The 72089-nt window shown below is 35.5% G+C and overlaps 3 protein-coding genes across 3 annotated transcripts; all 3 read left to right on the forward strand.

Moving 5' to 3' along the window:
* The first annotated feature begins 14880 nt into the window (after positions 1–14880).
* LOC145028293 (aquaporin PIP1-1-like) lies at positions 14881–16293 on the forward strand. The gene is made up of 4 exons (XM_078976969.1): positions 14881–15284; positions 15354–15652; positions 15738–15878; positions 15982–16293. The coding sequence occupies exons 1-4, from the start codon at positions 14954–14956 to the stop codon at positions 16072–16074; spliced, it is 864 nt and encodes a 287-aa protein (XP_078833095.1). The 5' UTR covers positions 14881–14953; the 3' UTR covers positions 16075–16293.
* Positions 16294–28685: 12392 nt separating this feature from the next.
* EIF2 (eukaryotic translation initiation factor 2) lies at positions 28686–30696 on the forward strand. The gene is made up of 6 exons (XM_078976970.1): positions 28686–29042; positions 29333–29412; positions 29603–29832; positions 29959–30080; positions 30179–30292; positions 30382–30696. Exons 1-6 carry the CDS (start codon positions 28821–28823, stop codon positions 30469–30471), a joined length of 858 nt encoding a protein of 285 aa, XP_078833096.1. The 5' UTR covers positions 28686–28820; the 3' UTR covers positions 30472–30696.
* Positions 30697–42126: 11430 nt separating this feature from the next.
* LOC145030440 (uncharacterized) lies at positions 42127–42462 on the forward strand. The gene has a single exon (XM_078978805.1). It carries the CDS (start codon positions 42127–42129, stop codon positions 42460–42462), a length of 336 nt encoding a protein of 111 aa, XP_078834931.1.
* The last annotated feature ends 29627 nt before the right edge of the window (positions 42463–72089 follow it).

Below are 72089 nucleotides of genomic sequence, written 5' to 3' on the forward strand. Positions count from 1 at the left end.
ATAAGGGTTGAATTTTAACTTTTAAAATTCTAAGGGCTAACTTGGAATTAAAGTATTCATAAGAGAAAACTTTACAAATTCCAAAACTTGAGGGCAAGTTTTGAAACTATTCAAAACTAATTAATTCCATAACTTATATGTTTAAAGTAGTTTTAATCCAAAAACTCTTCAAGTTCCATAACTTGAGGACAAATTATGGAAGACTTTAAACTAATAAAGAATTAACTTTTTTCTTTATTTTATAACTTATGAAATTAATTAAGGTTACATTATTTTTTTTTTAGATTTATTTAATGAAGAGACTCTTGGTCCTCCATAACTTGAGGACAAATTATGGAGTCATAACTCCAATTAATTAGAACTAGACTCTTCATTTTTGTAACCTTTGCCAACTTTATGAGTTTTATGAGTCTTTAATGTGACTCTTCATGTAACTTGAGGATAAGTTACACAAACACATTTTATACTCAACTCTTAGATTAAAATGGATTGAAAACAACTTTTCACTCAACTTTTCTATTAATCTAAGCAACTCATAAGAACAAGATAATTCAAATCAAACTTTTTCATGTAATTAGTCTAACCTTTAAACTAATACAAAACATGAATCTATTGACAATTATCTTTGAAAATGGATTAGCAAGAACATTACCACATTAAAAACAAGTTTATAAGTTCAAAAACAACTTAGGGTAATGTTCCTAGTCCATTTCTAGCCAAAAACCTCGAAGATATGCTGTCTGGGGTCCAACTCGTCGAGTGCATGAACACAACTCGGCGAGTTGGATGCATTTTGCCTTGGACTCGTCGAGTCCCTTCATGGACTCGGCGAGTCAGCTGGGCTGACAGCATCAAAACTCAATTTTTCAGCTTCTATTGCAGGTATAACATTAAAACAAGCCTAGGCTCTGATACCACTGTTGGGTTATGAGCATTCTAACACTCCTAAGTGTACATGCAACCCTAAATACCTTGGATCTATGTTTTCTCTATTATACATGCAAATATGAACATCCAAGGTATTATCCTAATCTAGCATACAAAATAAATAATATAACAAGATAGAATACATACCTCTTTAATGGTGCTTGTCTTCATGAAGCTTGAGTGCTTAGTGCCCCAAGTGTGACACCTCAAATGGTTCACACAACACCAAATACACTTGGAATAACTTGAGAGAAATTAGAACACTTCATGAAATCGTCTAGCCCTCATACACACACATAGTCTCGATTTCTTGAGCCATGGGTTTCTTTTATATGGTGGCTATTAGGGTTACACCATGTAACTCATGACTTTACCCATTCCTTATGCTCCATGGATTTTAACCTCCATGGAGTATCCATGGGTCACCCCATGGACTTAGTCCAACATAAGGAATCTTGGATCACAAGCCCACATATATAAGAATGAATGATTTACACAATCAACCCATATATTTAATTAGTCTCCTTTTGATCACTTAATTAATTCCAAACTAATTCTTGATCAATACTAATTAAATAACCTTATTAATATATTAGAACTTATAATATATTAACAAACCTTAAGTGTTATTTCTCTCATTTTAGTCTATCCAAGTGCATGATGACATGCAACCCAAATGGACCATGCTGGGTCGGGTCAAGTTTTACCAATTATAGTTATGGACTTAGACATTAATCCAACAATAATGCCGACCCATGACTATTATGTTAGGATGTTTGATATCTGTGTGACTTTTGCATGTGTTATGTGTTGGTATGTATACTAAGCGAGGCTTGATGTCGGGCGAGGCTTGATAACTGCTTTGTATGCCATTGGCTTTCTGATTATCATATGTGTTAGCATGATTATATGTTTATATGTTTAGATGTATATCGGGCGGGGCCCAATGTCAAGCGAGGCCTAATGAATGACATATATGTAACCCAAGCCGGGCTCGATGTCGGGTGGGGCCCGAGGCCGAGTGGGACTCGGTGTCGGGCGATGCCCGATATGGTGTAGGGGCCCAGTATGTGTTTATGTATGCATGGTATGTGGTATTTTGGGGAACTCACTAAGCTTTGTGCTTACAGTTTTTAGTTTATGTTTCAGGTACTTCAGGATCGAAAGGGAAGAGCATGGGATGATTGTAGAGCACACACCACCTTTTTTCCGCATTTTAAGATTTACTATGATATGATATGATGTAGTGACATACTTAGTCTATTTGGGTTGTATGACAATGTTTTGAAGTACCGCTTTATTTAAATTAAAAATAAAATTTTTGGGTATTACTTTTATGATGTTACATGCGTAGATGAAATGGTTTACCATATTCATCAAATACTATGATGGCTTAAATTGCCTTTATGACTTACACCGACCAAGGAAGTCCATAGTTGTGTAGTAAAACCATTGATTTAAATTGTTCACGAGGAAAGTTGATTATTCCGTAGAATCATGGACTAGGATTTGTAAGAATCGGTTGGGATGAGTTTGTATATGTGTAAGGTTTTATAGATATATAATTTATAAGATATATCTATATTGTGTGTCAACAGTTAGTTTTGTAGGTTTGATCATTATAAATCATTATCATAATAATATTGTGGGATTGAAAACCCTATGTGTCTCACCAAGTTTCCTAACCTGACCCGCTCAAATTATATGCAACACATGTAACAGGGTTGAAGCTGTTGGAACTTGTTTATGATGTTGAGTGATTAAGAGACAACCTGCAGCAGTGTTTAGGACCATTAGGTCTTTACGATGTAACATATGGTGTTTATTGATTATGACATGGTTAGGGTTTTGTATTTTGAAACATCTTTACTCAAGATATTTTAATAAAACAAGACAGTTTTCGTAAAATATTTTATTGTACTGGGATTTTCCGCAAACAAAGTTATTGTACTGGGATTTTCCGCAAACAAAGTTTTTGTAAAATATTTTATTGTTCTAAAAAAATAACGATGTCACATTCACCCAGCATACATAATCGTGCCCGCTCAGCATACATAATCGGCCTTGTTCAACATAATGTACATGCAAAAGTCACAAAGACAGCCTCACATTCTACATAGTATAGTGAGAAGTCTCGCCTCACAAATCAAAGTAAACTACACCAAAGCTACCGAGATCGGAAAGCTTGTACTACACACCACCCAGTGTAAAACAAAAGGTTAAGCCTTGGTCTACTATCTAAACCTATCAAATTGACCAGAAGTCAACCTAGTCAAAATCAACTCTACAGATAATCGCATCGTGGCAAGGTCTTGGTGACTCGTGGTCTGCTCATTCTGAATGCTATACCATGTCGTGGTTGGTCATACCGCGGTTACACTGACATATTCATCCTTCTATTAAGTTCTTAATACGTTAAGTCAATCACTCTAACTTTCTAGAAGGCTTCTTTGCATTCAAAAGATCCATAAAAATCTTAACTTTATGGACATGAATGTCTACCCAAACTTAGGTTAAAACGATAGAGAAATTGAACCAGAACCCCATGCATGACACCTAATCAACATAGAATTCAATTTGAGACATAATGCATTAGGACTTTAATGATCCATAAAATTGCAAACTTGATTGTGAGAGACACTCAAACTCCACTAAATAGGTCAAACAAGCTTATACCCTAAGGGCATCCACAGTGGGGGTTCAATAGGAGTTGAATGGATGGTGGTTATAATTGAATAGAGATTGAATAGAGTATGGGTGATGAGATGGAGGAGAGTTGGAAAGGATTGGAAAGGATTCCCACCAACAGATTTGGAACCCTTTAATTTTTTCAACGACAAACATCACCACCAACAGACACTATATTGCAATTTCTGGGCATTGGAAAGGATGCTCGGGTTTAACCACTTTAGTGAACGTTTGTGGTCCTCAATCTGTTACAGATAAAAGATCCTTGTGGTCTGATCTTGTTGTTCTGAAAAATGGGATTGCTGGAAACTGGGTCTTTCTTAGTGACTTTAATGCAATCAGATGCCCTAAAGATAGGTTCAATTCTTCTTTTTGCAAAACAACTGCATCAGATTTCAATCACTTTATCATTGTGGCCGGATTACATGAATTTAATAGGGGTGGAATGAAACTTACATATCTTAGAGACGATGGGCATAAGTTGAGCAAAATCGACAGTTTCCTTGTATGCTCAAATTTCATCAACACTCAACCGATTTCTTCTGTTATTGCACTTCCCAAAGAACACTCAGATCATTCTCCCCTTATATTAAAACCATCCATTTCTGACTTCGGTCCTCCACCATTTTGATTCTTTAATTCTTGGCTCCTGAGAGATTACTTCAATGAAACATTCTATAATGCTTGGGGTTCCTTTCAAGGTTTTGGTGCACCCGATAGATTCCTTGCAGCAAAGATTAGATTTGTTAAAAACACTATTCGGGAGTGGAGGAAAGGGAAAGTGAACAAGGAACATGAGGCACTATTACAACTCAAGAATAAGGTGGAAAATTTGGGAATTATTGTTGAATCTCGAGTGCTTAATGACTTGGAAATGATATCAATGCAGGCTGATAAGCTTAAAATTATTGAACTTGAGCAATTTGCAAAACTTGATCTACAACAGAAGGCTAAAATCAAATGGGTCTCGGATGGAGACGAGAATTCACGTTTCTTTCATGGCACTCTGAAGCAGAAAATCGGAAAAACAAAATCCACGGGCTCACTATTAATGGTGTTTGGAAGTCTGACCCTAGAGATATAAAGCTTGAAGTCTAGAAATTTTATGCAGAAAAATTCCATGAACAATGGCCTAATAGACCAAAATTCGTCAACTCTAAATTCAAACAACTCTCACTAAATCAATCCTTATTCTTGGAATTGGGTTTCACAAAAGATGAGATAAAAACACCTATATGGAGCTGTGGTGGGGAGAAAGCACCTGGTCCTGATGGACTTACTTTCAAGCTTATAAAAACAAAGTGGGATATATTAAAAGGAAATATAATTAACTTTGTCAAATATTTTGAATCAACCAGATCTCTTGCATCTGGTTGTAATTCCTCTTTCATCACCTTCATTCCAAAAGTACCTGACCCGATCTCGTTAGCTGACTATCGACCCATTAGTCTTATCGGTTGCATGTATCAGGTGGTTGCTAAGCTCTTAGCAATCAGATTAAAGGTGGTAATTGGATCAATGGTGGATGAGACCCAATCATCATATATTCATGATAGGAACATCCTCGATGGCCCATTGGTGATGAACGAAATTTTCTCGTGGGCCAAGCATCAAAAGAAAAAGATCTTCCTGCTCAAAGTCGATTTTGAAAAAGTGTTTGATTCCATTAATTGGGGATATTTTGACTCTATAATGGAACAAATGCACTTCAGATGTAAATGGATACGTGGGATCATGTATTGTCTATCCTCTTCAAGAGCATCGGTCCTTGTTAACGGATCACCTACGGAGAGGGGGTCTTTCTATTTCACCTCTATTATATGTTGATGACGCGATTTTTGTTGGGGAATGGGATTGTGTTAGCATCAGGAATTTGTCCTGTATCCTTAATTGCTTTCATATATCATCTGGTCTAAAAGTGAACTTTTACAAATCTCGTATATTCGGAGTTGGAGTTTCTAATGTTGAATTACACGCAACTGCACGTATTCTTGGCTGCTTGGAGGGTTCTTTCCCTTTCAATTATTTGGGTGTCCCCGTTGGAGCTAATATGGCATTGAAAAAGAACTGGAAGTCGATTATTGATAAATTTAGCTCAAAATTACCGATTTGGAAAGCAAAATCTTTATTTAAAGCTCCCCAAGGGATCATTAATAGGCTTGAAATGATCAGGCGCAGATTTCTTTGGGGGAACTGTGGTGAACCCAAAAAGAAAATTCAATGGGTGGAATGGTCAAAAGTCATCGCACCAATATCTGACGGAGGTCTTGGAATCGGCTCCTTATTTGTACAAAATACAGATCTCCTAGTCAAATGGTGGTGGAGGATGATGAATGAAAAAGACAGTTTGTGGAAGATGGTTATTGATAGCATTCACAATTTGCATATTAAACCAGCCTCTTATATTGCAAGGAAATCCACAAATGGCGTCTGGTACAACATCTCCAAGGCTGTAAAATCCATCTCGAACCTAAATATTGATGTTGTGACATCCCCAAAATCACGGCCAAAAAAGACCGATTTTGTTTATGCTTTATAAAAATCAGAGTACTTCATTTTATAAAAAGGTTGCGGAATTTGTTCCCATAAAAACACGATAAATACGTTATTAAAACATTTTCGAAGAAACGTATTTTTATTCATCTTAAAACGTTTGGGATGTCATCGTTAATACAGAAACATAAGCATAAACAGAACTTACAATTATTTACACTAGTGATCTACATCTCTTTAAATCTCTCAGTGTAATGTCACTTCATATCGCCACCTGTGATGTAAATAAACTGAGTGGGTCAGGTTGGGAAACCTGGTGAGTACATAGGGTTTTCAACCCACAATAATATAGTTATTATGTTTAAACAATCAAATAATCAACCCAATTACCCATCCCCATTATCTTCTTTTAGTCTTCCCTAAAGATATTATCTCAAGGGTCATCTCCTATATCATATTTACTTCTCATCTCCTTACATCGTATTTCCTTACATGATTGTTCCTACGAACTTTACCTAAGGATCATCGCCTACATTGCATAGACAATAATAATCCGAGGATTACTCCCTCAATATGTGTCTAGCAAGAGTTAGGGTATCATCGCATGATAACGCAGCCACAACATTGCCTGGACTTGTAAATCATGATAAGGGTTAGTCTATCATCACATGAATACATAGCCACAACATCGCCTGGACTTGTAATTCATAATAAGGGTTAGACTATCATCGCATGAATACGTAGTTACAACATCGCCTGAACTCGTAATTCATCACCTACAGGTTACTAGCCTGCTGGTGTTTCCACGGGGTTGTCTATAATAGTCCGCGGTCGCCATCTATACTCTGGTAGATGACTACATCTCCAAATTGTCGGACAAGGTTGTAGTATCCTACATCACCGATTCATAATCACCTATCTATCATCACCTTCCTATCATCACCTATCTCTCATTATTTTATTTCATCACTCACCAACTATTTCATCTACCCATGTTTTATCCCAACATATTTGTAGCTATAAAATAAATATACAGTTTAAATCATTTAAAACATGTATAAATCATTCATCCAGCATAGACAACAAGTATTCTGACAATATGTACACATAGCACGTAATTTATATTAAAATACTTCATATCTATGTGTAAGATGAAAGGGACCATGCACTCACCTGAAAGGTGGTGACTCAGCACTCGGACAGCGCTTCGATACTCTCAAAATGATATTCCTTCGATAAAACCTAGTACCAGTACCACTAGGGTTTAGTCTAACGATAACCGTGACTAATTAATAGTCTGACTATTATTATTATTATATAAGCGTTAAATAACACTCAATATAACTCATAATAATAGCCCAAATACTCATTATAAGTTCCTAATAATGTTACTATATTAAAACATAAGCTATACTAAAGATAGTGTAGGCATAGCTTACTTACAGCGGGTTTTTTGCAAAGTCGGGCTTCGCTGGAGCAGCGTTCCCAAGCCGAAAGACCCTTTTTCTCGGGACTCCGGGAGCCTCAGGGCTTCCTTCGGGTGCTAGGGGGTTTACCTAGGCTTTTAGGGGCTTAAGGGAGCTTAGAGATAGAGTTTAGAGAGAGAAAGAAGAGGGGTGAGGGGTGAGGAAATGAGGGAACCTGACACCTCTATTTATAGGGGTGGAATCTGATGGACTCGCCGAGTAGGGGGGGACCTACTCGCCGAGTTGGTCCATGTGGTGGCCTTCTGGTGGTGCCACGTGTCCAATTCTGGTGGTGCCACGTCACCCCCTATCGCGTATCAGCCCTCAAACTTAGAAAAATCATAACTTTCGCATACGAGCTCCGTTTTCGACGTTATTTATATCCACGCGTAGGTAAAATCAAGATCTACAACTTTCGTTTAGACTCCGTCAGCTAATTCTCGATCAATCTCAAATTTAACAGTAGGAGGCGATTAGACTGTTAAATGACCGCGAAGAGTTCATAACTCCTTCATACGGACTCCGTTTTCGTCTGTCTTTTTACCATTGAGTTCCTATTAATGAGATCTTCAACTCTCATTTAGGTCACGTAAGCCAAAAACTGCTCGAACTGAAATTCGAGTTTCAGGCCGTGCACTGCTAAGCCGAATCTTAGAAAAATCATAACTTCTTCATACGAAGTCAGATTTGGGCGTTCTTTTTATCGATGTTCTTAGTTTAACATATTCTACGAATTTTGTTTAGATTGCTAAGGCTAAAAAGTCTTCTATCGTAAATTCACTATTTACGTCTCCCGGTGCCATGCCGGTTTTGCCGTAAAACTTCGGCGGACCACAACTTCTTCGTTATAACTCGGATTTCGGCGTTCTTTATGTGTACGGAAACCTTGTGACATATTCTACAACTTGGTTAAGATTATTTATTCTAAAAAATCTTTTGTCGAAAAGTCATTTGCAACCCCTATTGCCTCTAAATTGACTAGCCCGGATCTGCGGGCGTTACAATTATCTCCCCCTTAGGATGACTACGTCCCGGAATCATCAACGAAACAAGGATCGTATAATGACTCCATACGTCATCTCTTCATCCTAGGTAATAATTATAACTTCTTTATTCCTTCAAGTCTATCTCTTAGACTTATTGATTGTAAGCAATACTTGATCGTGCACCTGCTCTCTACCTTAGATTAGACTCCAAATTATGACCTATCATCATGTGATGCACATTTAGACTCAGGTCTCTGAAATTCTAAAACAGACTAAGCCTTCCTTCATGTTCTAATGTGATATAATCATACTTTAACATGTAGCATTTCTAGCTACCAACGAGCGCAATACTTGTATTGATCGCTTTGATTTTAATTGTTTGGTTTAAGTCGGACGCTATATCAAACTTGGTTCTCTGAACCACGTAACCTACTCATCGTAGTCGGACTCAATGTGATATGACCACTAGGGTCGGGATAACAACAATCTTCTTAGTCATTACCGAAACAATGGTAACGACATACTTGAATAAAACGAAATCAATTACTGGCTCCTTGGTAACCTTGTGACTTTCCCTGATCCAAGTGTGAGTCCTGTGCTTCCGGTAGTATAGGCCTCTACTACCATTCACACCTACTCATACTCGTCCCAAGTATTGTCCCGCAGTTTTTCCAAGTGACCATACAAGAAAAAAAAACAACTTAACACATCAGATAACAAAACAAAGGTTTCATATTATTTCTTGAAACGATTACATAGGTGTTCAAGTTCACCCTAGGCTATGCCTCTAATAGGTTACTTCATACAATACTATGGCTACTGCATAACTTGATCTTCGGATATGAAGTCCTCATCCTTGATTCCTCGCACGGTTTTCTTCTTCGTCGAGGATCATGTGAAATGCCCTTGGCCTTGGTGGCGTTTCTGGTCTTGCTGCTTTATTTTTCTTTGGGCAGTTCTTTGAAATATGCCCATTATTTCCACATTCGTAGCACTTCTTGTTGTCGAATGTACAATCTCTGGAATAGTGACCGGTCCTACCACACTTATAGCACGTCACTTCTCCATCGCCTCTTCCGAAGTGCTTCTTCTTGCACTTCTCACACCACTTGGCTTCATTCCTTCGGTCGTCCATGTTAGACTTTGAGAACTTTCCCTTATTATCAGGTCTTGAGGATCCTTCCAACTTCCTCTTCTCACCAACTTCAACTTTCTCCAGACCCTTTTCTCTTATTTGGGTCTCGACATTCTTGGCTGCCCAGATGGCGGCTTTCAAAGTGGTTGCTTGTTTGACCATTGGACCAAAGTCTGCTGGTAATCCGTGGGCAAACTTATTGACCTTGGAGAGTTCAGTTGGAACTAGATAAGGAACAAGCTTCATTTTCTCCGTAAAACTTGCAGCATACTCGATGACACTCATCTTTCCCTTCTTTAGATTCTGAAACTCGTTGTTGATTTCCAGAAGATCCTGTTCAGAGCAGTACTGCATTTTTAGCTGCACCAGAAAATCCTCCCATGACATTTTGCTCGCTTCTCCTTTGGGCATCGAATCAGCTAGTAGCTTCCACCAGCTTAGTACTCCAGATTTCAACAGAGGAACCGCGAGAGCGGTCTTTTGCCTGTTGCTACACTCACAACTCTCAAACATCGTCTCCATCTCGAAGATCCAGTTTATGACTTCCACCGGCGTCGGGCTTCCAGATAGACTCAGTGGTTTGGACGCCATGAAATCCTTGTATTTGCATCCACGTCCATCATTTCCTCCATCCTGATGGTTTTGCCTAACTATTGGTGGGTTGGCTTGACCAACAGTCCCACTGTAGTTTCCCTCCTCAGTTTGCCCTTCGTTCAACTCGGGCTGTTCGATCTGAACGGTCGCTTCCTCTCGATTTTGCTGGAGCAAACGCCTAGTTTCCTCCATTTGACGATCCAACATCGCTTGGATCATCGCTTGCACTCCGGCCATTGAGACTGGCTCAGCAGCGGCTTCCATCACCGGTATTTGCTCAATCACTGGGGGTTGGTTTCGGTTCCCATTTGTATTTACGTTTCCGCTACGGGTTCTTGCCATCTTAATCTCTACACCGAATAAGGTGAATCTAGACCTTTACTTAGGATTGATGTTTAAATCATCCTTATCACTCCGAAACGTTTATATGCTAGTTCTAATATCGTATTTGTACGTTTAGAATCCTAGACACATAAGGTTTCCAGATCCGGTCGGCAACAGACCATATATCCGATCAAACTATAGCATCATTTAGCACGTAAAAGGAATTTAGGCATCATTCCTAAAATAAGCTAGTGCTTGTGTCTATTCATGTGCATTACCTAAATCTATTTGACACACTCCTCACAATCATTACTTAGCATTCTAAGTTTAAGTCTAGAAATAAATCCATATTCCTAGTTCGCTTAAACTAATGCTCTGATACCAACTGTGACATCCCCAAAATCACGGCCAGAAAAGACCGATTTTGTTTATGCTTTATAAAAATCAGAGTACTTCATTTTATAAAAAGGTTGCGGAATTTGTTCCCAGAAAAACACGATAAATACGTTATTAAAACATTTTCGAAGAAACGTATTTTTATTCATCTTAAAACGTTTGGGATGTCATCGTTAATACAGAAACATAAGCATAAACAGAACTTACAATTATTTACACTAGTGATCTACATCTCTTTAAATCTCTCAGTGTAATGTCACTTCATATCGCCACCTGTGATGTAAATAAACTGAGTGGGTCAGGTTGGGAAACCTGGTGAGTACATAGGGTTTTCAACCCACAATAATATAGTTATTATGTTTAAACAATCAAACAATCAACCCAATTACCCATCCCCATTATCTTCTTTTAGTCTTCCCTAAAGATATTATCTCAAGGGTCATCTCCTATATCATATTTACTTCTCATCTCCTTACATCGTATTTCCTTACATGATTGTTCCTACGAACTTTACCTAAGGATCATCGCCTACATTGCATAGACAATACTAATCCGAGGATTACTCCCTCAATATGTGTCTAGCAAGAGTTAGGGTATCATCGCATGATTACGCAGCCACAACATCGCCTGGGCTTGTAAATCATGATAAGGGTTAGTCTATCATCACATGAATACGTAGCCACATCGCCTGGAGTCGTAATTTATAATAAGGGTTAGACTATCATCGCATGAATACGTAGTTACAACATCGCCTGAACTCGTAATTCATCACCTACAGGTTACTAGCCTGCTGGTGTTTCCACGGGGTTGTCTATAATAGTCCGCGGTCGCCATCTATACTCTGGTAGATGACTACATCTCCAAATTGTCGGATAAGGTTGTAGTATCCTACATCACCGATTCATAATCACCTATCTATCATCACCTTCCTATCATCACCTATCTCTCATTATTTTATTTCATCACTCACCAACTATTTCATCTACCCATGTTTTATCCCAATATATTTGTAGCTATAAAATAAATATACAGTTTAAATCATTTAAAACATGTATAAATCATTCATCCAGCATAGACAACAAGTATTCTGACAATATGTACACATAGCACGTAATTTATATTAAAATACTTCATATCTATGTGTAAGATGAAAGGGACCATGCACTCACCTGAAAGGTGGTGACTCAGCACTCGGACAGCGCTTCGATACTCTCAAAACGATATTCCTTCGATAAAACCTAGTACCAGTACCACTAGGGTTTAGTCTAACGATAACCGTGACTAATTAATAGTCTGACTATTATTATTATTATATAAGCGTTAAATAACACTCAATATAACTCATAATAATAGCCCAAATACTCATTATAAGTTCCTAATAATGTTACTATATTAAAACATAAGCTATACTAAAGATAGCGTAGGCATAGCTTACTTACATCGAGTTTTTCGCAAAGTCGGGCTTCGCTGGAGCAGCGTTCCCAAGCCGAAAGACCCTTTTTCTCGGGACTCCGGGAGCCTCAGGGCTTCCTTCGGGTGCTAGGGGGTTTACCTAGGCTTTTAGGGGCTTAAGGGAGCTTAGAGATAGAGTTTAGAGAGAGAAAGAAGAGGGGTGAGGGGTGAGGAAATGAGGGAACCTGACACCTCTATTTATAAGGGTGGAATCTGATGGACTCGCCGAGTAGGGGGGACCTACTCGCCGAGTTGGTCCATGTGGTGGCCTTCTGGTGGTGCCACGTGTCCAATTCTGGTGGTGCCACGTCACCCCCTATCGCGTATCAGCCCTCAAACTTAGAAAAATCATAACTTTTGCATACGAGCTCCGTTTTCGACGTTATTTATATCCACGCGTAGGTAAAATCAAGATCTACAACTTTCGTTTAGACTCCGTCAGCTAATTCTCGATCAATCTCAAATTTAACAGTAGGAGGCGATTAGACTGTTAAATGACCGCGAAGAGTTCATAACTCCTTCATACGGACTCCGTTTTCGTCTGTCTTTTTACCATTGAGTTCCTATTAATGAGATCTTCAACTCTCATTTAGGTCACGTAAGCCAAAAACTGCTCGAACTGAAATTCGAGTTTCAGGCCGTGCACTGCTAAGCCGAATCTTAGAAAAATCATAACTTCTTCATACGAAGTCAGATTTGGGCGTTCTTTTTATCGATGTTCTTAGTTTAACATATTCTACGAATTTTGTTTAGATTGCTAAGGCTAAAAAGTCTTCTATCGTAAATTCACTATTTACGTCTCCCGGTGCCGTGCCGGTTTTGCCGTAAAACTTCGGCGGACCATAACTTCTTCGTTATAACTCGGATTTCGGCGTTCTTTATATGTACGGAAACCTTGTGACATATTCTACAACTTGGTTAAGATTATTTATTCTAAATAATCTTTTGTCGAAAAGTCATTTTCAACCCCTATTGCCTCTAAATTGACTAGCCCGGATCTGCGGGCGTTACAGATGTGAATGAGATATTTAAGCTTATTCCAGGTTCTGGTGTCAAAATTCTATTCTGGCAAGACAGTTGGTGTGCCGATACTTCTTTTCAAAAAAAAAATCCCTAATTTGTACTCATTAGAAAAAGTAAAATGTTGTGCTCTGGAGGACCGACTATCTAGCAATGGCTTCTCATGGATGTGGAAGTTTGAGCCGATGGGCGATATTGAGACTAATGAACTTCTACAATTGTACAAGGATATTGAAATGTTGACAGTTGTGAAATCTTCCAAATATGGTTTTGAATTCACTCTGAACCCTAATGGGGAATGCACCGTCAATGTCATGAGGAGGTTGCTGGAATCTAAATTGATTATGTATAAAGGTATATCCATCTGTTGGTCAAAACTGATACCTTTGAAAGTAAGATGCTTTATTTGGAAAGCTTCATTGGCTAGAATCCATGTGGCTGATGCTTTGATGATCAGGGGTGTTAACACTACAAATATTACTTGCCCTTTATGCAACAAGGAGAATGAATCAACAGATCATCTGCTCATTACTTGTGATTATACTCGGGAGGTACAAGATTAGATCCTTAAATGGTATGGAATACAAATGAGAAGATTCTTGAATGTTAAAGAATTCATTGATTTATGCAGTTATTTGGGGAAACCGCCCTAGAAAAAAAAGAGATTTTAAACTTGGTGTACTATTGTCTTCTGTGGAATATTTGGTTGGTCAGGAATGACAAAATTTTTAAGAAAATTATTGTACCACCGACAATAACTGCGGACAACATAATTTCATCATCCTATGTCTGGTATTAAATATAGAAGCAATTGTGGATGCGGAGCATGGACCGATTGATGTATTTCACATTTCTCTCACTTTTTTTCGTAGTTATGTTTCTTTGTGTAATACTTATTATCTTTACTTTTCTACTTGTACTTGTATTCCTGCATCGTTTTAGCTTCTAGCTTGCGAGTGCTTGTTTTTTTTTTCATTTTTTTTTAATATATTTGTCGTTTCAATATATATATAGTTTTTAAGGTATTTTTATTTATCGAAATTGTATTATTTTTCCAAAAAAATATCATAAGTAGTTCGTTATAGATTGATTTTTTATAAAATGTTTATCGGATGTTACAAAAATAGCAGCTCCCAAAATGATGATGTAGCTATGAGGTAACAATCATTTTAACTTTATAAAATTTAATGTACCATTGGAAACAAACCAACAATATATGGCCAGCTACGTGAGTGCTTTCTATCATTTTTGCGGAGAAGGTAGCCGACCAAAGCGACGTCGCTGTCAATTTGCAGTAAAGAACAACTTCATTTCCATTATTATGAAGTGGACGGCGATAAAATACACACAATTTTCTCATTGCTACCCCACAATCTATTCCTATTTATAACCACTCCACCACTGATATCATCACCACTCACTTATCTACAAACGTAATATTCCAGTGATCAGAGTACTAGAGAGAAACAACAATGGAGGGAAAGGAAGAGGATGTTTATCTGGGAGCTAACAAGTACCGGGAAAGACAACCGATTGGGACGGCGGCGCAGGTGCCAGATAAGGATTACCAAGAACCACCACCGGCTCCGTTCTTTGAGCCGTCGGAGCTCACTTCCTGGTCGTTTTACAGAGCTGGGATCGCTGAGTTTATCGCTACCTTTCTGTTTTTATACGTCACCGTTTTGACGGTCATGGGAGTAGTTAAGTCGCCGACCAAGTGCTCCACCGTTGGTATCCAAGGCATCGCATGGGCCTTCGGCGGCATGATCTTCGCACTCGTCTATTGCACAGCCGGAATCTCAGGTATATCACTTTCTAACAAAAAAATTAATCTTTATTAATTAGTTGGAGTAATTAACAATGAATTTGCAGGTGGGCATATTAATCCGGCGGTGACATTTGGGTTGTTTCTGGCGAGAAAACTGTCGTTGACCAGGGCATTGTACTACATGGTGATGCAGTGTCTTGGCGCCATCTGCGGCGCCGGTGTCGTTAAGGGGTTCGAAGGAAGCAAACAGTATAAGCTACTCGGCGGTGGCGCAAACACGATCGCACACGGTTACACCAAGGGCGACGGCCTCGGTGCTGAAATCATCGGCACATTTGTCCTCGTTTACACTGTATTCTCCGCCACCGACGCCAAGCGCAGCGCCCGAGACTCCCATGTTCCGGTACGAGCAAGTTCAACTCTTAAATCACCAATCTTATAATAAAGACAACGATTTGAAAATGGATTTTGTGTTATTAACTTTTCAGATATTGGCGCCGTTGCCAATTGGGTTCGCCGTGTTTTTGGTGCACTTGGCCACCATTCCGATCACCGGAACTGGAATTAACCCGGCAAGGAGCTTGGGAGCTGCCATTATTTTCAACCAGGACCACGCATGGAATGATCACGTAAGTATTCCACCTCCATTTATATAAATGTTGATTTAAATACAAGATCATATGAATAATGTTTTGATAAAGATTTGTCGTTTTTGTGTTTGTGGGAATGCAGTGGGTATTCTGGGTCGGACCTTTCATCGGAGCAGCACTTGCGGCATTGTACCACGTAGTGGTGATCAGGGCCATCCCATTCAAGAACAAATGAGGAAGACGACGATCCTTTTGTTTGTTTTTTTGTTTTTGTTTGTAAAATGTATGTAGTAGTTGTAGTGGTTTCCTTTGTTTTTCTAATAATTCCATAAGAATCCATATGAGAATTGAGGTGGATGAGTCTGTTTGGGTGTCCACATCAAAGTATTTGTGGGCTTATCTTGTACCTTTCTGTAAATTTATTCTCTATGCAATCAATGTTTTTCATTTTCAAGTTTGATGATATAATGAGATCTTTATAGTTTTGATGTTTTAAATTTGCGTACAAATAAAAATGTCCCAGTTGTTCAGTTCTTTGCGCTGCTTTTACCTAATATATATCTTGTGCCCTTTAAAAAATAAAAAAGTCCAGGAACTATAGATATCAAATAAGTAGATAATGGAGTAGTTAGGTATCTGATAATTGATGATTTGATATCAAGTGTCTTATTATTATTATGTATTATGTATCAGTGTATTCATTATCCTTTTATTATAATCACAAGTTGAATATTAAATGTCATTAAATTAATAACTTTTAAATTTTGGAATTTAGAATCATGGTTATCTACTTAGGTACACTTCTAACATCTTATCACATTATCTTTTTGAATGTGACATTATTTTTCTTTTTGAACAACTAAAATGATGTTTGTTTTTTCTAAAAAACCATTTCAAATCATTTATTGTTGTGTCACACAGCATTTAACCCTACGCAGCTGTTTGTTTTTCAGAATGTTTCTAACTTATAAACTGTTGTGCATGTGCTGCATGACGTAGCAGTAGACCAACTGTTTCATACCTCTTCACATCTTACTTTAACTTACTGTAGCAGTCTGCAAACGTTAAAAAACAAAACAGACTTTTTATTAAATGTTGCAGCCTTTTTGTCCACATCTTCTCCTACAGAGGGTTGCATATGTGGTTCGCAGACTTCAAACATTTTTGTTTCGGATAAACAAACAACACATAATTCTTAGCATTTGGGAATGAGTGGTAACACTTCTAACACTTTTTTTTTTCTTTTTCAAATTTAATTATATTTTTTTAATACACAAACAATTATTATTAAATAAATTATGTTTTTTTAAATACAAACACTTTAAATATTAAATAAAAAAGGTTTCTAATTTTAAACAAAAAAAAACCAAGTTGCTCAAACTTTGGAGATCAAATATGTAATTTATTTCTCTTCTTCCTCAGTATTCTGGTTAAAAGGAATGTACAAAAAATGGAAGCTTATACTTTTTCACCTGCTTACTTTCTCACCGTCAAGTCTAAACCTTGTGTTATTTTTATTAAAAAAAAAAAGTGAAGTTAGCAAATCACAACCCTTTCTTTCATCTTTCTCATTCTCTTTCTTCTCGTTGCCCAACCACCTAGCCTTCCTTAGCGAGGCAGCTAGCGAATTCAATGGAAATGGTGGAAGCGAGCATGGTGAGCTTGGCTAGCGAGTCACTCCCTCCAGCCTAATATAATGATATCTTTATAGTTTTCATGTTTTAAATTTTCATACAAACAAAAATGTCCCGGTTTTTCAGTTCCAGCTTTCCACTAGCTTTTATTATATATATATATATATATATATATATATATATATATATATATATATATATATATATATATATATATATATATATATATATATAGAGAGAGGTTCATATGAGACGGTCTAATTTTGTGAGACCATGAGATGCATTTTTTTTATTATTTTTTATTTTTTTTAGTTAATTCAAATTTCGAAAATAATATTTAAAAAAAAAAATTTGGATTTTATTATTTATTTTGCATTTTAAAATTTTTTTTAGAATATGTACAATGTAATATTCTATTAGAATATTTCACGTATTTTTTTAAAAAAATGGAATTTTTTTTAGTTAATTCAAGTTCCGAAAATAATATTTAAAAAAAGAATTTTTGGATTTTTCCATTTATTTTGCATTTTAAAATTATTTTTTAAAATATGTTAGTGTAATATTCTATTAGAATATTTCACGTATTTAAAAAAAAAATGGAATTTTTTTTAATTTTTTTTAGTTAATTGAAGTTCCGAAAATAATATTTTAAAAAAATAATATTTTGGATTTTTCCGTTTATTTTGCATTTTAAAATTATTTTTAGATTTGGTCTAACGGTCTCATAAAATTAAAATGATCCTGAACCTCTCTCTCTCTCTCTCTCTCTATATATATATATATATATATATATATATATATATATATATATATATATATATATATATATATATTTTGTTGCCGTTAGATATCAAATAAGTAGATAATGGAGTAGTTAACTACCTGATTTGATATCAGTTGGCCTATTATGTGTATCAATGTATCCACTATCCATTCATTATATTCACAAGTTGAATATTAAATTTCATTAAATTAATAACTTTTAAATTTTGGAATTTAGAACCATGGTTATTTAGTTACGAACATAAAGGATGAATTTGTCTTATAACATCTCTAAATTTCAGTTCAAAAACTTGGTTTTAATTCATAAATAAAAAACATGAGTACCATACATCATATAAAATATGTATCTCATAACTCTTATAATCAACTGTCAATATATCAAAATCATATCAAAACATCATAGTAAATCATCACAGGCTAAAAGTTGTGGTATGTGTCATGCAGTCATTCTGAACTCTTCCCCTTGCTAGTGGAAGTACCTGAAACCAAAACTGAAAACTGTAAGCACGAAGCTTAGTGAGTCTCCCCAGACTACCACATTATACATTGGGCCTTGCCCATTACATCGGGCCCCGCTCGGCATTGGACGAATTCGGCATCGGGCCCCGCCCGACATCGTACCGAAGTTCGGTATACATATAACATATCAACAAGCATATAACATAAATACATAACATAAAAATATAAACATTCCTCAGGCTTGCCTCGACATCGGACCGAAGTCTGGAACGCATAACACATAACATATAAGCTAAACATTCCTCGGGATTGCCACGGCATCAGATCAAAGTCCGGAACACATCACATATAACATATAAGTTAAACATTCCTCGGGCTTGCCCCAACATCGGACTGAAGTCCGGAACACATAACACATAACATATCAGTTAAACATTATTCGGGCTTGCCCGGGCATCGAACCGAAGTCCGATACACATAAACAAACACATGCAAGTATCGCAAAGACATCAAGCGTACAAACATTCCTCGGGCTTGCCCCGACATCAGACCAAATTCCGGAAACATATAATCTACATCGGGCTAACCACGACATCAGACCTAAGTCCGGCATACACTAACATACATAAATGGGTCGACATTGGTGCCTTCGACCTGTTCCTACTGGAGGAAAACTCACCTCACACTGTTGAAGTCCTGCGGACAAACTCTAGTTGCTGGATGACAGATTCCTGAATTGTCAACATCGAAATAACACCCAATTAATAATTAGGTTCAAATACATAACCATAATTCCATTCTTGGGGTAAAAGTCTACTTTACCCCCATCTTAGCTTGATTCAAGCTTAAGGGCCAATCCAAAGGCCCAAAAGTCAAACTATGAACCAAAGCTCAACATATGGCCCAATTTTCCAAATTGGACCCAAACCTCTACATGGTCTCACCTTAAGTCCTAATCATTTATCTTGGTTCAACACTTGGCATTCTGATGATCCAAAATCTCATAATCATGAAGGCACAATTATGGCCTAATTTTCCAAATTGGGCCCAAGCCTTTTCAATGGGCCTTATCCTAAAGCCCAATCCAATTATTCTAGTCCATATGCTTGTTCTTGGATGGCCCATCAGTAGCCCAATCGCCAAAGCCCAATAGAAAGGCCCAACTAAAGGCTCAAACCAAATTAGGGTTTTCTAAACCCTAATTAGGGTTTCCAACCCAATCATATTCCAATTAATCCATTTGTTAAGTTTTTAGATTAGTTAATTATTAATTAAGTTGGGCACCACCCACTACCACCTCGGGTAGTGGTGGTCAATGGCGATTCACGGCGGCGGCCACCACCTCACGGTGGTGGTTATGATTCCAAACTAAAACGTGATCAAACATCCAAAATAGTAATTTAATCATACAAATGCACACCAACACCCAACACGACAACTGGTGGCGGCAGAGTGCGGCAGCCACCACCTCACTGTGGTGGTGGTAGGTTTTCTTCGTGTTTTTCGTCCAAATAATATACATACAACGCATCATCAAAAGAAATATACACTTAATATAACACATACACACACCCCCACAAAGCCACCCTTGTGGTGACAGGCGGTAGTCGAAGGTGCTAGCCACCACCTCACGGTGGTGGTGGTGGCTCCCTTAAGTTGTTAGGCCAAGCAACACCACACAATACTTCGCTGTAATAAACACACACACACATGTTTCAGATTGCAAAATGGACCCAGCCACCCACCTGGTGGCATACGGCGGCGACGATGGCGTAAGATGGCGGGCAGCATCGATAGTTTGCGATGACAGTGGTGATTAACGGCGGTCATGGTTGTGGTATAACACCGAAACAATAGGGAAGGAGAAGCTAAGACTGCAAACGATAGCAACACATCGGACTTGGAGGAGGACAACGACGGAAAAATGGCCCGCTTTCAACCGAGAACAGCGGCGGCTCCACCACAACATCTACTGGACAGAAGGTGGCGATGGGCGGTTGGAGTAGCACCGGTGACAGGCGTGGTTCGTCTGTAGATGAAGATAAAGGGTAGAGGAAGAAGATGACGAAGGAGTGGTGGCAGCGGATGCCGGTTACAGCTTCAAGGTTCTGTCTCGGCAGTTCATTTGACGACCTAAGACGTCCTGCAGCAACGTTGTGGTGGCGTAGTAGCGGCGTCGGAAATAGTAGAAGCGAAGGTGGTGGCCGGGAGGATCCAGAGGCATAAGGTGGCGGCCATGAATAGTTAGGATTACGGTTACGGGACCTGGAGGTTATATACCCGGTCACTTAAAACTTTCCATAATTTAGACTTCCAGTCCCCCTTCCTCTTATTCTTTTCAAATAAAACCCTAAAACTTACCCTTTAGCCCCTAACCCATAAAATATTTTCAACTATAATCCAATATTTACCATTCAGCCCCCTCTTCAAGATTTTATTTCATTTTAAATCCATAATTTCCCAAACCATCCTCAACCTCCGAAATTCTTTACAAACTAATCCAGAAATTACATTTCAACCCCCCGAATAATCAAAATTATAACATTTGACTCACTAACTCTCCATTATGACTTTTTTAATCCCCAAGACCAACGCCTTGCTAAATTATTCTACATTTAGGGCTACTATTTATTCATTTATTTTATATATCTATTTATTTAACAAACGGGATGTTACAACTCTCCCCCACTTAAATTAGATTTTGTCCTCGAAATCATTCCGTACCATCCCTTACACGCTCGACAACTTGAGCGACATGGCCACAATCCCGAGCATAGCCCCCAGCCTTCCCACGACAATCTAATTCATCCCTCGTAGGATTCTAAGACCCAAAGGTAAACGAATTCCTTGCATTATGATCACATTACTCAATCTGAATTATGAAGTCTCGATATGGTCTGACTGCCTGACAAACCGCCCATATAGAATCATTATGGCTGAATCCCGTTGTGAGTGACTTAGCATTACCCAAACAATTAGTTACCCATTGATACCTGAAATCCTATAACGCTAATACTGCCAAGCATATCGGGGTGTTGGCCTCCTATTAGGTCCATTTCAATCGGGTACTATCCGGAACATTGGAATTGCCTGAAACACTGAACTGCCTCCTGGCTGTTTTCCAAAATCTACCGAGACCTTCCCGGTCTCAATTCGTTTTCCAGTCACCTGAAATACCGAGTTCCTACCTGGTTACTGAGCCAAAGGCTCCCATACAGTTGTCCTTCGCGAATTCCAAACAAAATCCTCATTTGCTAATAGTTGCCACTAGTTATCTTGCTACTGTGGCTCTAACGACCTTCTGATTTAACTGATCGGGTCCATACGTCGAGTCCTGACGTCACCAAATCCAATGCTAAAATTGATTGCTTCATGACCAAGGGTAACCTTATATCATAAACGACCCTAAAAGGTCCATCACTTCCTTGATCCCATGGTTGCAGTGATGTTCCTACGGTCTTATCACTACCTCATCCATGTCTAATTCATCTGGGAAATTCGTAAACCAATCTGTGGATTTGCTATGCCCTCACTGCTACACCCGAAATGGTGGTTACTATTATTCCTTCCGCAATCTAACAACACTCCCACGCTATCTACCAACCTATTGAATGTTACGGCTACTCCCGCAGTCTTACAACATTCTAACACTATCTGCAATCCTTGTGAATGCTACGGCTACACCTGCAGACTTACAACACTCTAACACTAACTATTAACCTTCTGAATGTTACGGCTACACTCGCAGACTTACAACACTCTAACATTGTCTGTCAACCTTGTGAATGCTACGACTACACCCGCAGACTTACAACACTCTAATACTGTCTGTCAACCTTGTGAATGCTACGACTACACCCACAAATTTACAACACTCCCTACACTATCTGGCTGCTAGTGAATGTTGCGGCTATCCCACAGTCTTACAACACTTTCTACGTTGTCTCAGTCGTTGATTACTAATCCGAACACATCCAACGTCGAGCATACACACGACCTAACATCCCAAACTGAACTCATGTCTTGATTGGAATCCCTAACCTAGTTCCTTAAGGCCTGCTATCAAACATTCCGAAAACGCGATCTCATCATTGGCAAGTTTTTTCGAACTTCCAACTCACACTATCCTCAATCCATACAGCCGCTTGGGCTGTCTTCCCTCCTAAAAAGGATGCGAAACTTATCCCATTTTCAAAAATGTTCCTTTTTCTGAATTCCTAGACAATTCTCCCCCACTTTGATTCAACTAACATCTTACAACACACAATACTTGAAGGATTCTCAATCCTTCTTACCATCCCATGACCAATCTGCTGGAAAACCAGCGCTTACCATTACTAGTGTTCCAAAACTAACAATTTGTAAACTTCACGACCCCTGAAGATGTAACAACACGTCATTTTCAAATATGTAAAAGTCAACAAAAGTCAAAGTTGGTAAATAAAAGTTAGATTTGTTGATTTGCAATTTATTAAGGATAAATTAATATATGAAAATTTCTTTTTATTAAAGTGTTGCAAAAATTTTGAATTTAATCCCAAAATATAAACCAAATGCGAGAACCGAAAACAGATCCAACCGAAAACCTATTCGGACCACAAACGTGCGAGGACCGCCTTATCTTCGGACCGAAAATGCCTGGACCAAAATCTCCTTGTGGACCGCAAACTCTTTTTTTTTTCTTTCCTCGGGTAGAGTTCGAGGCTGAAATCTCCATTCTCAGCAAAAATCACCTCAAACCGCCTATCTTTCCTTCATACTCAAGATACATAATATGAATCACTTTCATTCTTACACCTTCATTTACGAAAATTTCTCTCCATCCTCTCTCAATTTATAAACCTTCATTTCTCTCAAATATTAGCTAAATTCCTTTCATTCCAAGATCTTTACATCAAATTTGTTACAAACTTTAGTAATTTTTATTTATAAAACTAGTGTTGTTTCAACACTTTAAATCATTAGTTTATCTAATTATTATTCGATATTACGTGATAATATTATTAGGATACAACTATAATCACGTGTTCTAACCCGAGAATTTTCACGACCACATCGTAACCAACCAGGAAACCAACACACAATTTGAGTTCATATTCCTACGTTTTCATGATTTTTCACTGTTTTAAAGGGGGGGGGGGGGGGGGGGGGGAATACAAGTGTAACACAAGGAAATTGTGTTAATATCTAAATGTTTTCAATATTTATCAATCATTGCCGTTATTTTATATATATATATATATATATATATATATATATATATATATATATATATATATATATATATATATATATATAAAATTAAGGTTCGACAGGTTTAGAATTGATAATTTAACTCCATTTCCTGTTCCTTATTTGGTTGTGGGCTTGGGGTAGAATTATTTATTCGACTGTCTATTTAATCATAATTATATAAATATTATATTTATATAAGTATAAAATGATTTAAAACTTGTTAAACAAATATATAATTTTTGCAAACTATTTTAGTACCATTTGTATATAAATGTTGAATTTCACGAAACAACCGTATCACAATTTTTATAATTTAAACTTGCCGAATTATTAACAATACAAAGGTTTTTGTTTCAGTAAAACATAATCATCTAAACTATAATAGGTATAGTTTATGGAACTTACATATTGTTTTTCAAAGTTCAGATTACAATACGGAAAACCAACATATAAACCATAATAGGTATAGTTTATGTATCATATGCACTACTTTACATACTCAAAAACATTATGGAAAACAAACATATAAACCATAATAAATATAGTTTATGAGATATACTTACAGTTTATCCATTACAAAGTAACTTTTCATTATTCTACACGTAACCGTCAATATAACATTTGTGACACCTGAAGAATGTCGTTTTCAGGAAGAGCGTAACACTTGTGTATAGATCTATACGAGACTGACAATCCCGCACCTGAGCTGCTTGCAATAGCTAGCCCGACAGGCCTGAGGTGACAAATATCGTACTGATGCAACGCCTGAAGAATGTCGTTTTCAGGTCATCTTAGGTCATCAAGCATGGCTATGATAACTCACAATTTGGTATTGAATAATACGATTAGTGTATGAATAAGCAAACAACTTCACATAGTTTTATTTAATCACACTTTAAACACCTTTTTAAATCTTGGCCTAAACATCATCTTCGTAAGTATATAAATTAGTATTGTGATTTGGAATCACTGATAAATCTTATTTATAGTTTCATAATAATGACTGTGAACATAAATATAAGTTACACTTGAAATAAAACAGCTTAACTTACAAAAATTTTAGTGAAAACCGGGAAATTACGCGAGCAGAACTCTAAAACCAAAAGCTCTATTTCACCAAGCTCTTTGGCACTCCAAAGCCTCGCTACTAACACTCAAAAATTACTAAAAGTGGGGACTTAAGGATTTGGGTCGTTTGGAAGAGTTCTGGGAGAATTGTGTGAGTAAATGGCTTGCAAAATGCTGGTATATAAAGGGTTACATCCGCGCGGGGGGGGGGGGGGGGGTCGCGCTCCTTCTAGATGTGTCGTGCTTATCAGTCGACATTCCTCCTCCCTTTGCGTGCCATGTGTCCAAAATATAATGGACCGCGTCTGCTTGTCGGTGCGCGCTGCGTATGATGTCGTTGTCAGCAAAACTTCAATCTTCTTCAAAAATTCATATCTTTCTCATACAAGCTCTGTTTTTGGCGAATGCTACAACTTTTATTTAGATTATGTTGGCTAACTATCACTTTATTTTTAAATTTATATTTTTATAAGCTTAGCTTGTTAAAGTCCATATAAAATTATAATTCTCTCATACGATATTCGTTTTCAATTGCCTTTATATTGACGTAATCATAATCACGAGATATTCAACCCATGTTCAAATTGTTTTTCCTAATAATCAACCGATTTTAATTTCATTTTACATGCGAACACAATTGCGCTGACACTATGGATGCAAACGAGCCAAACTACTAGTGAGCTACTCGGGATCAGATCATTAAAAGCTTGTCTCGAAACTGATTTTAAACGAGCCCGATCTATGCTTGAGCTTAATATTAAACTCGTTTAATAAACGGGCTTGAGCTCGAGCCTATGTCAAAAAGCTCGATTAGGCTCGCGAGCCTGAACGAGCGTCAGATTCTAGTGTTCTTTATATGTACGGGATCGCCATCATGACTACTATGACTTCATCTAGATTATTTATTCTAAATAATCCTCTCACCAAAAACGTTGATTTGTCGCTTATCGATAATTTCGCTAAAAAAGCTTATTTTATGTAGTCAGCAACGCGCATGACTAACGATTATCCTATTCAATCATTAAATTATTTAATAAAATGAATAATTTTTTATTATAATTACTCAAATAATCTTACCATAGCTTACGGGCATTACATCTTCCTTTTACTTTGGTTTTTAGTTGAAGGCTAATCATAATCCTAACCCTTATGACCTAGTTGAAGGACCTTGACACGACCTTTAATCCCCCCCTCCCCCCAATATATTTCATAATCAAACATGAAAATAATGTTCTTATATATGAAAAACATTTCAATTAATCAAACAATTAAATACGATAAGTTGAAAAGTTTTTATGAATTCGCATGACTAACGATTATCCTATTCGAACATTAAATTATTCAATAAAATGAATAACCTTTATTATAATTACTCAAATCATCTAGCCTCAAGTTACAGACCTTACATCTTCCTTTTACTTTGATTTTTGGTTGAAGGCTAATCATAATCCTCACCCTTATGACGTAGTTGAAGGACCTTGATACAACCTTTAATCTTCCCAAATATATTTCATAATTAAACATGAAAATAATGTTTTATATAGGATAAGTTGAAAAGTTTTCATGAGTTTCAAATGAATATGACAATTAACTAAGAAATTAAGTATGATAATTCGTAAGGTCATTGGAGTTTCAAATGAATGTGGTTCACGGATTTTGGCATCTATTATAATATCTATATATTTATATATAGATATATAAATATATATGTTTCAACAAAGCTCTTTTATTCAAGTGGGAACGAAGGTTCTTAAATTGTCTAAATGCTTCATGGGTGAAAGTTGTCAAAAGCATTTATAGTCTTGACTAGATGTGGAATGGTCATATACCTATAGATTCCACAAGTTCTTCATGAGTGGATATTCTTAGGTCAACCAAACAATTAAATGATAAGAATATAGATCTCCACTCCTTGTGCATGAAGAAAGTACAATATGGTAAATATACTTGGTTTTGGGATGACAATTGGATTGGGGATGGAACATTAAAAAATTGATTCAATAGAATCTTTAGACTCGACCATGAAGATCAAGTTCGAGTTGAGAATTGTCAAACAACACCCATGGTGACCACTTGGATGCGTCGTTTATTGAGAGGTGGCCTCGAACAGGAACAATGGTTTGATTTTCAGTTGATGGTTTAAGATATTTCCTTATCTTTGAAACCAAATAGATGGAGATGAGAACTTGATGTTATGGGAGATTACACTGTCTGTTCGGCTAGATGATGGATTGGTAAAAACACATTAGTCGTTAACGACTCTCCAACAAAATGGAACAATCTTGTTCCTATTAAGGTCAATATATTGACTTGGAAAACTAAATTAGATAAAGTTCCAATTGATGCTAACCTTGATAAGCAAGGTACTGATCTTGACTCCATTCTTTGCCTGATTTGTGACACGATTATAGAAACAACTAATCATACTTTGTTTTACTTTCTTGTTTGCTATAGACATTCAGAATGTATGGCATGGGAGAATCAAACTCACACTACTATATTGCAAAAAAAGTGTCTTGATGAGGTTATTCTCGCTATTCATTATGTCGTTAAAAAAAAGGATGACACCTCTGAAAATCTAAAATTTTACGGCATTCTCTATTAAAAATTAGGGAAAGAATATATATATATATATATATATATATATATATATATATATATATATATATTAGTGTTAGAATTTTTGATTTATCATGTTGAAAGTTAGTGGATTGACAACAAAAATTAGTGATACTAACTTTCACATAGTTTAGTAAATGAGAAATCAAAAATTCTATCACATGTTAATTTGTGGTAGATGAAGAAAGAAATGATGTATTTTGTATATGATTCTAAAATCCATCTCCTTACACCCAAATAAAGCTCATTTCACTATAAAGATAAGATTGTGTCAACATGAAGTCTAGGTAAGCCATTAGCATCACACCAAACCTTGCTTAGGACTTCTAGGAGAAAGTTTACAATCAAGCCTAAATCTAACATCTAGCTTGTCAAAAGGGTAAATGTTCTCATTGCCAAATATGTCAATGTCTAGATAATAAAAAGAAAGTGTTCAAATCAATCAATGTCTACCTTATAAAAAAAGAAAAATATTATAACCGTCAAATAAACTAATATCCACCTAATAAAGGAAAAAAATATTTATGTTATCAAATAAATCCACAATATATCTATAAAAAGGAAAAATGTTTCTGTTTTCATTTTCTAGACAACACACACGTCTTAATCTATTTCAAGTATATCTTCATAATATAAATCATTGCACACAACAATTAAATATTCCAACACCTTGCAAAACAAGTCTTCATGTATGCAAAAGCTTACATATAGTATTTCAGAATTGATAAATGTTAAAAAAAAAAAAAAAAAAAAAAAAACTAAATGAAAATGATAAAATGGTATTTTACAAGGTTGACACGAATCGAATTCACATTCAGAATAAGCCAAATAAAACAAGCCACAAAGACAATTTCTACATTTTCTCAAAAATAATTTCAAATTCATTTAAAATTTTATCAACCTAATACTAAATAACATTTTAATCATCCTAACTTCAAAAAGAAAAAAGAAAAAAAAAATCTCACAAAAATCCAGCAATGCAATTGCAATTTGCAAACTCCTGTTATCATATATGGGCCTTCGTTTTTATTTGATTAGCCCGAAGCCCAGAACAAAACACAATCTCTCTGTTCCAGATCAATACGCTTCCTAAACCCTAGCACATCTGTTCTCTCTCTGTTTGCCGTCCGGCACTACGAATCTCAGTTTCTCCGATCAAATAACAGTCGGAAAGTCTGAAACCATGGCGTCGGCGGATCAAACAGTGCTGCAGTTCGTACCTTTGTCTACTAGCCTTTCAGCCAAGGTTCATCCTCTTGTGATATTCAATATCTGCGATTGTTTTGTGAGACGACCGGACCAAGCTGAAAGAGTCATCGGAACGCTTCTTGGATCCGTTCTCCCTGACGGCACGGTGGATATTCGTAATTCGTATGTCGTCCCTCACAACGAATCGTCTGACCAGGTTAGCTTTAAATTAACCTACTTTGTGCTTTTTTGGTGCTGTGTCAAGTATTGTTAGCGCAGAAGTATAATTGTTGATTTACTAGAAGAAAATAATAATAATGCCTAACAGCAAGGTCCTCTATGTAATCTTAGTTGTGATATTCAACAGAAGTTAGAGGTGTATAGCCTTGATTTTTAAATGAAATTAAAGTTAGTTCCATAATGAATGAAATTTATCTGTCAGAAACTTAAGCTATAGCGAACTGTCATCCGACACTTATTTCATATCCTCTTTTATCATTGTGCAAGGTTGCTCTGGATATTGATTATCATCACAACATGCTGTCGTCTCACCAAAAAGTGAATCCAAAAGAAGTGATTGTTGGATGGTAATTTCTCTTCAAATGTGCCTTGACTAATGACTATTGTCAATTTACACTTGTTTCTCACTTTACGTATTGTCATCCCATGTCTTGCTATTTGATTTTTCCATTACCTAAAGTTGATAACCTTTCTTTATTATGATAAAAATTGATGACAGTGATGAGATTTACCCAATGTGATCTGAAAACTGTGTAGGTTTTCAACTGGATTTGGGGTGACAGGTGGCAGTGCTCTTATCCACGAGTTCTATTCAAGAGAAGTTACAAACCCTGTTCATCTGACAGTGGACACTGGATTCACAAATGGGGAAGCTTCCATTAAAGCATTTGTATCTGTGAACCTTTCTTTGGGAGATCAGCAACTTGCTGCTCAGTTTCAAGAAATCCCTCTCGATCTCCGTATGGTTGAAGCTGAACGTGTTGGATGTATGTCTCTTTCAACCCACCCACATTCTACTTTCATTGATTTGTTTGCGCATTGTCAACCTTAATACTAAAACACATGATGATGATGATGATGATGATGATGATGTTTGTGCATTGTGATTGCAGTTGAGATTCTGAAGAGCACAGCAGTTGACAAACTCCCAAGTGATATGGAAGGCATGGAAGCAAGTATGGAACGCTTGCTAGCTTTAATTGATGATACCTACAAATACGTCGATGATGTTGTCGTAAGATTTATTATTATTATTATTATTATTATTATTACAGATTGTATACATTTTTACTTTTAAAAAAAAGTCAAAGTGTATCTTTTTGACTTTTTCAGGAAGGGCGTGTTGCACCGGATAACACGGTGGGAAGATTTATATCGGAAACCGTATCATCCGTTCCAAAGATATCACCACCGGCTTTTGATAAGCTTGTCAATGATAGTCTACAGGTGAACTAATAGCATTCTACTTAAAAATTAAAATTAAAAGTTAGATGTTTTTTTTGTTGTTATTCCTGAATTACCCTTTTGATTTACAGGATCAATTGCTGTTACTGTACCTGTCGAGCATAACAAGGACACAACTAAGCTTAGCAGAGAAACTCAACACTGCTGCCCAGATCCTGTAAAAGTAAAAAACAGAATAACCAAAAATCTTGTTATCTTCAAGAGAGATTTTGTTTTTGTAAGAGGTTGGTATTTTTACTGTTAGTCGAGTGAGTGATTGTGCAAATGAAATTCATAGATGCTACAACTAAATTCATATTAGTGGTCGTTTTACTTTTTGGAAGTTTTGGATCAAAGTGTGTTATCTTTTATATTGTTTACTCAAGTATGTTGATTATTTTTAGTTATATTCCCTTGTGTTTGCATGTTAAACAAGGCCTAAATGCACCATTTTGGTTGTTCTTGATTATATATTTTTCTCCTTCATGTGCAATTTGAATCGAGATGTTGCAAGAAAGATAAACCATAAATTTAGCATAACTTAACGAATGATTTTGCAAATGAAGTTTATATATTTTAATCGCTGTATACTAGAAAGTGTGTTGATTTATGTAGTTACGTTTCAAGTTAACAAAGTGTATCTTTTATCAATACATTCATAATAATCTTTTTTAGGATAAATCATGTAAAATATATCCTCTCAAGAAAGTAACGAAGAAACATGTGGGATGCGAACAATTAATTCCTTATATTGAAGATATAATACGTATTTTTTATGGGATACTTGATATAAATGAATTATTTACTTGGGCTAAAAAGGTCAAAAAGAAACTTTTGGTTTCTAAAGTCGATTTCAATGAGGCTTGATTGGGGTTTCTTGGATTTGGACTTCGGTGATGAAACAAATGAATTTTAGCACCAAATGGAGGGATATATTAGCTGTTGCATTTCTTCTGGTTGAACTTCAATTATTTAAAAGGCTCTTGTATAAAGATATCATCAACTTTTATGACAAGCAATACGTCAAACAAAAACAAAACTAGCACTAAAAATCATTAAAAAAATTCGAATAGAAACCGATAAAAGATTAGGAATTGTGAGAACTGACTTTGAATAATCGGGTCTTACAGTATCCCGCTCAAGTTGGAAGACCAAGAACTTATCATTTGGCGGTCGTATTAATTCCGTTTTAGGGGGTCTTCCACTCTATTTTTTCTCACTTTTTAAAGCACCTAAGAAAGTTGTTGACACCTTGGAAGGAATTAGAAGAAAATTTCTTGAAGATAACAAAAAGAAAATAAATTGGGTTACTTGGAAGACTTTGGTTAAACCGGGACATCAAGGGGGATTGGGTGTGAATTGCCTTATATCGCTCAATTTAGCTCTTCTTGTCAAATGACATTGGACACTCAAAACCGAGCTCAACAACCTTTGGGTGAAATGTATAAAATTTATATAGACTTTATTATATATATGCATATATTATTTAGGGATCATTTATGTATAAATTTTTTGTAATCGAAAATGTTAATTTTAGATGTTAGTATAAGTAGTTATGAAGTTTGTGTTACCATAGGTGGAAATTGGAGGTGGTCAAGACCCCTCAGGAATGGTCGTGAGACTGCCTCCTTGGCTTGATCTATGTAGGGAAATTAATAAGGTTGTCTTGTATGATGCCTCAAACTATTAGGTGTGGAAAGAAAATGCTTTTGCTCAATTTTCTAGTTCACTCGTCCATGCGTGCTGTGAATCTGTGATGGTGTAGGCTAAAATGGATGGTTTGCCAAGTAATTTAGAGATTTTTTTTTGGGTGTAGATGGGTGCCAAGTAACATCGCTTGTTTTTGCATGGAGATTGTTTCTGGATAGAATTCAATCAATTCCTGTTGCTAAAAACCTATCTGTCACATGCGCGTTCCTAGAGTCGATGTTGTGCCCCTTTTGTAGAGTGGAAGAGGAAGGTACAAGTCATCTTTTTTTCCTAGTGCTCTTATGTTGCTGCAGTATGGAGCTTGGAGCTGACCAACTAAGATCCGAGAGAATGATAACACTTTTAGCATGTTGCCACATATAATTTTTTTTTTTTTTTTATTTTTTTTTATATCACATAAGCTTAGCATGTCTAGCACAAAAAAGACAGGAAGTGGAAGTGTGACAAGTTAATAGATTTAATTTCGGAGAAAAAAAATTACAATATATAAAGAAATACAAATCAGTCAATCACAACACATTTTTATACTTTCTCTCTCCTCTCTCCTTTGGCTACATCCATAACTTCTTAGCACCTCTTTTAACACCTCTTACTTCCCTATAGCCGAAGTGGTATTGTTTGTTCCCCTTCACTCCTATAGTAGTTCAGACCTATGTGACAAATGGAAGCTTTGAAGATAAATAAATATGGTTCCAAACTTAGGTGGTCCTTAATTCACTTACCTCCATTGAGCATATGAAAAGCTCGAAATGACATTCTTTTCAAGAACGCGCCGCACAATCCCATGAAAAGGATAAATGAGATACAACTTAATTCTTTCAATTAAATTAAACATAGATCTAAGTTCAGGTTGTTAAATTGGTGTAATTCTTCATTTTTTGCTATTAACTTCATATACCTATGATGTTTTGTTTTTCTTTTCCAACATCTCACTAGCTTTTAATAATATTTTCGTGGTTCAAAAAAAAAATTAAATATTATTGTTGTTCTTATTTGAACATTTCAATTAAAATTAATAAAAATAGATCAATAGCAGTTTTAAAATTAAGAATAACTGCTTTTAAGATTTTTAATAAATTTTGTGATTTTTTTTTTGAATCTTCCAATTAAAATTAAAAAAATAAAAGATTTGAAATGGAAATATGAATGGGGATTCCCACAAATGAAGGGTTGGTCGGATGCCATTAGATGTACATTTTAGCAAAGGACGGAAATCAGGGCCGCCTCAAATTCACTCACGCTTGCCTCTTACAACTCAATCTGCACATAATACAATTACTTTAATGCCCTCGGTTTTCACCCCTTTCTCCATTCAAACAAAATATTATTTCGGACAACTGGAAAGACACACTCACTCACTACTCACAACTCTCTCCCCACTTTTTGACTCTTTTAACTTTTAATTTACCCCCTTCGTTCACTAATTATTATATTTCTCAAATACAATAATAAAACTAAAAATTTTACATTAGACAACAAAACAAATAACACAATCGTTTTTGGTCTGTTTCTTAACATTGTGGTTATGCATTTTAAAAATAAAATAAAATAAAATAATGGGCAGTTCGTTTTTTTTTTCTTTGTGGATATATTTAATTTATAAGTGGGGAAGGGAGACAAAGAAGGGAACCGCAGCCAAACTAAGGTTCCAAGTGGCTAATGACAAAATCAACTAATAATAAATAAATTACTTCTTCATTTATTATATTTAATAAGAAAATCTTATTTTAATAAGCTAACATAACAACGAGTTGTATGTTAAGTAATATTTTTCACGACTTCGTTTTACAAGTAAAATTAAATAATGAATGAGATGGCTATTTAATTACAGTTAAGGACACTTCCTAAATTTATATTTATCTTTAAAATTTTGTTTCTTACATGTTTAATTCTGATTATTTTAACTTTGAGTATATTAAATACGTAAATCATATCATTTTTATTAAACATTGCAATACTACTTATTTGTTTGTCAAAATATTTGACACCATTTGAACCTTTGGATTGGACTGGATCTGAACTGAACTGGTTTTTTATAGTAAGATTAATTCTCAGTCATATGAATCAAGTAAAACTGGTCTGGGGTACCAAACCGGTTCGGTCTGGTACAAAATCGGTTTGCACTGGATTTAAAAAAAACAAATCTTTAGCACATCTTTTATATATATATATATATATATATATATATATATATATATATATATATATATATATATATATCATTCAGTCGGATTGACATGCGGTTTTTTTTAGTATATGGTTTAGAGTTTGTATATGATTTTAAACTATTATTTTGTTTTATATTCAATGATTTACTGTCCCTTGAAATTGGGATATCAAAACTGAAAATTTTCAACTTTTCAACTATTTTTTTAGATTTTATTATTATGTTAAATCTTTAAAACATCGTTTGAAGTTGGGTGAACATGCGGTTTTTTCCAGCATGTAGTCTAGAGTTTATAGTATAATTTTGTTGTTTTTGGTTTTATATTTAATGGCTTACAGTCTCCCAAAGTTGGATATCAAAACCGAAATTTTCAGCTTTTTAACTATTTTTAGACTATAAATTTGTTGTTTTTGGTATTTGTTTTATGCTTTATAATAGATAAACTAACTTTCTGTAAGAATTCAACGATTTGTAACGTATGCATCTAAAATTGTACAGGTCCAACGAGTACAAGAATATGAAAACTTAGACTTGGACCTGATAAGACTTCGGTCCAAAGTCCACAAATTTCTACCAAATCAGTTTGGTCCAAAAACTGATTCGGTCCAAATACTCACCCCTACCTAATGCAAATACTCTTTAAAAGTCTTGTGTAAAAGTAAGCATTGTATTTCATTTTAACAAATAAAAGACATCTATTTCATTCTCAAAATAAATACCAACATCTTTCTTGTAAGTTTACATTATGTGTCGCAACAATCTTTTATATTTTTTTAAGATTGTTTTATTATTTAACAATTAAAATAGAGAATAATGATTTTGGCAAGTTTATTAAAAAGAGCATGTTTATGTTTATTATTGATACTTGAGGTGGAGTAGTCAAGAACATTGTTGGGAATTGGAGAAAGCAAATTGACCATCTCACTTCTTCCAACAATTACACTCCGACCACATAAGTTAAACAACTTGTTTTTTTTTATGTATTTATATCTTTTATGAAATCATATAGTATCTTATTGCTTTCATTCGATCTTATGTAAGTAAATTAATATTATTTGAGACAATCAAGATAAGATGAAAGGAAATACTAAGAAGAAAATATAACTGTTTTTGCTATTATAAATAATTTATTTTCGGGTTGAATAATAAATATGTAACTTATATTATTATTACTATTATAATTACCATCAAAATGGCTTATAGTGGTGATGGTTTGGTTTGAAACACTCAACTGAATAAATATCTTTATGTAAATATATAATTACAAAGTATAAAAATAATATTGTATTCCATTTAAATGCCACATATATATAGTTAAATGCCATTATTTATACTTATTATAAGTCAACTTATGTAAGACGTATTTTGACTATATGATACATAAAGAACAAATTGATACTATTCTAATAAGTGTATGGTATTATTATTATTCGATAATAAAAGATAATTTATCAATTTGAAAGGCAACCAGGGAATCAATTTATTTAAATAATTGTTGATCTATGTGTTCTTTGTCAACCGTACCTTTTTCTATTAATTAAAACATACGTTGTTTAAAAACTTGATGGTATATGTCAAATCTATTATTGGAGTAGTTTATATTTCTTTCAAAAACATATTCATTATTTAAAAACTCGTTGTTAAATACGATGTTTAAAATATAATTCAAAATTTTTAAAAACTGCAAGCGTATTAATCATTAGATTTTTAAGCCTTTGCAATCTTAAAAGTCGTTGGTCGTTCTTTTTTCAAGTAAATTAATCATATCAACTGAAAATGTTAAAAAATAAATAAATTACAATGATTAGTGATTTTGAGATAAGTTACAAAAATATGAATGGAAATTTTTATTAGATTTGGATTTTTTTTTTTTATTATATATTTCGTTTAATTTTACTACTACAAAAACAATGTTTATTAAAAAAAAATCAAATCCCTTTCTTTTTCTTTTTTGATATGCTAAAATAGTTATAAGCATGCGTAGAATTGTTTATACACATGGGTTTTGATGATATGTGAATGTAAATCTTATAATTAAATAATTCAATCCCTTTTTTATTGTGCAAAAAGAAATTTGGGGTGTTTAGTCTTCTTTTCTTGATTACGGTTGGATATATCAAGATCGTGATGATTATTTTGTGGTTGATATTTTTAAGAAGGAACATATATTGATACAGTAACTAAAAATAAAAAAACATCCACTAAATACGGATTGAAAAGAAGTTGTAAAGCCTTTCACACTAAACAAAGACGATAACAAGTGGAATCAAAGATGGCGGTGATGCGAGCATGTTGAGGGTTAAAAAGAAGCTGTAAACCCATTCACCCTTTCATCATTCGTATTTGTTGTTGATGTGAAAGGGTTTCATGTTGCTTTAAATGATGCTATTATATTTGGTGGAGCTAAGGTGGTAAACAATGGGTTGGTGGTGTCCTATTTTTTCTTTGCGGATGACCCAATGTTCGCGAATGGTCTCATGAAAATGCTAAATAAAAGTATGGTCTGGATTATAAGATGTTTATATTGCGTGTCCAACCTTAAAATGAATTTACAAAAAAAAAAGTTAGTAGGGGTTTGAGTAACACAAACAAAAGTTGAGGATGTTATAAAAGATGATGATAACAAAAATCAAAATTGAACACCGAAAACACAAAATCCATGTGGAAATCATTATGGTGAAATCCACTTAGACTTATTGTATATAAAATTGATAACGAGAATAGTAGGGTTGCTCACTATTTGGATAAAGTTGAATTATACAATTGGATAATTTGGATTGGATTATTTGATTCAGATAGTTCGGATTTTTAGATTGGATTTCACAAAAACCAAATTATTATTTTGGATTGGTTTTGGTTTATAAAATAAGAACCGAATAGCCAAAAAAAACCGAATAACAATTTATTATTTATTTATTTTAAATATATTTATACTTGTTTATTAATTTTATAAATTATTTTTTTTTTCAAAAAAGTTCAAAAAGTTTCTACTAATAAAAAAATTAATATGATTTTCTCTCAAAAACGTTTTATCTAATAAATATTAAATTATAATATACTTTCTTAGTAGTTGTTTATAAATTATAAATTACAACTAAATAATTTGTTTTTGCTTCTTCTATAAAAATTGGATAATATTATAATTATATATCGTTTTAAAATGTAATGCATTTTGAAAACTGAATTATAAAAACCGATCCAGCCGAATTATAATTGGATTTGATCAGATCGGATTTGAAATTAGTTCGGACAATTCGGATCCATATTTTGAAAACCGAAATCAATTTGAATTTACTTAATTGGATCGGATCAAATCGATTCATCCAAATGAACACTCCTAGTTAATAGCGATCGTATGAGAGAGGAATATGAGATGGTGTAATAATTAATTTAATAACTAAAAGCCTATATTTACATTGCCAAGCTAAAGAATACTAATAAAAATCAAATAACTTCTAAAACTCAAATATTTTTTTATGATCAGCTTAATATTAATTAAACACTACCAATGTTATAAGGAGTGATAACATTCTTAACACACTGACATATATATTTATTTGAATACCATGTTATTTTTTTATATGTCACCTCGCTAGCACATTTTTCTTAGCATTTCATAGAGAGCGGTACTGCCATAACACTCTTTGATTTTCTTATTATCTTTTTTAAATTTAAATAAATTATATGATTTTTTTTTTCAAATTTAAATTATATATATATATATATATATATATATATATAACTTATGATTTTCTTTTTCATATTTAAATAAATTATATATTTTTAATACACAAACCTTTCATATTACATATATTATATTTTTTTTAAACACAAGTACTTAATATTAAATCAAAAGGTTACAATAAATTAAAACATAAAATATGATTTTGGGGGCGAGTTGTAGCAAATACAAGGTTATGCGGATGCACCCCATTTTGGAAAATTTTGAGGTTTTGGGTATGATTTCCTGCTTCGTTTTTGTATTATGTTTGGCATGATTTGTTTGATTTTGTTGATTTCGAGATGTTGATTGTTGTTGCTGTTATTTGTATTTGGTATTGATTTTTTGTTATTTTCTTTTTACTGTTATTGGAAATATGGCCCCGCAAAATGATTCTCTTCAGTGCAATAATACCCAACTCGACGGCAAAAACTATGCCTATTGGATTTATGTTATGAAGAATTTATTGCAAGGAAAGAATATGTAGAGGATTGTTAAAGGTGACAAGAAAAAACCAACATATGATAAGGCTGAGAATTACGTAAACTTACTGGAGTCACTGGAGTCATAGGAGACTGATAACTCCAAGATTATTACTTTGATTATAAATTATGTTATCCAGTGTATTGGTACTTAATTGGAAAAGTATAACACAACAAAGGAGGTTTAGGATCACTTGGATAAGTTATATACTCAGTCTAATATTGCAAAGTAGTACTATTTAGAGTTTGATATTTGAGTCTTCCAACAGAACAATCTTAGTGCTTAGGAATTCTATGAAGCTATGTCGCATTTGTGGGATCAGTTGGCTCTTACAAAACCTGTTGAAATTAAGGCATTTTAAGCCTTATATTGATAGAAGGGAGGAGCAATGTTTGGTTCAGTTCTTGATGGCGTTACGTTCAGATTTTGAAGGCTTGCATGGATCAATCTTGCATTGTATACCTCTTCCCATTGTTGATTCGGTTGTTTACGAGTTGATTGATGAAGAAACTCTCATAAAGTCCCATGTTGACAAAGGTCGCAAGACAACCACTCCTGCTATCTTTTCCGTTCCACAATAACCTCAATCTTCAAACCAGAATTATCCCAAAGTTGCATTTGATGAGAGTGATTGGTAAGAAAAAGAATCATCGAAAGGCAAATGTTGGATCTATATGCTCAAGAATCATTATTGAGTGACATTGCTAATGACATATGATCCTATAGGGTCACACCTTAATTAACTTGGTACTTATTGAATATTTATTAAGTAACTGATTATTAATAAATAAATTCAACTCTTGTATTTAATTAGAGAAATTTTTTTGTTTTATGAAACAATATTGTAAGAAGTAGAAAAATAGTATTTATATGATATGATATCATATAATAAGCCATGTACAAAGTTTTGGACACTTTGGTTAACCATGATTAAATCAAAGGCTTACTCTACCATGGTTGAAAAGACTAGTGAACATTTTTTGTCCGCATTAGGCCTCATGGCCGAAACTTTTAGGGGGATGGAGGTTGCTTGTCAACCTTCATCCTCTTGTCCTCCATACCTCTCTTTCTAGATAATACTTTAGAGTATTTTAATAGAATGGCTTTACCTTGCACAAATTATAAAAAGGGGCTCTTATGCATGAAAAAATTTGCTAGTTTTTTGTCACAATTCTCTTCTCTTTTTCTAGTGAAACCATAACTTTCTAAGAACCAAAAGAGCTCTCTCTTTTGAAGTTGGTTCTTGCTTTTGGTGGTTACTTTGTATCTTCCTTTTAGTTCATAATTATTTAAGCACTTAAGCCTTAAAGTAAAAAGTCATACAAGAAGAAATCTAGCAATTCTGGTACCTTGTTCTTGGTGGTGGATACTTATAGAGAAGTTCAAACTTCTTGTTCTTTCCATCTTCATCAACACCCTAAATCCAAGAGGGTCCAAAGGCTTCAAATGTTATTATTTCTAAACACTATATGGTTGTTGTAAGATCATTCTAACCTCTTTAAAAGGATCCTTGATGGTTTGGATTTGTTCTATACTTGAAAATTACTAGAAATTTTTATAGCTTCCATTATCGATTTTTGTGAAAAACTAACTATATTATGTATCAAAACCCATCAGTGGCATCAGAAACATTTTTTAAATGTTAGAATGATTTTTCATATTATGATATATATATATATATATATATATATATATATATATATATATATATATATATATATATATATATATATATATATTGGAAAACAAGCTTGGATTTCTTTTTGGCTAAAGAAATGTTCATATTTGTTTTCTTTGGTAACTTGTTAATTTTTTATATAACAATTTTTTCATGCATTTTGCTTACCTAAAATTTGTCTTAGAAAAAACAAAGAATTGTTTGTTGATATGTTTGATATGTTTTTTATGTATAAACAAGTCATTAAGATATTTGTGGTTGCTATTTATTCATATGATGATGTAATAGATAATATGTATTATTTCAATTGTTTATTTTTATAAGTAAAAAATTAGTTTTAGATTAGTTGTAATTTATTTTATAAAAATGTAACAAGATGGAGCTTGAGGATCTTATGAAGATATGAAGACATGCAACCTTTTGAAGACCTTGAAGTGTCTCATTAAGTCCTTTAAGAAATAACTTGATATTTATTGTGGTTGTGATGACTCACAATAAATATTACTAGAAAAATGGTTTTTTTATACTTCATCTGTATGCTTGTGATGTTTATTTTTGTTGTTATAAAATATTGTACGAATGAAAATATGTTTTTCATTCTAAAAGTATTTTCACAAAAAATAACATCAAACTTGGGGTTTAGAGTTTTATATAAAAGCTTCCAACATAAGATGTCAAAATTGAGTTTTTGTTAAAAATAGTTAAAAAATTTTAGAACTCTTAAATAGCCAAACTGTTAAAGATATAAAAAGATTTAAAATATTTTTTAAACTTAATCTAAACTCCATAACTTAACAATAAAATGTTGTTTTATTAAAAAAGTTAGAAACCGCTTCCAATTGTTATAACGTCGAATTAAAATGGAATATAAATTTTAACCAGTAAAATTATATATAAAATAAATTCAACTTTATGATTTTTGGAACACTTTAAATGTACCATAGAATATTTTATGCATGAAATATTCATGATACAAAATGCTTTAAAATGCTAGAATAATAAAACATTGATAAAAATCATAATTTTCAAAACTTCAAATCTATGATATCCACTTAAAAATCACTTGGGATTTTTGTGCGATTCTTGTGGATTTTAGGGTCGTCTTATTTATTTGGCTTGTCAAAATTTTGTATTTACTTATAGGATAAAGGTCACATATCCATTTGTGAAATATAACTTACATGTTTTTTAAATGAAAGATTTGATCAATTTCTTATGTGATAAAGGTCACATAAGCATAAGAGTTTTGAGGCATAGATGGGATAAACATACCATTAAAAAGAAAGTAATGTTTTTTTTGGATCCCATAAATCTAAAAATTACATAAGTGTTGTAATTGGTTATCGCAACCTACCGATCAACAAAATCACTTGTGTTTTGGGTCACCGCCTCAAGTTATTTTGGGTTTTTGGGTCACCGCCTCAAGTTATTTTGGGTGATGCGGATCTTATCTTTTCAAAATTTAATTTGAAGGGTAATTAATATTAAAAAAATTATGTCAAATATATTAAAATAAATCTTATTATTTTGTAGATGACTATCCCAATTGTAACCACCTCATCACTCACCATCCGATCCATCATCGAAAAAGAAAAACTAAGCGGACCTAATTTTCTTGATTGGTTTAGAAAACTAAGAATTGTACTTAAGCTTCAGAAAAAAGGACTATGTCCTTGATGAACCTATCCCGGAAGAACTCCTGACCAATGTTGCCAAAGCATTGAAAGATGCTCGGGTGAAACATGTAAATGATTCGACTGAAGTGGCTTGCATCATGCTTGCAACTATGACTCCTGAACTTCAGAAAACTTTTGAGTTTCATGAAGATTTTGAAATTATTTTAAAACTTAGAGTCATGTTTCAAGTTCAGGCTAAGCAAGATAGGTTTGAGACCTCGAATTATTTCATTGGTTTCAAGATGGTTGAGGGATCTTTTGTGAGTGCACATGTGCTCAAAATGAAAGCTTATGTTGAGCAACTTTCCTGCCTCAGATTCCCATTTAGGGATGAGCTAGCGACCGATGTGATCCTAGCATCAATTGCCTAAGTCATTCAACCAATTTGTGATAAACTTCACAATGAATGGGTCAGAGAGGAGCATCAACGAGCTTCATAACATGCTCAAGAATGTCGAGGAAAACATCAAGAAATTTTGGAACAATCAAGTGTTGATGATCCACGAGGGTCAGATCTCCAAGAAGAAAATCGATAATAATATCGACAAGGGGAAAGGAAAAGCTGCCAAGAAAGGCAAGGGAAAAGTAAAGGGTCAAGGGAAGTCTCCTGCTACCAACCCAACTCCTAAGCTCACACATGATGCCGAATCTGATTGCTTTCACTGCAATGAAAGGGGAAACTGGAAACGCAACTGTCCCAAGTACCTGAAGGAACTTAAGAAGAACAAGGCCAACTAGGTTGGCACCTCAGGTGTATATGTGATTGAGTTATATGCATCCCATACTAATTATTGGTTTTTCGATACTAGAAGTGGTACTAACATCCGCAATAATTTGTAGGGACTAAAGAATGTTAGAGAACTTAGATATGGCTATTTGGAGCTCCATGTGGGCAATGACACTTGAGTAGCTATCAAAGCCATAGGACAATATCATCTTTTGCTTCCAAATGGTCTTAATATTATTTTGAACAACTATTGTTATGTACCTAGTATAACTAGGAATATTTCTATACTTCTCGTTTGTATGAACAACGTTTTCATTATAAGTTTGACTTTGATTCTGAAAACATTTATGTGTTTAAGGATAATGTGTTCTATTTTGAGACTAGTCCCAATAATGGAATATATGAAATCGATTTAAATGGTTGATACCAAAAGTATAATTCAATGTACAACTTAAATAATAAAACAAAGTTAAACTCAAATAAAACTTATTTACGACATTTTTGATTTGGGCACATAAACAAAACTCGCATTGCTAAGCTTCTAAAGGATGGAATCTTAGAGTTAACAAGCTCAAAGTCTTTTGATGTATGTGAATCTATGTGGCAGGATGACAAAATCTCCTTTTACCAGTGTTGGTGAAAGAGCTTCAGATGTATTAGGACTCATACATACTGATGTATGTGGACCTTTTAGAATAATGACTAGAAGCAATGAAAGATACTTCATTACATTTACTAATGATATCAGTAGATTTGGATATATGTATCTCATGAAACACAAACTTGAAGAATTCGATGTCTTCAAGGTATTCCAAAATGTAGTACATAATCAACTTGGTAAAAAGATTAAAACCATACGATCAGATCATGGTGGTGAATAACTAAACTATGAGTTTGCTGAAAATCTTAAGAATTGTGGCAAAGTGTCATAACTCACTCCACCGAGAACACCTCAGCATAATGGTATCCCAGAAAGGAGAAATCGTACTTAACTTGATATGGTACAATCGATGATGATTCATACTTTCCTTCCTCATTCATTTTGGGGTTATTCCCTCAAAACTACAACTTGAATTGTATACATTGTCCCAACTAAAAATGTTAGTAAGACTCCTTACAAGTTATGGCATGGAAAAGTTCTATCAATGTCTTACTTAAAGATATGGGGTAGTGAAACATATGTTAAAAGAGAGACTTTCAACATACATAAACCTAGATATCAAAAGTGTATCATTGTGGGATACCCGAAAGAAACAATGGGTTATTACTTCTTCCAAAAGGAAGAGAATCGAGTGTTCATAGCCCGAAAAGCAATGATTCTTGAAACTGACTTTATCTTGCATAAAGCGAGTGGGAGCCGCACTGATCTTGAAGAAATTCAAGAGATAAAACCTTTAGTTAATAATACTAATCAACAAATAATTATTGAATCTAAAATGATCGTTTACATGCCGGAAACCACACCAACTATACGACGCTCCCATAGACCCCGTTAGGAACCTGACAAATTTGGATTTTTCATTCATGAAGAGGATGTTTTTGTGACATCCCCAAAATCACGGCCAGAAAAGACCGGTTTTGTTTATACTTTATTTCAAAATCAGAGTTATCTTTTAATAAAAGGGTTGCGGAATTTGTCCCAAAACAATAATATGATAAAGATTTATCAAAAGCATTTCCATAGAAATGTATTTCATTAAAAGACTCGGGATGTCATGTTCGTACAGATCAAAAGTATAAACAGTACAATATAAGCCTTACTACATTATTTCATATCTACAGGCCTATATCCGTAATCCCTCGTCCAAAACATCACACCTATGCTCATGCGCCACTACCTGTAATGCATAAAACTGAGTGGGTCAGGCTTGGGAGCCTGGTGAGCACATAGGGTTTTCAACCCACAATAAGTTTATTAATTTGATCAATCAACAATAACCCGATTACCCGTTCCCGTTATCCTCACTTTACGTCCCTAAACACCTATCATAAGGGACCTAGCCTAAGGATCATCATCGGGACGGACACTACTGCTAAGGGGATTCCTCAGCAATAAATGTCCTAATAGGCAACCATGTGGGGGATGGAGTACACCGGTGAACACATCGTTCACAACACCTACAGGTTGCGAGCCTGCTAGTGTTCCACTGGACTGTCTAGAAGAGTCCGTGGTCGTCATCTATACTCCGCTAGATGACTGGATCAACAACAACAACATCGAGGCCTCTCATCATTTTATCACACATCACCTATTACATCTACCCATGTTTTACCCCAACATTTTCGTAGATATAAAATACATATACAGTTTAAATCATTGAAAACATGTATAACAACGTTCATCTAGCATAGATAGCAAGTATTCAGATAATATGCACACATAGCACGTAATTTATATAAAATACTTCATATCTATGTGTAAGTTGAAGGTAACTATGCACTCACCGGAAAAGGTGGTGATTCCGAACTCAGACAGCGCTTCGCTTCTTAAAAAGAAATTTTTTCTTCGACGAAACCTAGTATTATTACCACTAGAGTTTAGTTTATTATTCGTCGAGACTAATTAATAGTCTAGCTATTATTATTATTATATAAGCGTCAAAAAAAATACTTATATAACCCATAATAATAGCCCAAGTATTTATTATAAGTTCCTAATAACGTTACTATAATTAAATAAAAGTTATATTAAAAATAGCGTAGGCGTAGCTCACTTACAGCGGGTTTTATAGAAAACCGGGCTTTGCTTGGAGCAGCGTTCCCGAGCCGAAAAGCTCTTCTTCTCGGAGCCTTCGAGCACTCCAGGGCTTCCGCCTCGTGCTAGGGAGGTTCCCTAGGCTTTTCGGGGGATTTCGGGGCTAGAGAGAGGTTCTAGAGAGAGAGAGAGAGAGAGTAAAGAGAAGAAAGAATGGGAAAGGTGTGAAGAAAATGAGGGTGGGAGAGGTGGTATTTATAGGGTGAAATGTGGCTGAACTTGGTGCCACATGTCACCATCTGGTGGCAAGCCTTGGGGAGAAAGCAATGGCCAAGATTGTGCCACATCACCCATTTTCGCACAGCACACTTCCGACTTCTAAAATCCGTAACTTTCACATACGACCTCCGTTTTTGACGTTCTTTATATCCACGCGTAGGTAATAATAAGATCTACAACTTTCATTTTGACACCGTCAGCTAATTCTCGACCGATCTTAAATTTAACAGTACAAGGAGATTATACTGTTAAACGTCTGCGTAAAATTAATAACTTCTACATACAGACTCTGTTTTTGTCTGTCTTTTTACCGTTGATTTCCTATTAATGAGATCTTCAACTCTCATTTATGTTGCATAAGCCAAAAACCGCTCGAACTAAAATTCGAGTTTCAGGCCGTGCACTGCTAAGCCGAATCTTAGAAAAATCATAACTTCTTCATACGAAGTCAGATTTGGGCATTCTTTTTATCGATGTTCTTAGTTTAACATATTCTACGACTTTTGTTTAGATTTCTAAGGCAAAAAAGTCTTCTATCGTAAATTCACTATTTACGTTTCCCGGTGTCGTGCCGGTTTTGTCGTAAAACTTCGGCGGGCCATAACTTCTTCGTTATAGCTCGGATTTCGGCATTCTTTATATGCACGGAAACCTTGAGACATATTCTACAACTTTATGTAGAGATATCGAGATTATCTCACACTTTAATTTTGACGCTCATTTTTATTCTTTATTAATTATATATTTATAATTAAATAATAAACACATAAACACACATAATTCACATAATACTCAAATATTTCATATTTATTACTTCAAAAAGAGTTACAATAGTTGACCTAGACTATTACATTGACAAAAATGCTTAGCCCTGAAAACCCGGGCGTTACAATTCTCACCCCCTTAGGATGATTCCGTCCCGGAATCATGCATCAGCAAACAGATGTGGATAGCGACTCATCATGTCATCCTCTGTTTCTCAAGTGAGATTCGGCCCATTCGAATGTTTCCATCGGACTAGCACCAAGTCGACCATCTTGCGTCGTAACTTCTTAGTCTTACGGTCAATAATTGCCTCAGGCTCTTCGATCAGCCTTTTATTCTCATCCATCCTTAATTCCGAGATTGGAATTATGTCGGGAACATCTCCCATGAATTTCCTCAAATAACACACATGGAAGGTGTTATGAATACCATTGAGTTCTTCGGGCAATTCCAGCTTGTAAGCTTGGTTCCCAATCCTCTGAAGAACTTTGAATGGTCCAATAAACCTTGGACTCAACTTTCCTCGTTTCCCAAATCGTATAAGTCCCTTCCACGGTGAGACTTTAAGTAAAACGGAATCCCCAACTTCGAAGGTTATCGGTCGTCTTTTCTTGTCGGCATAGCTCTTCTGACGATCCTGAGCTGCTAACATTCTTTCCCTAATCACCTTCAATTTCTCAGCAGTCTCATGGACTATCTCGGGGCCCATAAACTGCTTCTCTCCGGCTTCAAGCCAACAAGACGGCGTACGACACTTCTGCCCATACAAGGCTTGATAAGGAGCCATCTTGATGCTTGAGTGAAAACTATTGTTGTAGGAAAATTCTACCAGAGGTAAGTGCTCGTCCCAATTCCCTTGGAATTCGAGGGTACATGCTCTCAGCATATCTTCCAACGTATGAATCGTTCTTTCACTCTGACCATCAGTTTGCGGATGGTAAGCAGTACTCAAACACAACTTTGTACCCAACTCCTCTTGTAGACTCCTCCAAAACCTTGACGTGAAACGACTATCACGATCTGACACAATCGTAAGAGGGACACCGTGAAGTCTTACAATTTCCTTCACGTAAGCATTTGCGAGCTTATCCATAGACCACTTCTCGTTGGCGGCTATGAAGTGTGCACTCTTGGTGAAACGATCCACGACTACCCAAATCATGTCGTGACCATTCTTCGTTCTGGGCAGTTTAGTCACAAAATCCATGGTGATGTCTTCCCATTTACCCATGGGTACAGGTAAGGGTTCTAAACTCCCATACGGTTTTTGATGTTGTGCCTTAACCCTCGCACATGTTACGCACTCAGCCACATACTTCGCAACATCGAGCTTCATCGTCGGCCACCAGTAGTAGGGTTTTAGGTCCCTATACATTTTAGTGCTACCGGGATGAATCGAGTACATGGTCTTGTGTGCTTCTTCCATTAGAAGATCTCTTATTCCTCCCGTCTTAGGTACCCAAATTCGATCTTGGAATACCTTCAGTCCTCGACTGTTCGTACCGAACACTAACGTTTTTCCCAAACGTTCTTCCTTTCGGTCATTCTTTTCTAAGGCTTCTTCTTGAGCTTTCCTGATACTTTCCACAATCGTCGAGACGACTTCAATTCTTAACGCTCTTGGCCTTCTTCTTTCAAGATTGACTTTCCGACTGAGAGCATCAGCAACAATATTTGCTTTACCTGGGTGGTAAAGTATCTCACAGTCGTAGTCCTTGAGAAGTTCTAGCCAGCGTCGTTGCCTCATGTTCAACTCCTTCTGATTAAAGAGATACTGGAGACTCTTATGATCAGTGAAGAGCTTGCACTTCGTGCCGTAGAGGTAATGCCTCCATATCTTTAAGGCGAATACTACCGCTGCCAACTCCAGATCATGAGTGGGGTAGTTCTTTTCGTGCTCTTTCAATTGTCGAGATGCGTATGCTATCACCTTTTCTCTTTGGGTCAGAACACAACCTAACCCGACTCCAGATGCATCACTATAAACTGCGAAATCTTCGACTCCATCGGGTAGAGAAAGTATCGGCGCTTCACATAACTTCTTCTTTAGCTTCTCGAACGCCTCATCATGTTTCTCACTCCATGTATACGTAGCTCCTTTATGGGTCAAAGCTGTTAATGGAGCAGCTATCAAAGAAAAGCCTTGGATAAATCGTCGGTAATATCCGGCTAATCCTAGAAAGCTTCGAATCTCCGTGGGATTATTCGGACGTTCCCACTTCATTACAGCTTCGATCTTGGCAGGGTCAACCATTATTCCTTCTTGGTTAACAACATGACCCAAGAATTGGACTTCCCGTATCCAAAAGTCGCATTTGGAGAACTTTGCAAAAAGCTTCTCCTTCTTTAACACCTCCAACACTTCTCGTAGATGCTTGCCATGCTCCTCCTGGCTTTTCGAGTAAATGAGAATGTCGTCGATGAACACTATCACAGATTTATCGAGGAATGGTTTACAAACCCTATTCATCAAATCCATGAATGCTGCGGGAGCATTGGTTAGTCCGAACGACATAACCAAGAACTCGTAGTGTCCATATCTTGTTCTGAATGCAGTCTTCTCAATATCCTGCTCTCTCACCTTCAGCTGATGATATCCTGACCTAAGATCGATCTTTGAGAAGTAGCTCGAACCTTGCAGCTGATCGAATAGATCATCAATCCTCGGTAATGGATACTTGTTCTTCACCGTTGCCTTATTCAACTCTCGGTAGTCTATGCACATCCTCATGCTTCCGTCCTTCTTCTTCACGAATAACACCGGAGCTCCCCAGGGTGATGAACTAGGTCGAATGAAACCGCTATCCAACAGCTCCTGAAGTTGTGTCATGAGCTCCTTCATCTCCTTCGGTGCTAATCGGTAAGGTGCCTTTGCTATCGGTGTTGTTCCTGGTAATAAGTCTATACGAAATTCTACTTGCCTATCAGGTGGTAATCCAGGAAGATCTTCGGGAAAGACTTCCGGATAATCGCACACAACCGGTATGTTCTGCACCTCTTTCTTTTCTTTCTTAGCATCGATTACGAATGCCAAGTACGATGCACATCCCTTGGACAAACATTTCCTAGCTTTCATCAAGGATATGATTCCAGAACTCACTCTGCGTTTGTCCCCGTACACCATAAATGATTCCTTTCCGGGTGGGTTTATCCTAACTATCTTCTTTCGGCATAATATCTCGGCATCGTTGGCGCTAAGCCAATCCATACCCAAAACGATGTCGAAACCGTTTAACTCTATGGGTAATAGTTCCTCCTGGAATTCGTTTCCGTTTAGGTCAATGACGATGTTCCTAATACGATTACTAACAGGTACGAATTTGCCACTGGCAACTTCTACAATTAGGGCGTTATCAAGTTTTTCTACAGGTAATGCTAATTTCGCACTAAATTTATGCGACACAAAGGAGTAGTTGGCTCCGGAATCAAACAGTATATTTGCAGGCAAACCATTTACAAGAAAGGTACCTGAAGCGACGTCTGCTGCCTCCTTTGCAGCCTCGAGCGTCATCTGGAAGGCTCTCGCCTTCGGCTTTGGTGGTATGTTGGGTCTTCCTGCCTCCTTCTTCTTCGGGCAGTCCTTCAAAATGTGCCCTTCTTCATTACACCCATAACAGGCCTTCTGGTTAAGAGTGCATTCGTTGGCATAGTGCCCAGGCTTTCCGCATTTGTAACAAGTGACCCCTCCATCACACTTCCCAGAGTGCTTCTTCTTGCACTTGTCACACCACTTTGCTTCTGATCCTCCTCCTCTCGAACTAGACTTCGAGAATCTACCTTTCTTACCGGACCTCGAGGATCCGTCAAATTTCCGTTTCTCTCCCACTTCCGCTCTCTCCAGACCCTTTTCTCGTATCTGGGTCTCCACATTCTTAGCAGCCCAGATGGCAGCTTTTAGAGTGGTAGTTTGCTTGACCATTGGACCGAAGTCCGCTGGTAATCCGAGGGCAAATTTGTTAACCTTGGAGAGTTCAGTTGGGACGAGGTGAGGAACAAGCTTCATTTTCTCAGTAAAGCTTGCAGCGTATTCAGTAACGCTCATTCTTCCCTTCTTCAGATTCTGGAATTCGTTGCTGATCTCCAGAAGATCCTGCTCAGAGCAGTATTGCATCTTCAACTGTACCAGAAAATCCTCCCACGACATTTTGCTTGCTTCACCTTTGGGCATTGAATCAGCTAATAGCTTCCACCAGCTTAGTACTCCAGATTTCAATAGAGGAACTGCAAGAGCAGTCTTCTGCCTATTGTTACACTCGCAACTCTCAAACATTGTCTCCATCTCAGAGATCCAGTTCATGACTTCCACCGGCGTCGGGCTTCCGGATAGACTCGGTGGCTTGGATGCCATGAAATCCTTGTATTTGCATCCACGTCCATCATTTCCTCCATCCTGGTGGTTTTGCCTAACTATCGGTGGGTTGGCTTGACCAATAGTCCCACTGTAGTTTCCTTCTTCAGTCTGCCCTTCGTTCAACTCAGGCTGTTCGAGCTGAATAGTCGCTTCCTCTCGATTTTGCTGGAGCAAACGCCTGGTTTCCTCCATTTGACGATCCAACATTGCCTGGATCATCGCTTGCACTCCGGCCATCGTTATTGGTCCGGCAGCGGCTTCCACAACTGGTATTTGCTCGATCACGGGGGGTTGGTGTCCGTTCCCATTTGCGTTTACGTTTCCGCTACGGGTCCTTACCATCTTGATCTATATACCGAATAAGGTGGATTTAGATCTTTATTTAGGAGAGACGTTTTAAATCGTCCTTATCACTCCGAAACGTTTACATGCTAGTTCTAATATCGTAGTCGTACGTTTAGAATCCTAAACACATAAGGTTCCAGATCCGGTCGGCAACAGACCATAGATCCCGAACAAAATAACAGCATATCATGCATAAAACATTTAGCACATAAAAGCATTTTAGGCACAATTCCTAAAATAAGCTAGTGCTCACACCTCACAATCATCGCTTAGCATTCTAAGTTTAAGTCTAGAAATCCTACAAATTCCTAGTTCGCTTAAACTAATGCTCTGATACCAACTGTGACATCCCCAAAATCACGGCCAGAAAAGACCGGTTTTGTTTATACTTTATTTCAAAATCAGAGTTATCTTTTAATAAAAGGGTTGCGGAATTTGTCCCAAAACAATAATATGATAAAGATTTATCAAAAGCATTTCCATAGAAATGTATTTCATTAAAAGACTCGGGATGTCATGTTCGTACAGATCAAAAGTATAAACAGTACAATATAAGCCTTACTACATTATTTCATATCTACAGGCCTATATCCGTAATCCCTCGTCCAAAACATCACACCTATGCTCATGCGCCACTACCTGTAATGCATAAAACTGAGTGGGTCAGGCTTGGGAGCCTGGTGAGCACATAGGGTTTTCAACCCACAATAAGTTTATTAATTTGATCAATCAACAATAACCCGATTACCCATTCCCGTTATCCTCACTTTACGTCCCTAAACACCTATCATAAGGGACCTAGCCTAAGGATCATCATCGGGACGGACACTACTACTAAGGGGATTCCTTAGCAATAAATGTCCTAATAGGCAACCATGTGGGGGATGGAGTACACCGGTGAACACATCGTTCACAACACCTACAGGTTGCGAGCCTGCTAGTGTTCCACTGGACTGTCTAGAAGAGTCCGTGGTCGTCATCTATACTCCGCTAGATGACTGGATCAACAACAACAACATCGAGGCCTCTCATCATTTTATCACACATCACCTATTACATCTACCCATGTTTTACCCCAACATTTTCGTAGATATAAAATACATATACAGTTTAAATCATTGAAAACATGTATAACAACGTTCATCTAGCATAGATAGCAAGTATTCAGATAATATGCACACATAGCACGTAATTTATATAAAATACTTCATATCTATGTGTAAGTTGAAGGTAACTATGCACTCACCGGAAAAGGTGGTGATTCCGAACTCAGACAGCGCTTCGCTTCTTAAAAAGAATTTTTTTCTTCGACGAAACCTAGTATTATTACCACTAGAGTTTAGTTTATTATTCGTCGAGACTAATTAATAGTCTAACTATTATTATTATTATATAAGCGTCAAAAAAAATACTTATATAACCCATAATAATAGCCCAAGTATTTATTATAAGTTCCTAATAACGTTACTATAATTAAATAAAAGTTATATTAAAAATAGCGTAGGCGTAACTCACTTACAGCGGGTTTTATAGAAAACCGGGCTTTGCTTGGAGCAGCGTTCCCAAGCCGAAAAGCTCTTCTTCTCGGAGCCTTCGAGCACTCCGGGGCTTCCGCCTCGTGCTAGGGAGGTTCCCTAGGCTTTTCGGGGGATTTCGGGGCTAGAGAGAGGTTCTAGAGAGAGAGAGAGAGAGAGAGTAAAGAGAAGAAAGAATGGGAAAGGTGTGAAGAAAATGAGGGTGGGAGAGGTGGTATTTATAGGGTGAAATGTGGCTGAACTTGGTGCCACATGTCACCATCTGGTGGCAAGCCTTGGGGAGAAAGCAATGGCCAAGATTGTGCCACATCACCCATTTTCGCACAGCACACTTCCGACTTCTAAAATCCGTAACTTTCACATACGACCTCCGTTTTTGACGTTCTTTATATCCACGCGTAGGTAATAATAAGATCTACAACTTTCATTTTGACACCGTCAGCTAATTCTCGACCGATCTTAAATTTAACAGTACAAGGAGATTATACTGTTAAACGTCTGCGTAAAATTAATAACTTCTACATACGGACTCTGTTTTTGTCTGTCTTTTTACCGTTGATTTCCTATTAATGAGATCTTCAACTCTCATTTATGTTGCATAAGCCAAAAACCGCTCGAACTAAAATTCGAGTTTCAGGCCGTGCACTGCTAAGCCGAATCTTAGAAAAATCATAACTTCTTCATACGAAGTCAGATTTGGGCATTCTTTTTATCGATGTTCTTAGTTTAACATATTCTACTACTTTTGTTTAGATTTCTAAGGCTAAAAAGTCTTCTATCGTAAATTCACTATTTACGTTTCCCGGTGTCGTGCCGGTTTTGTCGTAAAACTTCGGCGGGCCATAACTTCTTCGTTATAGCTCGGATTTCGGCATTCTTTATATGCACGGAAACCTTGAGACATATTCTACAACTTTATGTAGAGATATCGAGATTATCTCACACTTTAATTTTGACGCTCATTTTTATTCTTTATTAATTATACATTTATAATTAAATAATAAACACATAAACACACATAATTCACATAATACTCAAATATTTCATATTTATTACTTCAAAAAGAGTTACAATAGTTGACCTAGACTATTACATTGACAAAAATGCTTAGCCCTGAAAACCCGGGCGTTACAGTTTTCTTGATGGATCAATGTTCTCCCATAAATTACCAGGGTACTACTGCAGACCAGTGTTTGACAAATGGATTGAAGCCATGAGAGCTAAAATTCAGTCCATGAATAACAATCAAGTATGGTACTTGGTTGAGTTACCTCCTAATAGCAAGGCTGTTGGAAGTAAGTAGATCTTTAAGAAGAAGATCGACATGGATGGATATGTACAAACATTCAAAGCACGACTTTTATCAAAAGGGTATACTCAAATTCAAGGCGTTAACTACGAATATACTTTCTTGCTAATTGCTAAGATGAAATCTATTAGGCTTATTATGGTCATAGTTGCATATTATGACTACGAGATATGGAAAATGGATGTCAAAACCGCTTTCCTTAATGGATATATTGAGGAAGATGTTTATATGGAGCAACCTGAAGGTTTTTTCAAACCAGATAACCTAAAGAAGGTGTGCAAACTGAAGAAGTCAATTTATGGATTGAAACAAGCATCTAGGGCCTGATATCATCATTTTGATGAGTAAATCAAAACGTTTGGTTTCTCAAAAAGTCTTGATGAACCATGTGTATACATTAAAGCAAGTGGGAGCCATACTGTTTTTCTAATTTTGTACATTGATGACATATTTTTGATTGGGAAAGATATTCCATCATTGAAAGAGACTAAGGCCTACCTTAGTAAATCTTTTCAGATGAAAGATCTGGGTGATGATGCATACATACTCGACATTAGTATCTATAGCGATAGATCCCAAATAATCAATGACTTGAGTCAAAGCACATACATTGACAAAGTCTTAAAACACTTTTTAATGGATAACTCAAAACAAGGAATTGTAGCAATATTGTCTGGAACCATTCTTTCTAAGGCTAAGAGGCCTAGTACTGAAGACGAGATAAAGAGAATGAGCCGCATACATTGTGCTTCAGAAGTAGGTTTAATTGTGCTTCAGAAGTAGGCCGAATGTAGCTTATGTTACTAGTCTAACTAGTAGGTATCAAGATAAACTTGGCTTAAAACATTGGATGGAAGTCAAGAACATACCTAAGTACTTAAGAAGGACTAAAGACATGTTTATGGTTTATGGAGGAGTTGAAGAAGAGCTTATTGTAAGATGTTACACTGATACTGGTTTCAACACTGATCGAGATAACTCACGATCATAGTCAGGATATGTGTTTACACTTAATGGAGGAGTCATTGCCTAGAAAATTTCAAAGAAAGAAGTGGTCACACTTTCTAGAACAAAATCAAAGTATATAGCTGCGTGTGAAGCAACTCAAGAAGTTGATTGGATGAAGAAATTCATCAGTGATTTGGATGTTGTTCCAAGCATAAAAAATGTCATTGAGATGCTTTGTGGCAACGTTGGTGCTATCTCTATCGTAAGAGATTTAATGGTTACCAACAAGACTAGACACATTTAAAGGAAATTCAATTTCATTCGTCAGGAATTAGAATTGGGAAATATATGCATTGAGAAGGTTCATACAAATGATAATATAACAAATCCTTTCACAAAGGCTCTTTCTTAAAACAAGTTTAGAGTCATGCAAAAGGAATCGATATTCGGTTAGCTACTGAATGGATTTAAATCTATACTCTACTAATATCTGGATATTAAGAACTATGTAAGAATGATATGTAATCTCTTTTGATATATGAGATATCGCTTTTGTGTTAAATATTATTGTGTTCTATATTAGCATGTTATTTGATCCTTGAATAATGAAATTAGTCAAAATTATCGATATTAGGTCTGTGAATTAAGACTAATATGAATCGACTTGGTTCATTTCAAGTGGTAAACTAGCAAAGTGTTGCATCCAAATTCATATGTACTTGTTAGAGAACAACTATTAGATATGAAACACGTCAAGAGTCACTTCATGGATCGTTATCATAAGTGAGTCTTGAGCAAACATAAATATCGTTATGTCTTTAATCCTAAGATGGATATCGGATACTCAAGTATGGAGATTGTTATACTTTGACATGATTAAATGATGTTCGTAACTGTGCAGTTATAAAGGCATTCGTTGGGTAGAGCATGAACTATATGAGAGTGTGTATGTAGTCAAGATTTGATTTGTTCCTCTTATGTGTTGAGAGTTAGACATCTAAGGCGCCTTACTAAAAAGTTGGATGTCAAATGAGAATGATCACGTTCCATGTATAATATCCAACATGATGTCTGTAACAAGGAAAATATTGATACACTTAACTCATACTTCAATTATAGCTAGTGAGATCTTGGAATTGGATGTTGACTGATGGCACCCCTTTGTGTGTTGTTAGGGGTTGTAGCTCGTTGCTAGACACCAAGTACTATCTGTGTCAGTCTTTAATAAATCTTTTGCAAGTGGGAGATTGTTGGATCCATATGCTCAAGAATAATTATTGAGTGACATTGCTAATGACATATGATCCTTTAGGGTCACACATTAAGCAAGTTGGTACTTATTGAATATTTATTAAGTAATTGGTTATTAATAAATATATTCAACTCTTATATTTAAATAGAGAAAAATTATTGTTTTATGAAAACAATATTATAAGAAGTAGAAAAATAGTCTTTATATGATATGGTATCATATAATAAGTCATGTACAAAGTTTTGGACACTTTGGTTAACCATGATTAAATCAAAAGCTTACTCTACCATTGTTAAAAATCTAATGAACATTTTTTGTCCCCATTAGGCCTCATGGCCGAAACTTTTAGGGGGATGGAGGTTGCTTGTCAACCTTCATCCTCTTGTTCCCCGTGCCTCTCTTTCTAGCCAATACTTTAGAATATTTTAATAGAAATGATTTACCTTGCATGGAGTATAAAAAGGGGCTCTTATTCATAAAAAAAGTTGCTAGTTTTTAGTCACAATTCTCTTCTCTTTCTCTAGTAAAGTCGTAGCTTTCTAAGAGCCAAAATAGCTCTCTCTTTTGAAGTTGGTTCTTGATTTTGGTGGTCACTTTGTATCTTCCTTTTAGTGCTTAATTGTTTAACCACTTAAGGCTTAAAGAACAAAGCCATACAAGAAGAAATATAGCAATTTTAGTACCTTATTCTTGGTAGTGGATACTTATAGAGAAGTTCAATCTTCTTGTTCTTCCCATCTCTATTAACAACCTAAATCCAAGAGGGTACAAAGGCTTCAAAGGTTGTTATTTATAAACACCATATGGTTGTCGTACCATCATTCTAACCACTTTAAAAGGATCCTTGATGGTTTGATTTTGTTATATACTTGAAATTTATTAGAAATTTTATAGCTTCCGTTTCCGGTTTTTGTGAAAAACTAACTATGTTATGAATCAAAACCCATCAACAAATTGTCATTCGTTGTTATGTAAGGGAAATCAGCAACAACAACAAACCATATCACCTGTAGAGTCTCAACCTTCACAATAGAACATGTCTTCTCTACAGTCTAAGTCGCGTCCCTTATTTCCACCTTTTAGGCCATCGTAGTACGTTGCCGTTGCACCTTTAGTTGAGAATGAGACAGATTTTACTCCACCATCGTCTTTGGATCCCCAAATTGTTGAGGAGTTCAGATAGTTCATTGTTGCCCATCTAACTTCCATGATAGCTTCCATGTCTCATTCAGGTCTATCTTCACCCAACACTTTTGGTATTCCTTCATCGTTGTGGATATTGGATTCTGAAGCATCTCATCACATGTCACCACATTTGTCATCTTTTGGTTCGTTATCACCTTGTTCGCCTGTCTATGTTATGTTTGTTGTAACTTTCAGATTTCCGAGACCACAACGTGAGATATGTACCTTCACGTCGTGATATGGTCTAGATTCGTTGATGCGTAATTTTAAGTGTCACGACGTGGCCATGTATTGGTCACGACGTGACAACCACATGATGGCCCAAACCCTACTTTTTTTAGGTATTTAAAGGCATGATGAGGTGAGAGTTCCTCATCCTCAACCTCCCTCACTCTCTAACCTCAATAAACCCTAGTTATAACCTTCTTGTTGATTCTTAGCCATTTTGGTGCATTTTCTAGCTTGAAGAATAAGAGAAAAAGGAGAAGAAGGTGTTTCGTTGGTGGAGCTAGCAAGGAAACATCATTAATAACGTGCCCCTTAGCACGGTCCAAGAGCGCTTCCAAGCGGGCCACAAGACCAAGATCTCCATAGCAAGGCTGTCAAGGAAGTCTCGTGCTCGTGGTCATCTTCCGCTCCAGGACAAACCCAATGGATCCAAGCGACAAGGAGTATGATTAGAAAATTACCAATTGAATCAATCACTAGATCTGACACAACGAGGAACACGATTGGCCAGTCAACGCGTGGCGGTCCTGTCGGGTTTGGCACCCTTGTCTCATGTACGGATAGATGGGAGACTCTAATATAAAAGGTCTCCTCCGCCACCTCAACAGGTAAGTTGTTCTCTCTCAATCCAAACACAAATCTCGTAGAACAACCAATAACTTGACCTTCAGAGCGTTTTTCCGAGACCTCCTCCCGGAGAACGGCTGACGACTCATTCTCTATTGTGACCTCGCAGATCGTACCGGAGCAGAACAATATCCTTAGAAAGATACCAGAAGGAAACTAGGTCGCATCATTTGGATCCATCCGATGTGTGACAAATGACACAAAAAATCACACATCATCCAAACTATGAAGATGACGAAAGAAGCCACCGGCGAAACCACCGAAACTCTAAACAACTCAATACACTCAATGATACTGCTGGAGTCAACCACTATCAGTGTGACAACACCATAACAAATCATCATAGTTACTGATATTTCACCATCTTCCGACGGTATAACCCCACTTAACACGTCGATAAATGATATGGGGCAGTCAACACCCTTGTTCATGACAACGCTGCCACAAAACTTTTTGCCAATCAACCAGCAACTGACATTCCAAGACACCGGAAACCTACATGTCTTCCTACAACTGTCAACTCCGCCAACAATCCAAACCATCGGCGGTCCACACATTTTCTTACCACCACTTCTGCCGTCGTTAATACAAAAGACTGGTGGTCTACAGGTTCATCCACAAATGTCGACACCGCCAATAACCCACACCGCCAGTGGCTCGAACACCTCACTTTAAACAACCAGTTACTCGGCGTCTGCATCAGCTAACTTACTCCCGCCACCATTGCAACAATACATGTTGGATTAGGTGTCTAAGACCATAACTATAATTGGTATGTACTTGAATTGATAGTAGCAATGTCCTTTTGGGTTTCCTTCAAACCTGACAATGGAATAGGATAATTGTTGGAGAGAGAAGAATGATTTATTAATTTATTACTTGGTTAATAAATTATTTGAAATCAAGATAAATGATTTATTAATGTATTATGGATATAATATATTGATTAGAAATCATATTGTTTAATTATTATTTAATCAGAAATTAATTTGGAATTAATTTTAGGATTAAAGGAATTAATTGAAACTGCAGGGACTAAAGGTGACAATGTTCAAAAGTTGAGCATTGAAGCATTCTAGAACCTCCCTTAGAGGTGGGGAATGAAATATAAAGTGTCCTAGGGTTTCCTTGGGCTCTAAGGGTGCCTTGGAAGCCTTAAGGAGGAAGTTAAGGGATTAGGGTTATCTAAGATACACCTGCATTATCCTAAACCTTCCTTATCACCTATATAAACCCCTATAGGGTTGGATTTCGTCTAAGGCACTCCAAGAGAGGCATAGAGCTGATTTTCCACTTCCATTCTCTCTCCATAGTAATCATTGGTTGCTAGGTTTGTTTGTGAGCCATTAGAGGCGCGACACTTGTGGCGCTTGCTACCAAAGTTCAAGATCTACAAGGATTTGATTGTTATTACAATATAGCAATCAAGGTATGTATCCTAACCCTAATTATATGTTAATTTAGAAAATTACATGTGCCTCCTAAGGTTTTCTATTTTTGTGTTCAATGCTTGTATGTCTAATAGTGAAAAACATAGATCCTCAAATTAGGGTTGCATGCACACGTAGGATTGTTTGCTATGTATAAAACCCTTTAATACCAACCATCTTCGATGACCTCAACACTCACCTTCCATTTCCACCTACAAAAATTTTATGGTCCAACACCAACAAACTTGTCGGCATACAGTAACATGTTAGTACAACCATAACTAACCATGCAACAACCCAACCATCCATACACCTTCGATACACCAAACCAAGACTGCCTCTCTCGGAGTGTGACATCCATATTTATGAAGGAACTTCTAGACTATGAAATCCCAAACAAAACAAAACTACCTCACCTGAAACCTACAATGACACCACAGACCCAGACAACCATATCGACACATACGAGTGGACCATGACGTCGTCGAAGCTGGACGAGTAGGTTTGGTGTACATACTTCCTAACAACCTTGGACGAGAACACATGAACGTTGTTGAAAACACTCTGACCAACTGAAGTACTAATATGTGCATATCTATACACATAATTATACAACATATCTTAATATTTTTATTACTTTTATGCCCTTATTAGAACAAAATGATACTTAATTTGCTATGAATCATTTTGTAGGGACTTTTTATGCCCTTATTAGAACAAAAAGATACTTAATTTGCTATGAATCATGTTGTAGGGACCAAAAGACAAGCTGGAAGCTGGATGCTGGAAGTTGGGAGTTTGAACCAAAGCTCTAAAATAAAAAAAATATATACCCCAACACGACATGGTAAATTCCCCACGGTGTGGCAACTTGAAGAATTTTGATCCACTTTGAAGACTTGTAAAACACAGGATAAACACGATTACCACGACATGGTGGACTTACCACGACGTGGTGCTCTGATTTCGGGAAAAGTATAAATAAATCACCTTAACCTCCGAATAATTTTTTTTTGCTCTGGAGAATTAGACACTTTTGAAGGCTAAAACACTGGTTCTAAGGCTTGGAAGCAAGAATTTCATTCACAACCTTGGAAGGAGGAGCATTAAGGCAACTAAATTCCACATTCCGATTTTTCATTAGATTTTTCCATGTCAAATAATTTGAATTTCGTTTTTTTGTTTTTGTTTGATGAAATCATGAGCTAAATACTCATGACTTTCGTTTAGCCTAGGATGAATTAAGTATTTGTGGTTGATTTATGGTTTGGATTTGGATATTTGGTTATTTGTTGATTTAGCTTATTAAAGAACCTTAAGTACTTTTGATAACTATTTTCTCTACTTAATGCTGAATTTGATTAGACTAGTATGACCATCTATCTTAGTTAAATTTGGATCTTATGATCTTGTGATTTGCAAAATTATAGGATTAGAGTTTTGAACAAAACCTAGGGTTAAGTAGAGAAGTGGGTAAAAAGGTATAGGAGCTAATATATGACCAAAAATCATGTATTAAATTGAATCAATAAACTAAATTGGTCAATTAATTATAAGTCTAATCAATTCGAACTGAACACTAGTGAACTTGTAAGTATGTCCGCCTGATCACCGAATAAATAAGCTAGTTTGTTAAAGGATTAAATTAGTGAATACTAACTTGGTCATCTTAGGAATCGGTAAATAAAGAAACTAAATCCAATCCACTTCCATAAATCAACCATAATAACAAATAAATCCAAAGCTAAACGAAAGTCTCTACTTACCTTGGTTAAATCATACTTGTTAATTTGCTTTAGTTAGTGTTAGCTTAATTAAATGATAAATAGTTAGTTTGATAATTGAAGTATCTAGTCTTTCAAAACTTGGAAACCAAAACCTTTTCTAATTTATTTAGTATTTAGTTAGTAGTAGAAAAAAGTTAGTTAAAACACCGTTCCTTGAGTTCGACACTCGTTCTTACCATAGCTATACTATTGCACGATTAGGTATACTGCCTAGTGTGTTTAATAGTCTAGTGAAGGAAATAACTTTTATAAATTTAAAACTTGAATAAAAATATAAACACATTAAATACACATCAAGTACCTTTTCTTAACCAACTTCATGTAGTTGCAAAAATACAAGCGAGATTCGCACTCTATCATCGGATGCAAACAGAAGGAACTAGAGACAATAAAAAAGTATTTTTTCCAGATTTACCGTTTCAATACTTCTAACAACGAAAAGCCTTGCTAGCCGGCCTCAGTTTGAAAAACAACATGGGAGCAGAAAGGGTAATGACCTTGACGGACTCGAGGCTAGCAGCAAACTAGGTTAATGAGAATTAAAAGCAAGGGACAAACGAATGGAGAAATATGTGAGGGTTGTCCAAAAGCTAATAATCCCGTTGAAAAGCTTCACCATCAAGTAAATTCCACAAGGAGACAATATGAGGACTAATGCCATCATCAAACTCGTATCGACATGCTTCGATCAGCTTTCCAAGAAAGTGTTGGTCAAAGTGATAAAGGAAAGAAGCATAAGCGAACACTAGATACACACGTTATCACCAACATAGCCCAACTGGATGACACCCATATTAGACTACCTACAACATGGCGTCCTACTAGGAAACCACAAAGAGGATCTAAAGATAAGGATAAAAGCCCCACAATACGCGTTGATAGGAGGGTATTATACAAAAGGGCTTCACGGACCATGACTGAAATGCATAGACAAAGCCTATGAAAAGAAAACACCGCAGGAGGCCCATGTCGGCCCAGTCGATACACACGAAGGAACAAGAGCTCTGATAGGGAAAATACATGGGATGGGGATTTACTAGCTCGAAATTCACCATGATGCTATGATTCTAACAAGGACATGTGTAGAGTGTCATAATTTCTCCCAGTACAAGGACTCCCTCCTACAACATTGACAAGCATATCAAGCCTGTGACCTTTCTACAAGTAGGGAATCACTATTGTTGGGCCATTCCCGGAACCCCCAGGGAAAGTGAAATTCCTCGTTGTCGCGGTAGACTAGTTCACCAAGTGGATCGAGGCAGAAACCTTAGCATGCATAGTAGGAAGACAGATGATCAAATTCTTATGGAAGAATATCCTGACGAGATTCAGTACACCTAGAGTGCTGATAAGTAATATTGGATTACAGTTCGCTGAAAAGACATTTAGAAGTTGATGCATGGACAAGGGCATAGAACAAAGATTCACATAAGTAGCACATCCCCAGGCCAATAACCAAGCGGAACTGTCTAACAGGACGTTAGTAACAAAATCTAGAAAAGTCTAGGAAGGCTAAAGGCAACTGGGTAGACGAGCTCCCAGGAGTACTCTAGTTGTAACGACCGAATCACCCGGTAAAAACTCTTGCAAAATATTTCAATTATCCATGGACTAGAATTCAACACATTGGGCGTACATAAGGTATACATGGCTTACTCATATGCATGCACGAAGCGGGGATGTCCCCTACGTACGATGGACGTACCCATGCTTACATAGGGCGTATGCAAGCTAGGGGCAAACCCTAATTTTTAGGGTTTGCACCCTATTTAAGCTCATTAAACCCCCTAATTCCTTCACCTTATCAGCATCCATTTCTATTTTGAGCTAATCTCGAAATCCTAGCCATCTTGAGAGCATTCTTGAGATTACTAAGAGTTTTTGGGTGTTCTTTTTTTATTTGAAGAAGAAGAAGGCTTAAGGAGAAGCATTTGAAAAGAAGGAACTTGTAGATATAGAGGTTATTCATCATTTCTAACTCATTATAGGTCTAAAGTCTGAATGGAAGATTTATCAGATGGATGTCAAGAATGCGTTCTTGAAAAGTGATGTTCATGAGGAAGAGTACATGTATGATGTATCCTACCCAGGTATTTCTTACCAACCATGTGAAGTTTGTCGACTTCAGAAGGCACTATATGGTCTCAAACAATCCCCTCGTACTTGGCTAGAGAAAATTTATATGGTGATTACTTCGCTTGGTTTTCAACCAAGTAATCATGATTCGATTCTATTTGTTTGGTGTACGAGTGTAGTTCAGATTATTATTTCCTTATATGTCAATGACATGTATATTACTGGTGAGGATCATGATGGTATAGAGTCTTTAAAGCGTGATTTGGCTCACCATTTTGCTATAAAAGACTTGGGTTTGTTGCGTTATTCTTGGGGATTGAAGTTGCTCAATCTCCAAAGGGTTATCTTTTATCTCAAACGAAGTATATTTCAGATTTGTTTGAACGTGCACGACTCACGGATAATCGGACAGTTGATATGCATATAGAGAATAATGCAAAGTATTCTCCTGTTGATGGTGTCCCCTGATCAGATCCAAGCCTTTATCGCACCATTGTATGGAGTTTGGTTTACCTCACTGTCATTAAATCGGATATTGCTCATGCATTTCATGTGGTTAACCAGTTTGTCACTGCTCCTTCTACTGTTCATTGGGGAGTTATCCTTCGTATTTTGAGATATCTTCGTGGTACCCAGTTTCGCACCCTTGTGTTTCCATCTACATCCGCTCTTGAGCTGCATCCTATAGTGATGCTAATTGGGATAATGATATTTATGATCGTAAATCCACTATTGGGTATTGTGTTTTTCTTGGATATTAGTTGATATCATAGAAGAGTAAGAAACAAGATGTTGTCTCTCAATCACAAAATTTGAGTATCGAACCATGACTATTGCCAATTGTGAGATTGTTTGGTTAAGATGGCTTCTTACATATATGAGCGTTCACATCTCTCAGTCTACCCCTTTGTATTGTGACAACGAGAGTGCAATAATGATTGACAAGAATTTAGTGTTTCATGAAGGCACAAAATACAATGAGATTGATTGTCAATTCACACGTCATCATCTCCAGAAGGACAATCTCCCTTCTTTATGCTTATTCCACTTTGCATATTGTTGATATTCTTACGAAGCCATTGACTGCTCTTTGATTTCATTTTTTGTCTGACAAACTCATTGCTTATTGCTGCTGCATTGTGAGTTTAAGAGAGAATGTTAGTCTAATAAGATTTTGAGTTTTATTTTGTATTGGGTATTATGACGGCGCATTAGCTAGGAAACTCTAATTAGTTAATCTATAAATTATGTCTTTCCTTTCTATAGTAATTGTAGTTTTCATTTTTATGATAATATAAAACCTTAATCATTCTATGTCTTTTACTTGTTAGTTCGCAATGACTTCCTAAATAAATAAATAAAATCATATTAACTCAGAGTTTCTAAGACATAAAATAATTCATATATAACATTTGAGATAGTCTTTGTTAGTTGTTTCTTAACATATATTTTTAACGTTTAATTGCAAAAACTAAAGGTTTACTAACATATAAATATAAATGTTGGTGTCGAGCCTTTCACCAAACTATTCTAGTTCCATGCACATACTATGTATATTTAAACCAACAACTTCAATTTACGTCAAATTTTCAAATATGGTCAAATATCTACGACATTGGTCGTTGTAAAAACCTTCTTTTGATTCGAAATCCATCGACTTTTCTCATCCTCAATACTCTACGATCCATCAAATGCTAGTGAAAATAAAGACAAATCATAAGTTACAAAATATGTTGGTCAAATGTGTGTTTTATATTTCCCTTACGCTTCCAACAACCAATATGCAAAGTGTTCTCCTCTCAAGTTCCCTAAAATAAAGCGACGCACTTTACTATACAAAACGCCAAAAGACAAATGCCATATGCCAACATAAAAGCCAAATTTAGCTTCTTTCTTATTTGGCATAATTGCCTTAAATATTGATGTCTATGTAACATCTTAAATCTAATAATTAAAATAGCAACTATAAAGGTTTGATAAACTAATACAATTCAGTATTTTCATCAAATAACAATTCATCAACATAACCAAAATATTTATGACAACTTAATATAAATTACAGTTAGTAACCAAAAACTAAATTAGACAAACACATAAATTTAATTTATTAATTCTGGAGTTACCGTATTTGCCAAAAAGTTATGTAATAATCTATCTTATACCAAAAATTGCTTTCTTTTCAAGCATCTATCACTCAAAAGCAAGCACCTAGAACTTGCTCTTACACTTATCACTTGAGCTTGTTTCTCTGTCACCTGAAATGTACATCACTCAATTCCAATTATGCTAAAACAGTTCAAGTTTAATAATTGAAGTAATGGAAAGTGACTTGATAATTGATATTAAACACAAAATAAAGAAAAAAAAACTATACAATATGTTAAATTATGTATTATTAAACAATATCTAAATCATAAGATAAGAATTTAGAGAATTATCATACAGTATAATAATTAACGTTTAAAAATGACCAAATACCTTTGGATCACAAATTACAATAAATAAATAAATATAAATTAATACAAAATATAACTTATTGAAAAATAATTTATGATCATTACCAATACTATACAAAAGAACTATAAAACAATTAGATTATTTTTTAACGAAAAGCCAAATACTATTTATAACTACTCATTTTTGACTTTAAGACTTGAACATTCAACATTTGTCTAAAACACATATCCACCAACACCTAATAGGGTTTGAAAAAATTAATTGTTCTTTCATTGACATCATCAATTCTTAAGAATTATGTCATTTGGTTAAAATTTAAATTTAACAAAGTTAACTTCAAAACTATCTGGATAATGGATAACACATTTGGACTAACATGTATTTATGGTTGTAGATTCAACAATTATCAATAACACGTGTTTCGTTGTTAATTTGACCATATTTTCTACAAAATATTAATTATTCAATCAAACATGCATGATAAAATAATAACAACTAATAAAAACAGGGATTACAATATTTAATACAAGATAATAAAAATCAAATTGAGGTAAGAGGAGGGAACAAAGATCACAAACATCCAACTAGAGCAGACAATATGAATTTGACTTTCAATCACTGAAATTAACCATTTCCAATGCTTCTACTTGCCATTTCCCACCAATACCCCCCCCCCCCCCCCCCCCCCCCCAACCCATCACACACAAAGCAGCAGCACCAACACCCACCCAAGGGCCAACATATATATATATATATATATATATATATATATATATATATATATATATATTCTTTTTGATAACCCATATATTGTCAAATATTTGTAAGAACTAGACAATCTATTTTTTTCTGCAAACTATTTTTCAAAAAAATAAAAAATAAAAAAAATACACACCTCCAAAAAGTGTATAGATAAACGTTTTTATCTTTCAAAAAATAAAAAATATGTATACATCAAATGTACATATATGCATAACTTGTAATTCATATGCATGTGTACAACGCAAATGCCTATAGATAAGGTGAGGTTTTTCAATATATATATATATATATATATATATATATATATATATATATATATATATATATATATATATATATATATATATATATATATATATATATATATATATATATATATATATATATATATATATATATAACATTAGATGTCTTCAATTGATGGGTTGTCTTTGTGACTTCTGTAGGAAAGACTATAGTAGTTGTATGTGAGACTATGATTGGATCATAACTTTTAAATGAAAGGCTGTAGTTAGACTACAACATGAAAGACTATAGTTAGATTACAAGAAGAAAGACTAGTTGGACTACACACGAAAGATTTTAGTTGTACTACAGCAGGGAAGATTATGGTGGACTACAACAAGAAAGACTATAGTTGGACTATAACAATTACTTGAGTATGTGGTCTTGGGAGCTCATAAAGCTTTGTGCTTACAATTTGAATTTCAAATGTTTCAGGTTGTTTCAATAACAAGGGAAAGGACGTGACATGATTGTATTGCATCCATGGACTCCTTTTGAGATTTATGTTGATTTAATTTTACTATCATGACTATACTTTGGTTTTTGGAACATGAGTTGACATGTATTGAACAAATAGTTGTTTTTTATCATACTGTTGGAATTGAAAATCGAATGATTAATTTTAATTTAAAAATGAAAAAAAATTGGTTTGAAATTTGGGATGTTACATAGAAGAAACTTGAAATTTGGATATCACACGATTAATTGGTTGATCGTCTCCTAAATGGATTGTTTATTATTAGTAATATTATCGAATGCTTAATGTAACTTCCTAAAATTTCTAAGTAAAAATTTCATTTTTCAATAACCAAAAACCATTCTTTCATCCATCCATAAGAAAAATCAGGATACGAAAAGTATTTTGAAAACATCATTGTAAGATCATAAAACAAATAGTGTGGAAAAACTCCAGTGGATGCAATGCGATAAAGCCAGACCTTTCTCTTTGGAACCAAAAGTATTTGAAACATTTAAACATAAACGCATAAGCACAAAACTTAGTAGTTCCCCAAAATACCACATACCATACATATTAGACAAGAATGTGTGAATGTTGTGGTTCTCCCATTTTCTTATAGTTACTTGATGTGCACGGTAGTACCCACTAACTTTATAATTTATAACCTAACGAACTTAGACTAACTATGCACTTGTAGGCAGTGTACCTAGTCAGATTACAGTATAGCTTAGATAACTCGGGTATCAGTCACAGGGAACAGTGTTATTAATTAATCTATTCACTACTAAATTAATCTAACTATTAAAAAGCTAAAAGGGGTTTTTACCTAATTTTGCAAGTTTAGATGAACTTAATTCTTTAACAAAAACTCAATCAATAAACAAACACTTTTGTTAGTTCGAATCCGCTTTCACTCATTGGTTATACATTAGCTAGGACTATTATTGTTAGTGACCAATTAAGGAAGTATTAGCAATTTAATTCTAAATCTACTAATTATTAATCAATTCATGTAAATTTATTTATGGCCATACAATAGTTAACACATAATCAACTATTAAATATGATTGGAGCCATGAAATATTGATTAGTCAAAACACAATTACAGTCATAATATGAGTTTTCTAACACAACTTAATTTAATGATTCAAATACTTATCTAAGATTGGTTTGATCTTAACTCTAATAACTAGTGCTCACTATATTATTAGGTATTCCAATTCATGCAGATTTGTGTTCACTAACTACACAGGACAAGAATTTAAAGCATTCAAATCATCAACTAAAGCATGCTAGGTAAAATCAATTAACACAAGCATATCACCAACAAGTAGAATCAAGTCTAATGCATTAAACCATGAGTTCCAGCTTCATGTAGCTAACAGAAGCGACTATATTTAGCTGGATATATTAACAACTAAACAAACAAATACTATAATCAAAAACATGTTTAAATGTACCAATCTATAAAGACAAATTATGAACTCCTCTTTCCTTGGTGTTAAAACCAGTTTCTAGAGCTTCTTTGCCTCTTAATTTCGTCTCCAGGTATCCTCCTCAGCCAACCAAAGTCTTTGTAATCATAATGGAGAAGTATATATATATATTTTCCAAAATCACCATTCACACCGTGAGAATTTAAAACTCACATCGTGAACTCGAAGTTATCGTGATCGTCAAGGATTCCTCTCCCCGGATGCTTATCTTCTAACTTTTTATACTCAGGTCGTGAACCATCAACTGTTCACGTCGTGAGTACGTCTTTTTTAGGTGTTTTTCTTGTCTTTCAAGCCTTCAACCTCCAAAGTTCCATCCTTTAACACTTTTAGTCCCTTTCTTCAAAATGCCTTCTTTTTCGCTGCAAAATATAATTTAACCTTATAAGTATCATTATTCTATGCAAATGAACAATATATATATATATATATATATATATATATATATATATATATATAAATGCACTTAAATATTGCCTAAAAATATGTATAAATATGGCAATATCATTACTCACTATTGTAGTCTTCATGCAGTCTTCGTTGTTATGGTCCTCCCATAGTCTTTCGTACGGGTGCCATGATCCTCTCATGTTCTTTCATACAAGTGTCGTGGTCCTCCCATGGTCTTCCATACAAGTGTCATGGTCCTCCTATGTTTTTTCATGCTAAAGTCACAAAGGCAGTCTAGCAACCTACATAGTATAGTGAGAAAACTCACATCATACTCGAAGACATATACACCAACTCGTACAGACATGAAACTGATGTTACACTTCACCTGATGAAAAATCCAAGGTCAAACCTCAGTCTACCTTCTCAAACTAGTAACTTGACCAAGAGTCAACAAGGTCAAGGTTAATGGTCAACGGTCACCACGTCATGGTCAACCACTGGCCGCATCATGGCTATCTAACTCATTCACGACCTAGCTCTGCCACCATGTCGTGGAAAACATGCCACCATGTAACATCCCTATTTTTACAGTCAGAAAATACCTTTTTATTTATGCTTATTTTAAAACCAAGTTTATTTATAACTGCATAATTTGTCCCATAAAAGTATTTCCGAAGAAATGGTTTTCATTGATTATTAAAACTTGGTATGTCATAACTAATACAGAAAACATAAGCATAAACATAATCATTACTGGACTTGCAAAACATAATGACCTACATTTCATTTATTCTCTCATCATATCCAAACATCAAATACTTTCGTATCGATATCTGTGATACAAACAAACTAAGTAGGCCAGGTTAGGAAACCTGGTGAGTATATAGAGTTTTCAACCCACAATATTATAATTAATTTTTTTATATATATTTCCCATCATACAGATAACCCACTTACCCATTCTCGTCATTCTCACTCTCTGATCCTAAACTGATGATCTCTAGGGATCTATCCTAGAGGATCTCTAAATGACTAATACTGCTTTGGGGATTCCTTAGCAATATATGTTAACAAGAAAATTATGGGGTGAAAAGATTACCCACATGAATAATTCATTCATACCAAAAGTTCGTAGTCATGTCGATATGAGGTTCCTTAACATCTATAGGTCGGGGACCTGCCCATGTATAATTCAATAACACCTACATGTCTTAGACCTATCTGCGTACGATTCATCCATGCCTACAAGTCATAGAATTGTCTGCAAACAACTTCATTAACAACTATAGGTTATAAACCTTCCCACGTATAATAACACCCACATGTTTTAAACCTTCCTGTGTACGACTGATAAACATCTATAGGTTGCAAGCTTGTCCATGTTTGACACGACTTGTCTAGAATAGTCTCTGGTCATCATCAACACCATACTAGGTGTCTACAATGTTATTTTGGTAGTACTATAAAAATTTGAGTCTCTCATCGTTATCTTCATCTCTTTTTACCCTTTACTACCCCATATATTATTAGTATAAAATACATATATGGTTAAAAATCAACTCATATAGTTTCATCTAACACAGAAGGTTTCAATCACAAATAATAGGCACACATAACACTTAATTATCTAAATAGTTCATATCTATGTGTAAGAAGAAAGTAACTATGCACTCACTTGTTAAAAGTCGATAACTGGAAACTCGGGCAGTGATTCGCTTCAAGACTTAGCTTTTGTTTTAATTCGACCAAAGTTCATATCACTAAATCCCAGTCTTATATTTTTGGCGATTAAGAATAGTCTATATTACTCACTAATCCCAATGTCTACATCAAGATCTATCAAGTAAGGAACAACCAGGTAGGATCATATCAGAGGTAGGGTACATTCGGTATACAGATTATACTGTTTGGAAATCTCACTTTAAACACCTCACTAAATCTAGCCTAGGCATCATTCCCTAAGTAGATCATTTAATATAATGACTTAGAAACACTGATAAATCTTATTTATAGGTTCATAATAACAACTATGAACATAAATATAAGTTACACTTGAAATAAAATAAGTGCAACTTAACTTACAGGAATTCTAGAAAAAGCTGGGAAATTGCACGAACAGAATTCTAAACTGAAAGCTTCTTTTTGTTGAGCTCCTAGAGCTCCAGAGCTTTTATTAAAATGTTCTAAAAGTTGGGAAGAATCAAATTCAAAGGCTAGGTATTTTTTAGAGAGATTTGAAGTGATTTTTGTGGAAAATGAGAAGAGTTCATACCATTTTTATAGGGTCCAGGAGGGGTGTATCATGCCTCAAGGGTGAGGTGTCTCCATCATCTTCATTCCATGTGTCAGCCTCTCCTTCGTCCATTTTATTCTTCTAGAACATTCCTTGTGTCACCATTTTTGTGGTGTCACGTGTCCAAATCTCGTTGTGCCACTTCACACTGTCTCTTGGAAGAGGTGGCCTCCTGACATGCCACGTGGCACACTCCGGTGCTACCACATCACTCTTAGCGGGTATTTTCGCAAATCTTTAAATTGTCATAACGTTCACATATGAGCTCCATTTTCGATGGTCCTTATTGTTGGATTAGGTGTCTAAGCCAATAACTAAATTGATATATAGTTGAATTAAAAGCAAAGTCCTTTTGGGTTGCCTCAAAACTAGTAATTTGCTAGAATGACTTCTAGAAAGAGAGGATGATTTATTGATTTATTATATGATTAATATGTAACATTGTGATTTTTCACCCATTTTTTTTAAAATTTAAACACTTTTTAACATATTACATTTGCAGGAGACTTATTATGAATATTTCAAAAACATCACCAATGCTACTTTAATGTAAAACCAACCCATCAAAATTTAAAGTTTACATAAGCAAAATGATGAAAACCCAACATGTACAAATGGTATCATATCTAAAAAGACTAAATACGTCTACCCAAAAAGTTCTCATCTTCACCAAGGCATCA

The sequence above is a fragment of the Lactuca saligna genome, chromosome 2 (genome assembly GCF_052625555.1).
Source record: "Lactuca saligna cultivar CGN05327 chromosome 2, ASM5262555v1, whole genome shotgun sequence".
NCBI lineage: Eukaryota > Viridiplantae > Streptophyta > Magnoliopsida > Asterales > Asteraceae > Lactuca > Lactuca saligna.

Coding starts and splice junctions, on each gene's coding strand:
- LOC145028293 (XM_078976969.1), top strand. CDS start 14,954: ATGGAGGGAAAGGAAGAGGATGTTTATCTGGGAGCTAACAAGTACCGG. Junction 15,653..15,737: donor CCCGAGACTCCCATGTTCCG/GTACGAGCAAGT, acceptor TTAACTTTTCAG/ATATTGGCGCCGTTGCCAAT. Junction 15,879..15,981: donor ACCACGCATGGAATGATCAC/GTAAGTATTCCA, acceptor GTGGGAATGCAG/TGGGTATTCTGGGTCGGACC.
- EIF2 (XM_078976970.1), top strand. CDS start 28,821: ATGGCGTCGGCGGATCAAACAGTGCTGCAGTTCGTACCTTTGTCTACT. Junction 29,413..29,602: donor AAAGAAGTGATTGTTGGATG/GTAATTTCTCTT, acceptor AAAACTGTGTAG/GTTTTCAACTGGATTTGGGG. Junction 30,293..30,381: donor TTGTCAATGATAGTCTACAG/GTGAACTAATAG, acceptor TTTGATTTACAG/GATCAATTGCTGTTACTGTA.
- LOC145030440 (XM_078978805.1), top strand. CDS start 42,127: ATGAATGGGTCAGAGAGGAGCATCAACGAGCTTCATAACATGCTCAAG.